This window comes from Gastrolobium bilobum, unplaced genomic scaffold (assembly GCF_033153095.1).
Source record: "Gastrolobium bilobum isolate Gb01-03AN ecotype WA unplaced genomic scaffold, APGP_CSIRO_Gbil_v1 utg54600, whole genome shotgun sequence".
Classification (NCBI taxonomy): domain Eukaryota; kingdom Viridiplantae; phylum Streptophyta; class Magnoliopsida; order Fabales; family Fabaceae; genus Gastrolobium; species Gastrolobium bilobum.
Window position 1 is genome coordinate 77,976 of NW_026895311.1, and position 71,678 is coordinate 149,653.

General features: G+C 32.5%; 3 protein-coding genes and 1 non-coding gene across 4 annotated transcripts; 1 reads left to right on the forward strand and 3 right to left on the reverse strand.

Annotated features, from left to right (window-relative positions):
• Positions 1-6,706: 6,706 nt before the first annotated feature.
• Positions 6,707-16,762, reverse strand: LOC133305139 (serine/threonine-protein kinase STY46-like). Its single transcript, XM_061505275.1, has 15 exons — positions 16,575-16,762; positions 16,034-16,154; positions 15,081-15,188; positions 14,374-14,481; positions 11,134-11,244; positions 10,786-10,836; positions 9,962-10,137; positions 9,777-9,884; positions 9,352-9,425; positions 9,104-9,279; positions 8,674-8,769; positions 8,241-8,321; positions 7,610-7,663; positions 7,140-7,274; positions 6,707-7,029 (listed from the first exon to the last, which is right to left on the reverse strand). Exons 1-15 carry the CDS (start codon positions 16,760-16,762, stop codon positions 6,991-6,993), a joined length of 1,626 nt encoding a protein of 541 aa, XP_061361259.1. The 3' UTR covers positions 6,707-6,990.
• An 11,412-nt stretch (positions 16,763-28,174) lies between these two features.
• On the reverse strand, positions 28,175-31,140 carry LOC133305173 (high mobility group B protein 9). Its single transcript, XM_061505310.1, has 6 exons — positions 30,541-31,140; positions 30,229-30,307; positions 29,760-29,922; positions 29,533-29,625; positions 28,645-29,015; positions 28,175-28,507 (listed from the first exon to the last, which is right to left on the reverse strand). The coding sequence occupies exons 1-6, from the start codon at positions 30,690-30,692 to the stop codon at positions 28,415-28,417; spliced, it is 951 nt and encodes a 316-aa protein (XP_061361294.1). The 5' UTR covers positions 30,693-31,140; the 3' UTR covers positions 28,175-28,414.
• A 2,852-nt stretch (positions 31,141-33,992) lies between these two features.
• TRNAP-UGG (transfer RNA proline (anticodon UGG)) lies at positions 33,993-34,064 on the forward strand. Its single transcript has one exon. It is a non-coding gene; the product is annotated as a tRNA-Pro (tRNA).
• Positions 34,065-34,436: 372 nt separating this feature from the next.
• LOC133305182 (F-box protein SKIP23-like) lies at positions 34,437-35,964 on the reverse strand. The gene has a single exon (XM_061505319.1). It carries the CDS (start codon positions 35,888-35,890, stop codon positions 34,718-34,720), a length of 1,173 nt encoding a protein of 390 aa, XP_061361303.1. The 5' UTR covers positions 35,891-35,964; the 3' UTR covers positions 34,437-34,717.
• Between the last annotated feature and the right edge of the window lie 35,714 nt (positions 35,965-71,678).

Sequence of the window (71,678 nt, forward strand, 5' to 3'; positions counted from 1 at the left end):
ATCATACTACAAGGATTATTGAATCTGGAAATGGAAGGTTCATTGAGAATGGTGAAGTTAGTGGGAGTGAAACACCACGTAAAGTGGATATTCATGAAGTGAGAGTACAAGTTCCATTACCTTGTAGCTCTAGTAAAGTTATTATTCCTTATGCTATTGAACCAATCAATAATAATGAAGGACAAGTTAATGATCCCACTACTCATGAAGAGATTATTGTTGATGAACCGAATGAACCCATAGTAGAAGAACCACAACAAATAGCATTAAGAAGATCTCAAAGAGAAAGGAGACCTGCTATTTCTAATGATTATGTGGTATATCTACAAGAGTCTGAATTTGACATGGGTATTCAGGATGATCCAGTAACGTTTTCACAAGCCATGAATGGAGAAAATGGTTAGATGCTATGAAAGATGAGTTGAAATCTATGGAACAGAATAAGGTCTGGGATCTTGTTGAGTTACCAGAAGGGTGCAAGAGAGTTGGTTGTAAATGGGTCTTTAAGACCAAACGTGACTCTCATGGTAACTTGGAACGTCACAAGGCCAGACTAGTTGCAAAAGGATTCACTCAGAAAGATGACATTGACTATAAAGAAACTTTTTCACCAATTTCAAAGAAGGATTCTTTAAGAATTATTATGGCATTGGTGGCTCATTATGATCTAGAGTTACACCAAATGGATGTGAAAACCGTCTTTCTAAATGGAAATTTAGATGAAGATGTGTACATGGACCAACCAATGGGGTTCATAGAAAAGGGTAAAGAGCACATGGTGTGCAAACTTAAGAAGTCAATATACGGACTTAAACAAGCTTCACGGCAATGGTATCTTAAATTTAATGATACTGTTGTTTCCTTTGGATTTAAAGAAAAACATTGTTGATCGATGTATATATCTGAAGATCAGTGGGAGCAAGTTTATCTTATTGATTCTGTATGTTGATGATATTTTGCTGGCAACTAACGATCTTGGCCTTTTAAATAAGACTAAGAAGTTTCTCTCTAGTAACTTTGAAATGAAAGATATGAGTGAGGCAGCTTATGTGATAGGAATAGAAATATTCCGTGATAGATCACAAGGACTGTTAGGTTTGTCTCAGAAAGCATATATTAATAAAGTTCTAGAGATATTCAGAATGGAAAACTGCTCATCGTCTCCAGTTCCAATTCAGAAAGGAGATAAGTTTAGTCTCATACAATGTCCTAAAAGTGAATTGGAACGAAAAGAAATGGAAGCAATTCCGTATGCATCATTAGTTGGGAGTCTAATGTATGCTCAGACTTGTACGAGACCAGATATTAGCTTTGCAGTTGGGATGTTAGGTAGATACCAAAGTAATCCCGGTATGGATCATTGGAAAGCTGCAAAGAAAGTTCTGAGATATTTGCAAGGAACTAAAGGTCACATGCTTACTTATAGAAGGTCTAACAACCTTGAAGTGATTGGATACACAGATTCAGATTTTGCAGGATGCGTAGACACAAGAAAGTCTACATATGGTTACCTGTATCTTTTAGCTGAAGGAGCTATATCATGGAAAAGTGCGAAGCAGACTGTAATAGCTGCGTCCATTATGGAAGCTGAATTTGTGGCATGCTTTGAAGCCACGATTCAGGCTAAATGGCTACGAAACTTTATTTCAGGGCTTGGATTGGTCGACAATATTGAAAAGCCGCTGAAAATTTATTGTGATAATTCCGCAGCAGTCTTCTTTTCTAAAAACCACAAATATTCCAAAGGTGCTAAACATATGGAATTAAAGTATTTTGCCGTTAAAGAAGAGGTTCAGAAACTTAGAGTGTCTATAGAGCATATTAACACCGATCTTATGATAGCTGATCCCTTGACGAAGGGACTACCGCCCAAGACATTTACTGGTCATGTATGTAGAATGAGCATTATGTCAGCTAATGAATGATAAAAATCATAGTTATGTATTAAGTGTTGACACTATGAGCTCATTGCTGAATATATGTTTCTGTTATTGTCTTATTTTCAATTTATATATGCATGCAAGTATATGTGATGATATTGAAAATAATTATGGTCCGTTAATGAAGACATTATTGTTGGACATAATGTGTACTTCCTATTAAAGTATCATGTTAGGAAGAAGAGTCAATATAGTGGTACATGGAAGGGACTATGCCGACTTGATAGCATACAACCGCCATGACTCATGTTGATTTTATTTCTAATAATGAATTATGATAAGGTCAATGTATAGAACCTTTAGCCTAGTAAATGCGCATTATAATGAATGTTAATTAAATCATGAAGGGACACCTTATGACATGAACCAAGTGGGAGAATGTAAAACTATTTGTGTCTCATGTGTGTCAATTGGTTTAATTAATAATAAAAGAGGCTTTATGGTAATTGACGTTTCGCATTAATGATAATTGGCGTTTTAACGTTTTGCATTATGGTAACGTTTTGCATTAACGGTAATTGACGTTTTAACGTTTTGCATTATGGTAACGTTTCGCATTAATGGTAATTGACATTTTAACGTTTCGCATTAAGGGAAGTTAATTAGAAATAACTGTGATAGGCCAGTTATATAATAGTTTATATGGTCAGTTTTCATATAAGGGTATCTGATCGAAAACAAACGTCCTTCTGAGTCTGCCTAGAAAAGTTGTATCCTATCTCTATCAAAGAAGATACAAGAACGGTGAAAGGGTCAAGGCTTAGAGAAAGCATTCTACTATTAAAGATCTTCCGCGATTATGGAAAAATGTATGTTTATGTGAAACTCATGAATTCTAAAGATCCTATGTCATGTTCTTGATTGATTACTGTTGAACATGAATCATGAATTACTGATTTACTGATTAAATTGCTAACAGATCTAGCTTGTGGTGGTGTTGTTAGAGATGATGCTGGGGTTTGGTTGCAGGGTTTTACCAGGAGACTTAACCATGGAACGACTTTAATGGCTGAATTATGGGGATTCTTTATTGGGTTGGAATGGATATGGCATAACAATGTTCATAATGCTATTCTGGAAGGAGATTCGCTGGTTGCTATTCATTTGATTAAGGAAGGGTGTGTGAGATCTCATCCTTGTTTTTTCCTTGTTGATAGAATTAATACACTGATGGATACTTACTGGCATGTGAATATCATACATACTTATAGAGAAGGTAATCAAATTGCTGATTGGATGGCGAAGCTCAGAATTGATGATTGTTGGGGAACTCATTGGTTCAATGCTCCTCCGATTGGATGTAGGGAACTTGTGTTAGAGGATTGTAAGGGCCTTGATTTGGCCTCTTTAAACTCTTTGTAGTTCTGTTTTTGCTTTCCTTTGTATTCCAAAATAAAAATAAAAATTTAGGATCCAATTCTAATTTACATTGAATTCGGATAAATCATGCAATGTGAAACCCATAAACCGATTTGAAACCGGGTTCAATCAGGCACTTTTTTTTTTTTTATTAAACTGATTCGATTTAATTTTGTGTAAAATGCTTAAAAAGTATTACCGAGGGGTCTTAGGCCAAATATAAGGGATGTAGCTAATAACACTTACCACTAAAACTTTACTTGTTGGATATGATGCTTATAATTTTATATTTTTTATATATTGCAAATATTTAATTTAAGCAATTAAATTAATAAATAGCTGGTTGAACCGGTAACCTAAATTATGACCCAGTGGACGACCGATCTTAGTTTAATAATGCTTGATAATTCTTAGAAGATTATTTTTTCAAAAAAACATAAGTTATTTTGTGTTTATATATAATATTTTAAAAATAAAAGGTCACTCACAAATTTTCTCCATGTTTTGATAGCACCTCACATATGTTGTATATATAGGGTTATTCTATCTTATTCAACACAAACTATCTTCCTCGAGACAAGATCTCAAAAGTCACCTCAATTGCAGTTGGCCTCGTCTTCATCTTAAAAATAAGATTGAGAGTATAACTTAATTAGGGAAAAGCCATGTGATGTGTTTAATTTGTTAAAGTCATCTACATTGTTGGAGCCAGATGCCAGTGTTCATTTTTCCTAGAAGTGACAAAGTGGGTATTTATGCTGGTTGAAAAATCAAATTTCCTTTAAAATTAGTAGAGCAATCGAGAAAATCAACACGCCCCACCCCATTCTCACTAGTCTACGAAGGAGTAAATGGCTAAGGTAAAGGGATTAGGTGGAAATGAAGACATGGATGAGAAAAATAAATAGGTGGAGGCAGTGGCAGAGCCACTTGAAAGGTAGGTCTAATTTTTTTAAAAAGTATAGATTTTCTTAAAAAAGATTTGGTACAGCCTTTATATTAGTTGGATGTTTAAAAACAATATAACTTTGGCACCATCTAATTCTACTGGCTGAATCTTTTGGCACTATCTAGCTTTTTTCTCTGGCTCCGCCACTGGATGGAGGAGTCACTAATGGTGAGAATTGAAAGCTGAAAGAGAAGGAAATACACATGGTTTTGATATATGTTAGGACCCCGTTGTAAGGTATGAGATTTAGAATCACATATAAAAAACATAAGGTTATGGTATGGTACGAGATTTATATAAATTTTGGATTATCTTATCTACGGGTGGACATACGTTTGTGCAAATGTGTGGGCAAAAAAATTAATATTACTATTTTAATAAATAATTACGAATACATAGCTGTTTCGAAACTATCTACAGATTTATTACACTTATTCACGCCCAAATTAGGCGTGACTATTCATGCCCAAATTAGGCGTGACACCCAAGGCATTCACGCCTAATTATGTGGAATCAAAAAAAGAATTACCTTATTCGGATACCCGAGTCAAAAGTTATTGTCTTATAAAGTTTTACGATTAAACTATTAATTTTTTGTGCCACGTGTCAAAACCAGACGAGTCACGCCTAATTTAGGCACGCTTAACTTAGGCGTGAATAGTCACGCCTAATTTGGGCGTGAATGAGTACAATAGATTCATATATAGGTTCGAAACAACAACTTATTCGTAATTATTTATTAAAATAGTAATATTTTAATTTTTTTTTCCAAATGTGTGTAAATGCAGATATAATTTTTTTTTGGAAAAAAAGAGAGTAAAGTATCTTTTGGGTCCTCAACAAAAATTATGGGACTCAATTTAATCCCTTAAAAAATTGACTCATGGTCCCTCTGAGATTCAAAGAAGACTTACATTAGTGCCTCAAAAGGACTAATGTGGGTATATTTTGGAATTCACAAGGACCACAAGTCGACTTTTTTTTTCTAAGAATTGAATTGGGCCCTGTGATTTTTATTGAAGACCCAAAAGATACTTTACTGTGCAATTATTTGTAAGTGCAGACAAAATTTTTGAAAAAAGAAAAAGTAAAGTACCTTTTGGGTACTCAATAAAAATTTCAGGGCCCAATTTAATACCTTAGAAAAAAAGTCGACTTGTGGCCCCTCTGAATCCCAAAACAGTTATTAAAATCGGCTCAATTATTGATCTGGCCGACGTACTGAGTCATTGGTTCAACCGCATGACCTGGTAATTATATGCAATTCTATAATTCATATTAAAAATTATAAACATACTCAAATATTTAAAAAAAATGATAAAAATTTCAAATATTTTAATATAAAAAATAATAAATCACATATTATTATCCAATAAAGGATCAAACAAAAATATAATGATCGTGATATAAGGCTTCAGGTTCAGTAAACGGCATATCTAATTATAAATCAAATCCAAATTTTCTGCATAGTGCATAATTGAGATAATATTAGTATTGTAGGTACATAACTTAAGTAAGTCAATAAGAAAAAAATATTTAAATATGTCCATTATGATCTTTTTTTGAAAAAAAAAACTGGCATTTTTTTTTTGGGACTGGGCAGGGTCATCAGTTAACCGATCGGGTCACCGATTTTCATGAAAATTGACTTGGTCGTCCCGGGTCGCACCAGTTCTGACTTCTGATGCATGGCTAGTCCGTTGCTTCAATCGGACCAATTATATGACCGGTTTCCCTGTCGACCCAGCCGGGTCGGTCCGATTTTATTAACATTGTTACAAAATAAACACAGTTAGTTGAAATCGTCGTCCCTCTAAAATTCAAAGAAGACTCAAATTAATCGTTCAAAAGGACTAATATGAGTTTATTTTGAAATTCAGAGGGATCACAAGTCGATTTTTTTTCTTTAAAAGAATTAAATTGGGCCCCATAATTTTTATTCAGACCCAAAATGTACTTTACTCAATTTTTGTTGTTGAAGTTTTCTTTTCTTTTCTTGTTTATATTCTTTGGTTTTTTAATACATTTAAAACTTTCATTGAAAAAATTGGTGTTAACTTTTTTGCATATAAAAAAGATGAAGTGACTAAGGAGAGAAAAAAAAATCTTTCATATTATAATTATGAGAAAAGTATTTCTTCAGTTACTGGAGATAAAATTATCTCCAGTCAGCTCAAAATGACGTTATTTTGAATTATAAGATTGAAAAATTATAATGATAAAGATTAATATAACCCTGCAATATTTTAGAATTACAAAAACACTTTGATCTTAGTCCCAAAACGACGTCATTTTGGGCTCATCGAAGATAATTTATATCCATTGACGACAGAAATTTTAAAAGGAGAAACTTATTTCCAATATATTATTTATTTGTCTCTTACCTAAATCTTGGTCTTCCATCAAGCATAAATGTTGAAAGTCATTTGGAGTCATGATTCTTTTACACTTTGTCACATATTTTTTCCTCTTTTATTCACTTGATAACAACTACAACTGAACTACACTTATTTTTTCGTAATAGCTCACGATTGTCTTCCCATCATTCATCACTCTACTAGTTCTAGTGCATAATTGCTGCACATCCAAGTTTATATACATCTTGCCAATGGGATGATATCAACTTCATACTCATAGGTTACAGGTCAAAGGTTCCATTAACGAACCTTTAATTTAATTTGAGAAGTCTCACATTTACATGTGCTCTCTGCCTCTCACCACGTCAACGGCTACTTCGAGTAGTTAACATTCATTCCCTTCGTCTTCACATTCCCCATTAACCTGTTTAGAGATCTTTTAAGTATAGGGGAAGAAAAAATAGCATTGTAGAAGCTTCGTTTTTTTTTTTTTTATAAATGTAACGCGAAATTAGTCAAGACACGTGGACATACCGTTTTGGTCACGTGCAGCAGAAATTCCAGAATTTCTGAGAAATTGGGTCTGAAAGATGGATCTTGGTGCCAGCACCTGTGAAGCAATTCTACTAACTTTGGATGAGTATGCTTTGGAATCTTTGGCCTTAAACCCTGCAATTCATATCCCCAAATCTTATTCAATTTCACAATATTTTTTGTGGCTCGGTAGCTTAGTTATTATAGAGCTTTCAAGTTAGTAATATTTCTTATCTTGCAAATCTTCTTCCAATGAATTCTCTTTAATGATAACCAACATACTTCATTCAAAACAATAGCTTCATTCCACTGACACTGGCAATTTTGTAGCGACAGACAATTACTAATAATAAACGATAATGTCTTATTTCTACTCAAGGCATGCAACGCAAGTTTACATGTTTAACTCCACAAATCCACGCACACGAAGAAGTGAAAAGTGCATATGTAATTTTCTAGTGAAGGAATACCTTCTGAACCACTCCAACAGCTGCTTGCAATGGGGACAAACGCTCATAAGGAAGCTGGCATTCAGTCATAAAACAGAGATGAAAGGTGTGAATTCTGTTCAACCATAATAATAGTAAACGAATGAAAACAGCCCAAAAAACAAGTCTCTAAAATATACCTACTTCCTCTTTTTTATTGTCCATTTCTTTTAAATACTTTGTTACTCACTTTTAAACCACTGAATCTATCATTCTTACTTTCCCCTTTGCCAAAGTTTGTAATTTACCCATTAAACCTATCCGACTTAATGTAGTCAAAATGGCTAGAAGCTTCTGCTTAATACTTGCTTCAGTTTCAGGAAATAGTCCAGCTAGTAGCATTAAACCTATATATTTGTGTTAGTCTCCGCATTAAAAGACATAAAAGTCGTGCATGTCAATTACTAAGCTCTATTAGTTCAATTCGAATTGAAAATAATATAGCGCATCCGATACAAAAATATAATAAAATTAAAACGTTAATACAATTTACAAAGTAGAGAGAGTAAATCAGTTTTCAATTGGACTTGAGAAGGGGAGGGTTATACTCTGGGCTCTTTGGATGTCAAGCAAGAGAAAGACAAATAGGCCAAAAAAATGCAGGAAGCATTACCTTTCCCGTAAGCAGCTCCCAAAGAACAATGGCAAAGCTAAAGACATCGGCTTTGTAATCATATGGTTTATGTTCAATAACCTTCAAGGGAATCAGAGGTTAATTATGATCAATACAGTGAATGGTAGAAGTGAAAGCAAGAGATATCAAGTATTTTAGGTGTCTTAAGTAACCTAGTAAAGCGCCCATAGGTAAAAAACCAGAGTTAGTTTTGGACTTGGCCAACAGAAGATTATTCAAGTTCCAGCTATTTACTGTTTACACAAAAGAATCTGTCATTCTCATTCCAACTTGTCTAGGTTCGTCTTTCAACATCACAAACTGCTGCCTATTGTATCCTTAAACTACCGTATCCATGCCTGTAAGTTGTGCAATTCATAAATTTAAAGAGAAGTAATTAACCCTATGACAATACTTATGAATATACACAGACCTCAGGAGCCATCCACCGATAAGTTCCAGTTTCTGCAGTCATGATACCAGACTGATCGTGCACTCTCGACACACCAAAATCGGCAATCTTAACTACCTGTTGGAAAAGTTTTTTAAAATACAGGCACAATGACATAAGTTCACACAAGCCATAAAATCAAGTTCACCTAAGCTAATTTGTGAAGCAATATTAAGTAAAACACAAATATATATTCTGTTTCCTTCTCCTGCCAAGGTTGATTCAATTAAATTTTTCTAGACTTCTAATTGGAATCATCAATCAACTTTAGTTTCCATCTGCGAAGACATGCATTTATTTAACCAACCAGAAATTGCAGAGCGGTTGACAATGTTGTAGTATATAGGCTGTTAGCATTAACAAAAAAGCTATAGCCAGTAAAATCAAAACTAAATATGCAATGTAAACTTACCCCATTCTCATCTATCAAAAGATTAGCAGCTTTGAGGTCTCGATGTATGATATCATTCTCATGCAAATATTTCATTCCTTCGGAAACATCAATGGCTATATTGAGCAAAGATGGAAGAGCAAGGACGGTCTTCTGCATACGCAGAAAGTGGTACATACTTCCACCAGACAAATATTCTGAGAAGAAACGAATTATGCATTGACCTTGCAATTAATAAGCAAAATGTCACTAGAGAGGATAAATTCTACCTGTGACAAGGTAAAAGTTTGGGGGATTCGTACAAGCGCCAACAAATTTGACAACATTCTTGTGCTGAATTTTACTGCAAGACTTAAATTTAAAAAAAAAAGCCATGAATGGGATACAGATAAGAAATTTTATTTCAATTGAAAGGCTAGCCCAAGGAGATCGTGACCTATATTACATATTGAGAAAAAGATTCTTATCCCACCCTCTAGAGCTTTAGCCAGGAAGCATTTAAATAATCGATTTGATATGGACCATAAACATTTGAACGTACAATTTAGGATAAGAACCTGTACGATCTTTCATTTTTTTTTTTATTTAATCTGATTTGAATGATTGGACAAGTTTTCATGCCCTGATGACAATTATCTTTACTGAAATTCAAAGAAAAGGCCCGGTGGGGAATGGAGGTTGTGATAGAACAAACCTTAGGATATAGACTTCCTGAGCAAACTCCTTCTGTATATTTTCATTCAAATTCTCACCCTTAAGGACTTTGATAGCTACATCTTGATTACAAAACGTACCTTTATACCTGTGTCAACTAATCATTAACTCAACATTTACTGATCCACAAACATATCAAGGAGATAGACTGATGATAATACTCACAAATCACTGAAAGATCCAGATGCAATTTTCTTTTCATATCTCAAACACCTTGCATCAATTTTCCAGACATCATTTCCACAAGTGGGCAAATTTACATGTCCAGATATGAAGTTCATCATGGTTTGCTCTTGCTCTGCAGTAGGGAGACTGCCATTTTCTTTCAACTGAGGCTGATTCTGGATTTCCACCCAAAATATAAGTAAAGTGGGAGATGTGAGATGCAAGAAACACTTTAATTTGCTGACTTCCAATTATAACAGAAAGCTAATGTTAATCTAGACCATTTAAAACTTTTAGTTCCGGTTTATGTATAGCTCTCCACCAGTTAACTTTCATTCAAACTAAAGTGAGAACTGTTGAACTTTTAATAAGCGAACATGTTAAAGATGATCAACTTCTAACTAGGGCAATTGAACTATTACCATAAAAATGGGCCAAAAATATATATATATACTGCCATAATATTTTTATGATAAATATAAGAATCATGTTGTTACATAACGTCCTTACAACAAAAAAATAACTATGTATTACGAGTAATATATTGTTATAACGGATATGAATTTCTTTTTAATATTATAACTATGTATTATTCGTAATATAATTCTTTCTTTTTTCAGAAAATTATGCGACAGGACATCCGAAGGATTCTATTTTTATGTCATTTTTACGTTTTTTAATTAAAAAATAAAATTAAAAAATGCATTAAAGTATTATTTTAATTTTATAATATAAATGACGTGCAAATTTTATTTAGAGGTAAAACTAGATCTTAAAACATACCCGGTAAACTAAACGAGTAACTCGTCAAGTAAAGGTCCTACCTCGAGTTTCTGAATTTTCTTTGCCAGTACATATTTTAACTTCTCTGTCTCCTATGAATTTCAAACATGGACATTTGTCAAGTAAACTTGTTACGAAGAGATGACAGACAAAAATAAAGTTGAGTAGTACATTCTCCTTTCTTTTGTTAAAAAAAAAAAAAAAAAAAGTGCAATAGTATATCCTATTGAAGTCTGAGAGAGAGTAAATTGTCAAATTTAAAAAGGATTATATATGCAATTTGGGTCGAAACTTTTTTTTTCTTTAGTTCCATGAGAAAAGCTAATTTCCTTCCCCATCAGTCTCAATTAACTACTGTATTGCAATTAAGAAAAAAAGGGGAAAAATACCTCAACTGCCCAACCACCAACAACAAAGACATCCAATGAATAGCCATCCATTGTCGAAAAAGCATGTGCTTCCTGAATGTCCAGCCCAGTCTCAGACAGTAAGGAAGTCAACTGCAGTTGCAACACAAAAAGCTTAAACTATAAAAGAGCGTTTGGTTGAAAGAGAAATTTTTTGAATACTAAAAAAATATAATTGATAGAGAAATAATTGGAAAGTGAGATAAGTAGGAAAATGTAAAAAAAAGTTGTTTGGTGGAGAGAAACTTTACTAGGGAAATTATGTAACTTTTATGAAATCTATGTTTGGTTTGAGGTAAAATATAGATGAAAAAACAAATTGGTATTACGAAAATAACCCTGATTTGAAAAATTAATTTGACGCTGGCATGCTACAAACAGGCTGACAACAATGAACTTGGTGTGAATGGTGTCTGTTGCAGGTTCGACATCTTGACACATTTGACAACAGTGAACTTCACAAGTTACAACTGCTGATATATAAACAAGGTCTGGGCATTTTTTTTGCTCAAAAGCTAGTTGGATTTAGAAACTATTGCGCTAAAAGAGAGGGCATCAAGGTCTTTTGCTTAAAAGCCGATGTCAGGAGATTGGTTGATTTTCAACAATACCACATCATGGAAGGAAAGTATATCGATGAAAAAGGATAGACAAGTTGGTTTGGTAGGATACTTATGTAGGAAAGTATGGAAGTCAATATAACCAAACATGGTATATGGAGATTTCAATTACTAACTTACCCATCTATCCCAAGATTTCCCCCCAACCAAACACTCCCTAAAAACCTTGATTTCTACACTAATTTAATAAAGAAAAAGAAATTCATGCATTTTTTGGAGAGCATTTTTTTGCTCGGGAACCACTATTAATTGGGTGGTCGTATGTGAAAATGGGAAGGGTAAAAAGGAAAAGAGGAAAAATAGCATAGACAAAAAGAGGAAGAAAAATTGATCTTGTGAGAAGGAATACAGAGTTTTGGGTGCTCTCTTAAAAAATATTTTCCATTTTCTGAATGGCTGAAAACTAAGGCTACATATTTTTTACTCCCTTGTTTGTAAAAATAAAATAAAATACAATAAGTACAATATGTGCACCGTAATATTTATTGTTGAAATTGCTTTAGTAGCCTCAAGTCAGAAACTTCTAATACTAGCATCTAATGATACATAAAGACGACCGGAAATCCAGAAGTCAGCCCTCACCAGTTATTCAACAATATCACTAGTTGTATAAAAGTCTATGATCAATGAAATCAAAAGAGATTCTGGGAGCAGTAAGCCAGTAATTGTTAAGGCTAAGAGAGCTACCAACTAACAATAGCATATCAGATAATTATTTTAAGCATTATGCATTGAGATACAAATATATAGTAAAGGTTTAATCTTTGTTTGCATTTTACTAAATATATTCTATATAAGTCCCAACTAATTTGAGATAAAAGTGTTGTTGATGTTGATTTTATAAGTGTAATTAGGTTTTAACTTGTAACAAGCCTCCAAGGCCTCGTGACTGTTAGGATTGTTAATGCGAAAAATATAATATATAAGAAATACAGTACAAAAATTTCTAAAACATCAGAAAAACAGAAAGCAGGGCAAAAAAAATTAAAATATTAGTGTTTTAATAAATAATTATCGGAATTATTTACGAATCTATTGCACTTATTCACACTCAAATTAGGCGTGACCATTCACGCCTAAGTTAGGCGTGACTCCCAAGGCATTCACGCCTAATTTAGACGTGACTCGTCTGATGTTGACACGTGGCACAAAAAATTCAACTTACGAATCGTAAAATTTTGGAGAGCTATAACTTTTGACTTGGGTATCCGAATCAGTTAATTTTTTTTTATTCCACATAACTTTTCGAGATCTACGCAATGACATCTCATTTGATATATTTTATCTCTCACAAACACAATTCAAATTTACAATAATGGCATTATAAGAACGTTTAAACCCAGATGCCTCAGAGTTCTGAGTTTGTGATTTAATATAAAATAATAAATAAAGATTTGATCTGTGATTTAAATTAAAAAATAAAATTTTTAATTTTAATATAAAAAATAAATAAAGATTTGTTTTGTGATTCAAATTAAAAAAAATTTAAAAAATTATTATTAACAAGAAAAACAAAATAAAGATTTGATTTGTGATTTAAACTCAAAAATCAATTTGAAAAATCTGTATTAATAAAGAAAATAATTAAATAAATATTTAAATATCTAAAAAAGAAGGATTTTATTTTTAAAAACCATTCATAGGCTATAAGCTTCCAACGAATCCAGCCATAAAAACTCAGTAATTATTTTATGTTAGAGAAGTTTCCAAACTTTAGAGTTCAGGATTCGATTTCAGGTTTAGTTTTCTTTTCTTATATCCATTAGTCCCTTTTTAATTTTTCTTTTAAATGTATTTTTATTTTTCTTTTAAATGTGTTTTTATTTTTCTTTCTCTTAGGCATACATAATTTAAATAGCTTTAAAGAAAAAGTCATAAAACAAAAGAATGTAACTTACGATACAGTTCGATAAGAGTCATAAAAAGTTATATATTTTTAAATTATTTTTTATTATATTTTTGCATCTTACGATTCGATATGATTCACTATATGAAAAATTGGTCAAATGATACACGATACGTATTGCGATTCAATAACTTCGTACACTATTTTTGTTCAAACACTTGGTATAAGTATATATTTAATATGACATTAAATATCCTTATTTATAAATAAGCTAATCCACTTTGGTGTCATCTTTATAGTATCATTATTTCAAATTTGAACAGTGTTTGTGAGAAATAAAATATATTATGTACCAAAAATATATATATATATATATCAAATGAGATGTCATTGCGTAGATCTTGACAAATTATATGGAATCAAAAAAAGAATTACCTGATTCGGATACACAAGTCAAAAGTTATAGCTTTATGAAGTTTTACGATTAAACTGTTAACTTTTTATGCTATGTATCAACACCATACGAGTCACGCCTAATTTAGGTGTCAATGCCTTGGGAGTCACGCCTAATTTAGACGTGAATGGTCACGCTCAATTTGGACGTGAATAAGTGTAATATATTCATAAATAAATTCAAAACAATAACTTATTCGTAATTATTTATTAAAAAAATAATATTTTTTTTTTTTTAAAAAGCGGGCACAGGTTTTCCACATTAGCTATAAATATTTGCACCACAACAATAAAATCAGCTACCTGACTCAGAAGTTTTGGCTTGTCATTTGTTGAAATTGTGATTTCATGCATTGGCCTGCCGTAAGTCGTAGGATGAAATGTGATAAACAGAAACAAAAGTTTCAAGCACTAAAAAAATGCCTTCTTGAGGCAAGAAGAAATAGAGATATATAAAAAAAAACAAATATCACTATGCTTATTGACATAATGAGAAAATGCGCAAAAGGGTGAAAATATTATAAATAAGGGGAAGAATTCGTTTATAAATTTTTACAAATTAGACTATGTACTTCGGGAGTATATAGTTTTCGAGAATACTTAGTGTAATTTGTAAATAAAAAATTTGTAAATATTATCCTCTCTGTAAATAATGGAAAAGTCCAAATACTAAAAAAAAGAAGGTAAATTTAAACAAATGAATAGTAGATTAAGAGCAAAATGCAGTAAGGTAAGATAAAAGATTATAAGTTTTACCGGGCATAATGTGCATAAAAATTCAAATAGTTATTCCTATCTTGAAATTTTAACTGGCTCCCACCAAAAGCAAGTTCAACGTTAGCTGAAGAACCGAAGGCCGGCGGTGGATGGAAGCTGAGAAAGCATGAAAGAGAAAAAGCAACTGTTGGAAAAGTTTAATAAACATATCTACAAGACATAAAGATAGTTGATAAGTATAAAGAATGATAATAGTGTATGAAGGAGAAAGACAAGTGCAAGTGAATATTCACATAATCATGCCTCATGTTGTCTGGAATATCAGAATCTTGAGGACTGACTTTACTTTGCGAGTTTGAATGAAGGGATTTACTGCAACGCGCACCAGAAGCAGAACAAACCTGCATAAAAGATATATTGCCAAGATCTAGTAAATCAATTGGCTAATGGAGGTACTAGCAAAGTTTCCATAGCCTGATAAAGAGGAAATTATTTTTCTAGTTACTAATGAAATTAGAACATAAAAATATCCTCAAATTGGAGAATGAAACGTCTAATTAACAATAAACATAATGAGCCATACACCCATCAAGCTGTCTGGTTCTCCCTCTCTCTCTTTTTTTTTTGGCCTCTTTTATCTCCCCTAGTTTATAGCAATAAAAACTTCCTTCATCCTTTGTTTGGATGCGAAGAAAGAAAATAAGAAAGGAGAGAAGATTGTAAATTAAATCAAGGAGAAATTTTAAAGAGGAGAAACAACCTTTTGTTTCTAGAGTTTTCTTTTTTGTCTACTTTTTCTTTTATCCAAGTATGAGAAAAAATAAATAAATAAATAAATAAAAATTTTCTTTCCTCCTTATTTTTTTATTCTGGCGCTCCAAACACAGTGTTAATATCATCAGGGTTTTATAACGAGTGTTATAGGAAAATCAATTATGTAAAGTTATAGAGATTCGTTTTGCGTGTCCGTAATTTTTTATTTTTTTTTTTTTTCAAAAAATGTGGACCCCACAAAATGTTATGTGTGTAAAAAATTTGTTATGTCATGTTAAATAAAAAATGCAAATCCAGTATTATTATTAGGCAGTTTAAGTTCAGAGTATCTTCGCCAACCAAGTTGCCAATAGACATCATCTAGTTTCTGGCCCAATAAAGTGCATAGTGGAAAATTGAATGGGGAAGGAGAAAGGAAAGCATATTAGAGTTCGAAAGTTTATCTGCTATTGATTATCTTATTATGCACCACCTGCACAAGACGGACTTCAACTGCAGGTCCGGTTCCAGTTGCAGTGGCTCGTGCTATGTGCAGTAGCCTTTTATGCACAAGAACATCTTGGGCCCTCTCTACATTCATATCCAACGCATACCTAACGTATACATATACAACTTGGTGAAAAATAAGGTACAACAATGAACAGTAAAAAATAAAAAGGAGTAAATATCCTTGTATGATTGAATTTCGGAAACAGAGGCAGGCTAAAGCCAAAAAACAAATATATTTTAGGCATTTAACTTGTGTCCATTTCCATCTGCCCAAGCAAAACAAAAGGGCATGAAAAGCATAATTAAAAGGAAAGTTCATATAACAGTTCGAAAATAATCAAACAGCAAAAATAAAAAAATTTGAGTTTGTGGCAGAGTGGTTTAACTAAAAAGTAAAAACTAGAAACAACACCACCCCAACAAGAAGCAACCAACTCTTTCTTCTTCTTTATTTCTGTTTTCTTGAGACAAAAAGATACTGCAAGATTGAAAAGTAAAAAAAAAAACTTCAGGATTCAGTGTACCTAGTGGGAAGGCGATAGAAGTGCGCCCAAAGCTCATCCTCAAAACCAGGAATCACTGCCTCTGGGACATTCAATTCCCTAAGTCGACAAAGAACCTGGTTGTAAATTTCAACCTTCTGCATCTGCTTTCTATTTTGATTCCAACCAGAATCGAAAACTCTACTACTGCAACTCTCTGTGTCTCCCATGTATGTATTTATATATAGATTTCGAGTCACCAACCCCAAACGAAAATCCAATAGCAGTTATTCAAAATTCGAAAATAAGAAACGAACGGGTCCCCAACACAGGCATAGCTCAGGTTCGAGTTCAATACAAATAGTCACATGATATGAACGACCAATCTGTGAAGAACATCAAAAGCTCTCTGCATGAAATAAAAATGGCATTCTACTACACCCCACCCAGTCTCTCTGTCCTTCTTCCGACAACACAGTCATGATTCATGTCGCGAAATGGGGAGTGAGTTTAAAATGACGTTGAGAAATAATAGGGAAATAAAAAAAAATAATGTCGCAGGAATGACATTGTTGATTCCTGCAACAAGGATCCGCTTCCGTATCTTAAGGATACGACATTGTATCTTGATTTAATTTGACTCTTTATTTTAAGTGTGGGACCCACACTTGATTTGTGTGAGCAGAAAAATACTCAAATCATGTCACATGACAAAAAAGAATCCTAAATAATAAGGGAGGGAGCGCAATGCGCACCCCTAACTAACCCATATCGGCGTGGATTGTAAACAATACAAGGAGACTTAGCTTTGCTTGCATCACCGCTTCTTATCCAAGAATCAAACTAATTGAGTTTTAACGATAAACACGAGAAATCTTAATCCTTTTTATTATATAATCCTTTGATAGCATCACCCACCCACGGGCCACAAAGGCCAAAGCACTAGCATCCCTTGTTTCTCTCGCTTCCCCACATAACATCACAGTCAGATACAACTAAATAACTTTATTTTACTGTTATTTAAAATTTGGTGCAGCAATCATTCCTCGCTGGTTATTGAGGTGTCAGACGATAACTTATGGTCCTGAATTAATATATCCACTAACTTTTGAATATGAAAATTCGGATGCACTATTGGTTAACATAATTGCAGATTGATTCGTATTGGGTCAAATATAAGTTATTAGTTTCATTAAGTCGCACACGGGTCATGAAATATTGAAATAGCTATAGGTTCATTAAACTATATATTCTTTTATTTACTATATAACTAAAGTTTAAAAATATTAATTTTATTAGTTTATTTCATAAGGTGATATTAAGAATTAAAGTCAATTAACATTAAAAAAATTGTTTTGAGAAGTACAAATCCTAGTTAGTACGTTAAGATTTTAGACACAGGTTGAAATCTATAAAAAAAATTGTAAAATCATTGGAAAAAATATTAAAAAATAAAAATTTAAGCAAAGTCTTGAGTTCAAGTATTTGTAAATATAAAAATTTCACTTTGGAAGAGCTAGCCCCATCATAACGTAAATATTTTTGACTTGAACATGATTTTCTTTTGTGGAGAATATATGTGATATATCCAAAAAAGTAAAAATAAAAACTTAACTATTACAGTGACTAATTCCAATATTTTTTTTATCAAAAAAAAAAATCCAATGTTTTACCCTTGCAAGTTAATCTAGTTTATTATGAGGCAGCGCACATTGGACTTGACCAAATTAGTTGAGTTAATTAGGGTAATTTATTTTAACTTCAATTTTATTAATTTAACATTTTGTTAGAGTTTTTTTTTATTAAATGAAAGTTTATATTAGAGGAGGCATGTCCATGTAATATTGGAAAAGACCATTAACTCCACAAAGTAAGATTACATATTACATTATTGGAAAAGTTATATTTATAAAAAAAAATTATAAATTCATACAAATTACATTATATATTAAAGGTTGTACATTTCAGTACACAGTGTATTATCCCTAGTACATAATATAATTTAAAAAAAAAATTTGTTAATATAACCCTCCCTTATATTATTACGTACAAAATAAAATAAAATTGAGAATTCAACCAAACGACGGACTACGGTTAACAAGGGTGGAAGATTCCATCAATTATACCAACCCTAATTGACATTGAGTTGTTGAAGTTAACTCAGTGTATTCTAATACGTTTTAGATTAACCATGAAGTTTCGTTATTTTTTTTCTTGTTTACTTTATGGTAATTCTCTTTTTTTTTTTCACTTTGCCTCACCTATCCTCGATGGTTGCCGTCGCATTAGTTCATTTGACGATATGTTTTGAGATAATTAGTAAAAATGAGTTGTATTTAAGTACTGAAAAAATATATAAAGATTCAAAAAAATAAAAAAAAAAAAAAAGAATCCAACTATAAAGTATAAGTGACCGTCATATTTTAAATTTTAAAGTATCCTTGCATCATATATAGGAGTGCAATGATTTATAATTAAAAAACCTTATGCTATACGTGACGCTGCTGTACTTGCACATAGATAAATGATACTCCCATGACTATTTTAGTATTTTGCCACCAATCAATCGAGTCATTGATTTGATGAGGGCTCACCTATTTAACATTTTTCTTAGTGCATTCCACCTAAGTCAAATATAATAGGACACATCATTACAGTTTAACTAAATATAAATTATGAATTTCGAGGAATCTTAATTTAAGTGGCATTAGTTTTATTTAAGACTTTTTTTTTTTCTTCGCACTCTAATTTAGCATTCTCTAGCTTCTTACATCATGTCTTATAACTCCTTTATAAAAAAAAATAAAAAAAAAATAAAAAATATTATATAACCTGTGTTGAGGAAGGTCTATATTTATAGATATAATTTCCTTCTACATCATGAATCATATTAATTCCTAACAATATTTTCTTAAAATACAAAATATTAATCATATTTACTTTATTGTCACACTCAAAGTGAAAAGTGACTCTCTTTTTTCTTCCTTTTTTTAATTTTATAAAAGAAGCCGATGGATCTTACATTACAGGAAGGTCGTTGGTATAGGATATGAAGATTCGCATGGATAGCGGTCCTGATAAGTAATGTAGAACTCTGCACAAGAGGGTAATAGTGGCGTGGCGAGTGCAGGTTAATCTCATTGTGTGTATTTTGAGCTGGTAAATTTGTTGTTTTGTGTGGTCGGTGATTATGAGATTATGAGCTTGATTTTTATTGTACTACTTTTTATACAATATTATTGCTTCAAGTCTAACAAGTTCTTACATAATGAGGTATATTAAAAAGTAATATAAAAATCATTGATAAATCTTCACATCTCAACTTAAATTTTTGAGTTGAATTAATTTCGATAGACTGCTCTTTAAACATAAATTGCAGGTAATACAGTTCAAGATCTAATGACATGCATTCATTATACTATATAATTTAAAGGAAAAAGTATGTGTCATTTTAAATGATGTAAAGTTGTGTCATTTTAAATGATGTAAAGTTGTATCATTTTAAGTGAAAGAAATAGATAAATCTTAGGAAAGAGAATCGACCAAAAAAAAAGATGTGGGTCTCACCACTTTGTGAGACTAGTGAAATGACACAAGTTATGTCATTTAAAAAGACAAATATTTTTTCCAATTTTAAAATATTTTATGCACCAAAAATAATTTTAAATAGGGAGATTCTTTGAGTATTTGAGTTTTTTTTTTAAAAGAACTCAATTATACGGGATTATTGTCCCTGTGCATACAACAACAACACAGTATATGCACCACTAATTTACATATAAAATTAATCGAGGTTTTTCTAACAGGGGTTGAACATAGACAAGACACATTATATTTCGAATCCAAGTATATGCCTTCAGCCATGATCGTCACAAATAAGGGTGGATATGGCTCGATCCGAATTACTTTTTTCCCGAACTGAACCGAGTAAATTTAAATGAATTCAGTTTCGAATCGAATCATTTTTATTTTTTCCAATTCGATTTGGAATCAGTTCAAAACCGAGTCGAAATTGGTTCGGAATGAGTTCGTAATCGATTTGTGTATGTAAACTCATTCTAAATGGGCTTCGAACCGGTTCTAAATAGTTTTCTAAATCAATTCTTTTGATTCTTTTTAATTTTTAGACTGGTCTATAAAATCAATTCGGTTCTCAAAATCGATTCAAAATAATATTGTTTGATTCAGTTACTTTGCACAATCTTAGTCACAAACCAAATGTAAAGAGACAATGCAAATTCATGCATATATGTAAAATAAAGTTTTACTTCGTTTACAATATAGGAAAAAAAAAATAGGAGAGGATTTTGTAAGGTAATTAATTTGATACAATGTACAAAAAATGGGGGAAAAATAACTTAAAAAAATGAAAAAACATGATAATTGAAATATGATAAAAAAATATATTAAAGCTTAAAAAAAAATATGATATAAGATAATTAAAATTGCTGAACATAAACTTATATAAAAAAAGGTTTCTACTTTTTTTGAACAAATTTGAACCCTTTAATATTTTTTGTTTTGTTTTTTTTGATAAATAAAAAAAGATAATCCATGAACAGACTCGTTTAACCCGCGAGTTGACTTGATTTTTTTCAAGCTGGTTTGAATTGTCAACTTATTTTTTACAATCCAACCCGACTTAGTTTTTGCGAGTTACAAGGTTTTGCCATCCCTAGAGTCAGGTTAGAGTTAGTAAAGCAAGTTGAACTCAACAAATCAACCTATCAATCTGCGATCGCGTTGGGTTGTTTATTTTAGGAAAATAATGATCACATGTTGCATTAGATAATTATTTCATGAACAGAGACAAAGTAGTATGATCCATTATTTTTTGTATTTTTATTTTATTTTTTAAATAGTGGATCCCACTGTATTATCTTTGTTGTATGATATAATTATCTCATACAACATGAAATAAATAGATCCCTTTATTTTAACCTATCAACCTAATATACGGCCACTTCATATATATACGCGGATTAAAGTGAATTAGGGATGTTGAGGGTCAACCAATTTGTCATTTTCATATATATCTTACGGTTTCTTCACAACATATTCATGACTTTAGTGCGATATATATTATATATGACATATTTGACTTATATTTGAATATGCTATAGCTTTGTTGCAAAATTACAACATTTATGACCGTCTCCAATGATCAGTTCACTTCCATTATTGTTGAAGATCGAACTAAACAAAACAAAAAGTTGACATTTTCATACAAAACTATTAATAAAGCAATTTTTCAATAATAACATTTAAATAAATTTGCACAATGACAAACACTTATCACTTAATCCTACAAGTCATCAGATAATATGGTAATCTTAATATAACTTCATTAGAAAAACACAATATTCTTATTTTATTTTTTTTAGACTAATTGATCTACCATTCCAACTTGAAATTAAGGGGTCAACCTGTTCAGTCCCGTTTTGGATGGATTTGAAATTTGCCAAGTCCCGTTTTGGATGGATTTGAAATTTGCCAACTCTATGTGCTGTACACAATAAAATTTCACTTATAAAAACATTTTGGCCCTTTTAATAAAAGTATTTGTTCGTTATTTTCTTTTTCTTTTTTTTAAAAAAAATTACTTTTACAATTAGAATTTTAATCCATACCAAACCGACTTCTCAATATCTCCTTTTAAAGATTGACAGAAACTGATTATTTAATGTCAAAAGTTAAAAAAGTTTAAATATAATAAAGAAAGATAAGTATTTTAAAAAAACTAAAAAAAAAACTAATACTTTTGTAAACAAGCCCATATATTTGTGAGTTCCCACAAGTCACAGCCAACATTAAAAAAAAAAAAAGTTAACATATAACTTGTTTTGTGACCGACATTATTAATTTTGTTGGTCGATGGTTTAGGAACAGTAACCATACAATTCCCACACAAATATACTAAAATGTCACGTGCGTGAACTAATTTCCCAAACTGCCATGCAGCAAGGTCGCTTGGAGCAGTAGCGAACTATGCATGATGAGGTGTCAGCAAACTGGTGGTGTCATAGTTCACTTCTGACACAAACGACATCTGTTACAATTAATGTCTCACCTGCCATGACACGTGACTTGCATGCAATAAAGGTCGCCCCCACCTGGGCGACCTGTGTGCAACGTGTCTGACATGCACCAAGATCGCTCCCCACCTAGACGAACTTGATGCAACGATTACTTTTCCCACCCCTATATAACCCCCCCTCCCCCATCATCCCCAGCGCCCCCTCCCCCTCTTTTTTTTCTCTCTCTCTCCTTTATTTTTCTTCTTTCATTCTCTTCCTCTTTTAATTTTCTTTCTCTCTCATTTACCTTCTTTGTCTTCATTTGAGGTTAGTGATGTATAATATTGTTAATTTTTATTTATATTTTTGTTGTTATTTAGTTGTTGTTATATATATTATATGTAACATAAAACATTAGGTTAGATGACATATTAATTGTTTTATTATTTTAATTAGTTTAATATTAGTAGTTATAATAACATATAGTTTAATGTTAGTAGTTAAATAACATATAGTTAAATTAATGTATGTAATAAATTGTTTTATATGCATTATTTATTCATAGGATTTAGGGTAAGATAATTTTTAGGATTAATGTTATGACACATTAGATTAGATGACATATTATTTATTTTATTAGTTGAATTAGTCTAATATTAATAGTTTAGTAATTGTATGCTAATGTTAGTAGTTAAATATTTTATATTTTAATTAATGTATTTAATAAATTGTTTTATATGCATTATTTATTAATAGGATTTAGGTTAGATTTTTATATTTTAATGTTGTTAAATTATGTATTTAATAACATAATTGTTAAATATGCAATAAATAATAGTATTGAATTAAATAAAATCACTTATTTGTTGGATTGAAAAATATGTTAGAAAATTTTGAACATTGACTTATATAATATGTATGTTAATGTTATTAGGTGTAGTACTTTTTATTAATGTATTATTTAATAATATTAATTGTTTGATATTATTTATAGGCTTGGAATCTAGGTTAGAAAAAAATTATTTTAATTTTGTTAAATTTTGTATTTAATAAAATTTTGATTATGCAATAAGTAAAATATTTGAATTAAAAAATAATGATTTAGTTATAGGATTGACAAATAAATGTGACAAAGTTCTTTTACCACACAATGTTTGTAGTTATCTATTTATTTATTTATTAGTAATTAGTATTTATTTTTAGCATTTATATAATTTTTGTATAATATAATATATATCCTTGTATGCAATTATTTAATTTTTAGATGTAATATAATTTATATGTAATATATTATATTACATATAAATTATATTATTCAATTGTTGTATACTTTAATGTGTCTAATTATGTATTTTATAATTCAATTGTTGTATTTTTATTAGTCAATTGTTTGTGATCTAATAATGAATTAACATTGATATTCAAAAAAATAAAATAATGAATTAACATTATTTTGTTATTTTCTAGTATGTAATATTTACTTGATTTTGGAGTATAAAATAATTAATTAAACTTGAAAATTTATTTATTTCTTAATAATTTTTGTATTTATTATTTTTAAATAGATTCATGGAGCAACAAGACCCGCACCAGACCTTCATTGACCCTGGTCCAAAGGTGCTCTCTCTCCTGACGTTGCAGGACAAACACATTTCGACGCATGTATGGAACACATCTGCTAACGTAAATTCAGATGATCGTGTCCTCAACGTCAGACAAGCTGGTACATGGGATAATTTCAATATACCCGATGATATCCGTCCTTACTTGCAGCAGGTTGGGTTTTATCACATTGTGCGTATGCGCAACCACGAGGTTAGTGATACGTAGAGTATATAAAAAATAATAATTACATGTTGAATTATTAATAAATTGTGATAATATGTAATATAACTCGATGTATGAGGACTCTCCATGCTGTCGAAATGCATCAACTACTAGTGACACATCTTCATCCTCAACCACCTCCACAACAACCCATTGCACGGGGTTACCAGAAGAAGCACATCTAGCAATCAGTCGAGACAAGGATTGACCTCGTTGTAATCTCAACTTCTTGTATATTATTTTCTTGAGCTCAGTATATTTGCAACGCGGACTCATGCGGAAGATCTTCGTATCTCCTTCAAACACTTGACCGTTCGGTCCAAAATATCTCCTCCCATTGTAATATAAAAGGCATATTACATCGTTGTTATTCTCACTCATTATGTACTTAAATAGACAAAGCAAAACAAACAGAAATGGAAATTTTCTTCTAAGAAAACGGACGAGACTGATTTTGGGAGAAGAGGATGAGGGGTGTTTATATAACACTGAGTTCGCTGCCTGGGCCACCTGTAACTGTCGGTATGTAGTTCGCTTACCTAGGCAGCAAACTTTTGGGGAACTGCCACGTGTCACCAAGTTCGCTTCCCTGTCAAGCGAACTAGTGCAGTGGCTGCCACTTGTCACCTAGTTCGCCTGGGACCCCAGCGACGTAGGTAGGGGTCTAACACGTGGCAAATTAAGTTCGCCTGGCACTTCAGTGAACTCATCATACGTGTCAGCATTTATTGCAGACAAGTTCGCTTGTGTCAGAAGCGAACTCTGACACCACCAGCTTGCTGACACCTCATCATGCGTAGTTCGCTACTGCTCCAAGCGACCTTGCATGTGTGGCAGTTTGGGTAATTGGTTCACGCGCGTGCTATTTTGATATATTTGTGTGGGAACAGTGGCACAATATTGGTCACTGTTCCGATGATTCATTGGTTCAGGTGATAAGATATTTATTTTTCTTAATCAGAAGTCTCAAAAAATGGAGAAAACAGTATAAGGAGAGCCGCTCCCATAATGACTAGTTGCATCATCGATGATTAGATAATATATATATATTTTTTAAAAAAGTGCAGAGTGTGCAAAGTGATTTAATAATTTGCATTTAATCTATTTGTTCGACCCCGACAAATTGGTATAAAGAACCTTGATTTGTAACTTTCGTGTTTGTGCTGTATATTGAAATCGAAGGTAACTTGAGCATCATGCTTAAATTTAATGGATCAAATTCATTGATTTGGAAGCCTATATGGAGAATTATTTATTATGCTAAGACTTTATGAATATTTTTAGGGTTATTTTAAGTGACCACTAGAGATGTCAGAAGCAGAATAAAATAAATTGAATAGAAAAGTAATTTGCTTAACTAAGCTGAGACTGGATACTATTATTTTCCACATGTTATAAATGAGACATCGGGTAAAAAAACTTTGAAAAAATTAGCAAATATGTGCCTGAGAAAAACATTCAACAACAACATATTCCTAATGAGATAGTTTATAAACTTCAACTTGTACACATTTTTAAGGAGCTGTGTATCTAACAGTTCCAATTGGAAAGAAAAAAATATTTAAATAACAAAATTTTGAAAATATATCTTTCCCCTCTTTCCAATAAATTATATGAATTTGTTTGTTTAAATTGAGTTTGCCTATAAATTATATATAAGATTGTATTTGTTCTTACAATTTATTAAAGTGTATTATTTTAATTTATCAAAATTCTAATGTAAATACATTTTACTTGTGTGCTTTATTAATAAGCTCACTTTGAAAGTTTTTTTTGTTTAAAAAATTTATGATAACAAATTGGTGTGACTCAAGCACCCATAATTTTATCTTTTCAAGCCTTCTATTTTAAGAATAAAAATAGTATAATTAAATAAAAATATTTGACGGGAAAATACTGAAGTGCGTGCTTTACGGTAACTTTTTTTTACCTGAGTTGTTTTAAATATTATATTTGAAGATTGTGGCTGTTATTTTGATGTGTAACTTGAATAAGATGTTTTGATAAGTAAATATTTAAAATTTACATAAAAATATTTTAACTGTAAACATTTGAATATTTCAATATTATGAAATTACGTAAAAATTATTTTAACGATGTTAAATTGAAATGACAGGATGAGCTAAAATCTTGAAGATTTATTCTTTAAGGAGCTAAATAATTAAAATTACTTTTTAATAGACTAAATTGATATTAAGTCTATCTTTTACGGTATAGTATTAGGATTTTCTTAAGATTTTGACGAGAACACTACCGTGAATAGTATGTTAATCTGCTTATTAGCCTGTATAACTTCACTTGTTTTGAGCTAACAATCCAATTCCTATAACTTTTAACATAAATTTCTTAACTTTTATTGATGGGTATGAAACTTTCTATTCCTTATTATTTTCGGTCAATCCTTTTTCTCTTTCTACGGCATCCCTTCAATCCAAAATGTGTAACTTTCGTTACATATAGAATAATAGAAAGTTAAATGTTAAAGAGTTACATATTCAAAAAGAAAAATTGGAAATTATAAAAAATGCAAAAGTTGTATAAAAGATTACGAAATTGTTATAAAAATTAGTATTATATTATACTTTTTTCAAAGTGCACGAAGCTAACCGTTAACCCATTCTTAGATAAAAGATGTTACATTTTTAATATATGAAATTATTATTTATATTTAAAATTAATTTTATTTTCTATACACATAAAAATATACAAAATTTATATTTATATATATATATATGACCTTACATAAAATTTATGCACTTATATATATATATATATATATATATATATATATAGAATAATAATTATTTTTTATAACATAAAATCATTAATCCTCTGACATATATATCAATAAACAATTCGGCGAAGGTCAATGTTGAAAACCCGATACGTAAGCAATGATACTGGTGCATACAGTGAGAGAATTTATTGACCTCCTTAATGTAAATGGAAGAGCAAAATTGAAAAAAAAAAAAATTAACAAAAGAAAAAGAAAAAAAAATTAGTGTTGTGAGAAGAAGCACCAAATCATTAGATGATCCTGGAACATATTAAATATTTCTCGCATACAGTAACCGGCGAGGGCGAGAGCGAGAGCATCAATCAATCAATAGTCAAATAATATCACATGAGGTATTTGGTAAAGGATTATTTTTAAATGTTCGAAAGTAATCATGAATTTCTTAAAATTTCATGTTTTATTCTGTACAATTACATACGATAAAAAAATATAGATTAATTTTTCAGCCAAAAATAACTAAATATAATATCAAAAAAATTAATTTAATATTTAAAAAAATATTTTGACCTATCAAATAAAAAATTTTATAATATTTTCACAAAATTCACTCCCTCTATCATATTTTCAAAAATTATAATTTTTTGATAATTGTTTTTTTCTCTCTACTAAATAGCCCCTAACAGAATTTTCACAAATACCTTTTTTTTTTCTTTGTCTTTATTCCGAGTATCACACAAATATTATTAAAAAATTTCTCCTCAACGCATCTATATCCCCTTTCAGGTGCATCTAACCACCTAAGGCCTGTTTGCTTTAACGAACATTTGATAGAAGATAAAACCCTTTTTCTGCTGAACTTACCTCGTAATACATGAGTTCATCGTTGCTGTGAAAAAACCATAAAACTATTTAGAAATTTTTGCAGATAAATAAGAATTCGCCATATCTGAAATCTCTTTTTTTTTTTTTAAAAATAAAATAAAATCATAAGCATGTGAGCCCCGCTATATTCTCTCCCTCTCCATTGCCATCCGTATCGACTAAATCAAAGATAGGTGATTTGATTGGCCAAAGAGTACGACAATAGACAGTAGGTTTTTTTTTCATAAAAATAAAAATAAAAATAAAAAACAACAGTCCTGTAGAGACCTCTGTCGAGTGGACTTGACCATAATCCACAAGCATATGCATGTAACAGTCAACAGATTGAAATGAAAAGTCAGCATTGGAACCAAAATAGATTTCTAAGCAATTCTTTCGCTGCCATAAAATGCTACCAGTGAGATTTATAGACCAGCCAACTATGCGGTATACCCAGGCTTCATTTTCTCTTTGTACTCCGTTAATTCTCTCTTGTACCTTTCTTTGTCTATTAAGCCAATGTTCTGGTAAACCTGCATCATTCACCAATCATCCATAATTTATTACTCTAATTAAAAAACTATTAACTAACTTTGACAACCAGAAACAACCATGTAAATAATAATACAAAAGACTCATTAAGAAAAAAGAAAATGACCATATTTATTACCATTCTTTCCTCAGGACTCAGACTATTCCATGACTGGCCAATCATTTTGGTAAACTCCCTTTCTCTGTTTGGGTAGAGGGATTTGAGCTTGTAATGCTTTTCAGCAAAGAAAAAATTATAACCACTCCTATTTGGTTTTGGGTAGTTGGGGTCCCACTTTCTTTTGTTTCTCCTCCTCCTACCAAATCGACCGGGTTTGCCATTGAATGGTACAATGGCATTGTCATATTGCAGAACCGATGGAAGAGGAGCAGATTGCTCTGGATGGTAAAGCACTCCTTTAAGAACCTCAGAACCCAGTTTCACAGACACCAAGTAACCACAATCAAATTTTCCTTCTATCGTTCCATCTCCCAAAAGACATGAAGTATCTATGCGCACAACAGAGAGTAAAATTCAGCATTGAAAAGCATAGAGGAACTTAAATAAATAAGCAAATCATTGTTCCTAGCTTAAAAAAGGAGGGGCTGCTTCTGTCACAAAACCTTTGGCATCATTAACTATAAACTTAAATCCGAATTAATCTCATTGCCAATTTAAGACAAGCATGTACGACAATATTCTGGTCACATCATTATTCATTTCAAATTACAATTACATAACATTAACCAGATATTTCCCATGTTGAAGCCATCCTTAACAGCATTACAACAAACATATCTCTAAGAAGAAAAATGCAACGAATAGTCAAAACTCTACTTCCACGAGAAATCGAATTTCGTTAGTTAGCCACCAGATATCAATTTATCAAAGCACAGCAGGGACACCCGCAATCAAAATCATTTCTCAAAGATAGTACTTCCAAAATATACTTAAAAGTAACCCCAAAAGAAGAAAAATAAAATAAAATTATTGGTTTCTTTTCAGACATGAGAATTACTTAATTACCTTCAGCATGGGATTCAATGTTTATCCCCTTAGGTGAATATGCCACCATAGCTAATTCAGGTCTCCACGACTGGCTGTTGCCAGAAAATGCATCTGCATGACAATAAAATTGGTTCGTATATATGAATTTCGTTTGCCAAAGCATAAAACCAAAAGAAAAATTAAACCAGCCTTTGTCTTTATGAGAAAAATGAAAAACACAAAGCATATACATGAGAGTAGAGTACCTGAAGGAGTGTACAAAGGACCCCGAACTCTAAAGAAGTGGACTTGTTCGAAATGGTAAAGAAGACTGAAGTAGTGTTTCCTCAGTACAAAAGAAGCACTTGTGGTTGTTGGGGAGAACTTGAATACACTACCTACTTCCCTCCATTTCTTCTCTGCAACCACCTGCACTTTAAAAAACTTCTTGGAGTTACCAAAAAAATGTCCCAAAAATTAATTTACTAATAACTGATTTGGAGTGAGTTACACAGGTTATACGGACGGTAAGAACCCAAGTCAATATGATACGGCCTCATCTTGTTTTTGCGCCAAAGATCTTACTATTTCGATTACTTCCATTTTTCCATTTCAATTCAATAGTTCTTATGTGTTTTCACATACAAGATTGTCACGATAAAAAGTATAATGGTAACCCCACATTAAACTACTTCAATTTAATAGTAATAAAAATATAAATACAACGGAGCCCACCTTCTCATAGCCACTTCTCCTCGTAACCTCCACGTAAAGAACGTGCAAATCCAGCTCCTTCCCTCCAATCACAGGAATCCTTAAGCAGATGATGTGGGCAAAAAGGTCAAAGATTTAATATCACAAAATACCCATATCAAAAAGCTTGAGTTAAATAAATAAATAAAAAGCTTAGCCCCGTAAAATTAAAATCACATTTCCAGTACATTAGTATAGTCTAGTGATGTTATACTAAAAACCCCATTACTTCTTCTTTTTTTTATTATTCAGGAAAAATTATGAGAATAAATAAATGAAGAAATAGAATCTTACATAAATTTGGTACCCATAACAGTGTGAAAACGCCTGAGTGTGTCCCAGAAGACAGAAGGATGGTTAACCACGTCCTCATGAGAGGCAAATGGTGGAGGGTAGTGCTTGCCCTCTTCAATAGTGCAGCCCTTGCTTCTCGCCTCCGATGACATTCCGAGCACAGCGACGGTGAACCCTTCCCGCTGCAAATCTAAAAGAACAGAGGTTGAGTGGCGAAGGAAAGTTCAAGAAAGGTTTTTTTTTTGGTTGTGTTTTGAAAAAGCACATAAATGGCAGATAGATAGATATGATGTGACGAGAGTAAATAGGTAAGAAAGAAAAAAAATAAAGGAATGAAAATTCCAAGATGAGAAAATGAGAATGGCAATTAAGGAAAGACAAGTCTGACCAAAGCTGAGAATTAAAAGAAGGATGGTTTTGCCGCGTGGGGGGGAACGGTTACGCAGCAGGGTTGGCTTTTTCTGATATTGTGGATGGTTTTTTAAGTACGGTGCAAAGTCCTAAGGCTCTTATATTTAATTTTATCTCAGAATATGTTCATGATTACACGCTTTTCCTCTTTCTTTCTTTTTTTCTCCCTCTTCTCGTGTTATTCGTAGCCTGACATTTCTCTGCTGCACCACCTTGTTTGTGTTCAGCTTCCAAGCGTTGACATGCACTTGTGCTTCTGACTGCTGTGCTCTTCAATGCCTGAAACGTATCTTCCTCTACACCAAAGAATCATTTCATGATACATATATTTACTCTTAACATTTTGTATGATGCTTTAAAGTTTACTTTGGATTTTTTTTTTATTAGAGTTTAGTTGTACTTGAAAGTAGTTTTTATTTTTATTTTTATAAATAACGCTTTCGATAAAATTGAAACGCACCTTAATGTTAATAATGCTAAGCTACTTGTGACTTCGTTTGAAAGGAAAAAGCAATAATTAAGGACCATATTCAAACCGTTTTACTAAACGAACATAAAAATAAGATATTGACTGGTACTTTGATGATAAGAAGGTATTTAATTTTGAATTATAAATCATGTTTTGTGTAGAGAAATTAATATTTATTTATGAATTTATAAAATATTGTATTAATTTTTTGATATAGACCTTTGTATAATTTTATATATTTTAAAAATAACTTTTTAACACTCTTTAATTGTGGTTCGTATTAATCATCTGATTACGGAAAATATTAAATACTCAGGAATTTTATTAAAATGAGTCAACATCACCATTAACTTTTGAATAATTAAGTGAATCTCATCACTTTGATTTATCAAATTATGCAACAACCGCTATTAAAAATTATGATTAATTGTAGCTAAATTGTCTTAATTGATTAGTTTGTTGAAATTTGGAATTTTGGGTCTCATTTTTTAAATTTTCATTTAATAAAATATATTTAATGAAAAAATTCCTACTAATTAGGTAAATAAGAGCTGTGATTATTATTTAAAAATATTTTATTTGAGAGAATATGATTAAACACAGACAGAGAGAACAGAAAATTTCAGTCCTTTCATGCTATGTACCCCAAAAAAATATATGGGTTACTCCAAAAATATCATACCCAAATACAGGGATTTAAATTTTGTTGCTGATAATACTCTTGGAATATCCAATTCATGTGTTTGCTGATCATCTTATCCATTTTAAAAATGTTTCGGCCGTCCGTCTATAACCTGGACTGAGTGGTCTATCATTGCTGACCTGGCAAATACAAGACCGATCTTTCATTTTTACAAACTAATTAATTAATAAACAGAAATAAAACCCGCAGCTCGAGACTCGAGAGTATGACACTTATTTTATTTTATTTTATGGGAAAATGTTTGCAGTAGGCTTTCATTTGAGATTTGTGAAGAGAAGTTTTCAGTTCAAATATTTAAAAAGGTCTTAGTTGGTTAGGTAATTTAGTAAATATTTATATTTAAATGAACTGTGTGTACGAACTTTACCCTAAAAAGAAAAAAACTACATACACCAAAAGGTACTAACGTAGTACTTTTCAAATTCTTTAAAAACTTAAATGTGTGATATAAAATTCGATTATATTTATTGTTCGTGTTCCTAATATAAATTGTAATCATTAAATATTTAAGTACCATACAAAACAAAAGGAAAAAAAATTAATTTACCGCTTAATTGTAACTTAAAGTCCTGCACTTGAATCCTCAACTCATAATTAGGCAATCTATTTTTAAAACTTTTCAAAGTATGTATTTTAATATTTTTATCTATTTTTTCATCAAATATTAATAGAAAGTATCTTGTTCAAATCACATTATTATTTTCATGCCAATTTTTTTTACGAGATAATTTAAAATATGCCCTTTAACTTTTATTTAAGTGTACTTTATTGTTAAACTTTTTAAAAAGTGACAATTTCTAATCACATTTGAAGAAATTTTTGTTGGGAATCCACAAACACAAATTGAACACAATGATTTATCTTGGCTCACTCAATGTAAGTTACGTCAAACTTGTCTGTATTATATTCATCTCGCTGACACTTATTACAAGTCACTCAGTTTACAAAAGAAATATAAATAAAATTTTGAAATCCTAACAACAACTATTCGTGAACTTAATAAATTGACTTTCTGCTCGTTACGCCAACAAAAGTCGTGATCTATATATCTGAAGTATGAACTATACCAACACTCAAACATACACTTTAAGGTTTTCATAAATTACGTTGCAGTTGCACATTTTTTAAGTTTAAAATCCAAAATATAGAGTTTTAACTTTTAAGTCTGTGAAGGTAATTCAGACTGTTTTCCTTAAAAATAAAAAAATAATTACCCCGCTTTTAAAAATATTTACATATATATATATATTTGAGATATTCTAATCGATTCATCACTTTGTGACTAGTCATATTTGGGACTGATCATGAGATTAAGACTTTAAATCCCTCCCGAAAACGGTATTAAGGAGTGGAGAGGATCAAACATATGCTCTCCTCCCCACCTACTTAATTCTTTGATCCTAACTGAACTATCATCACTTGCTAAAAATATTTTTATACACGCCAGGATCACACGCCAGGATCACACGCCAATTTTGAGCGGTATGTACACCACTACAGCTATTGGTCGTTTTGTATTAGATTAGACTAATTAGTTATTTTTTAAATAAATTGTTTAGATGTGTAAATATAATAAAAAATAAGTAATCACTTTTAGTAATTACTTAGTATAAATTAAATAACCACTGTGAACAAAAATTTCAGTATAATTGATATATTTAATAGTTTTATCCATGCAAGTGTTCCAATTTTACTGACTCGTTTAAAAGTGCTAATGAATAATACAAGTTTGCTTAGCCTTTTTATACATAGGCCAGAAAGCAAAGCCCAAACCAAATGCAACTGTCAATGGCTGATAGTCTAGGTCGACTACTCAACAGAAGTTCTAAATCTGAATGATTAGTATCACCAACGTGTCAATATGCAACTGGGCATTTGGTCTAGTGGTATGATTCTCGCTTTGGGTGCGAGAGGTCCCGAGTTCGATTCTCGGAATGCCCCATCTTTTTTGTTCCTGCGCTTTCAAGGAAAATTCCTCTTCCCTGTTAAAAGAGAAACAGGATACTGAAAGTTTCGTTTCAAGGAGTTAAAAAACAAAGTATGTATACTGTTCATCACTTCATTGTTAAACATTACTAAATTTGCTGCATCAACAAAACCATAGTTATGCATATATTCAGTACGCACGATGAGGCACGGTGCCCCATTCTAATAAAGTTAAACCGAGAAGTTTGAAATCTAAAACACAATATATGTTCAATAACTCAAAACATCGTGTTAATGGTTGATTGGTTGGTAATTATCTTCTTCACATCAGAATTCCTTCTTCATCAAGCATAAAACAATCTCTCTTTCAATCTAATCCAAACCAAATTCACCAACTATTTAAATAGTCATACATTACAAATTTACAATAAAACAGGTTACCATATGTATCACAAAGGCCACCTGAAAATAACTTTACTCGTTTACAGTTCCATGTTTCCATAGTACAATGTACATGAATATATACCATCCAATAAGGCAAGCTGCTATCCATGATCATAAGGCATTTATTTATTTGGCTTAAATATAAAAGAGTAATTTCCCCCCCTTGAAGGAACCCAGATACATACAAACACAAACAACTAAACTTACACATTGAGATTCCCAAATTAGCATGGATTTGGCGAAACCCAAATTGGGAGAGGCCAACCTAACCGAGAATATGAATTCCGAGGATAACAGGGCAACGGCTCAATACTCTGATCCCATAATCTGAAGATGCCTAAATCATGTTTCCCATAGGCATCATCGTGATTAGACTCCGAATAATCATCAGTGTAATAGATGCAATCTGCAAAACATCCCACAAAATCAGAAGCAGAAAAAGAAAGCGAAGAATTTCCCCCAATAAACAACATGCGGTCGCCCAAAGTTTCAATTTTTTGCCACTTCAGCAAACTCCAATTCATCTTAAAAATCTCGAACCCCACCGTCCTATACACCAAATTCGATTCATCTCCTTCATCAGAAAAATCATGTTCTAGAATCCGAGTGACCAATAACATGTCCTCCCCAGAAAACACTATATAATGGATATCACCAGAGAATTGCATCGGAGCTGTTGTCTGAATAATCGATACATGAGGTGGGAAAGAACCATCAACATCACACACTGCAATTATTCCTCCCTTGCTCACCGCAAAAAACAACCCATTATGATGAACAGCATCTTCCCAAGAATATAGTTCTTCAATTACGAAAACCCAAGAATCATAACCCTTTCTGCAGAAGGCCAAATTATTATGACCAGCAATGGCAAATGCAGTGAAATCATCATCGCTTTGCGATGGGCTCGATGACAGTACAACCTTTCTGAGGAAAGAATTACACATCTGCCTCAAATTGAAAGCATCGACGCCACCATAAGGGTTTCTAATTAAGTATTCTCGGCCGATATTAGAATAATTGAAACTCGTAACGTTTGGGAAAGTGTAAAGTGGAGGAAGAGCAATTGTGGCACGTGTTATGGGGTTTAAAAGACGAACCTCGGGGGTTTCGTCGAGAATAACAAGCCAGCCATGAGAGGAACCGCAGATTCGGGTGCGATGAGAAGATAAGGGAAGATTGAGGAGATGGGTTTTGTTGTTAGAAAGGTCGAAGAAAGCTCGGGAAGAAAGCATGAGCCAGGGGAGTTGGGGTGGGAGATGGAGAGGGGTTTTGGGGAGGGAGGATCGCCAGCTGTGACACACGCATCGGAATCGAAGGTAATCGGCATAAATGGTTAAGCTTTTCGAGATTAATTCCACAATTTCTGGCTGTAGTTCAGCCCATTCTACTCCCATTCCTCTAATCCTCTTGTCTTTCCAGGTTTCAGGTCTCTGCGTTTTGTTTCCGTGGCGGGGAATGGCCTGTTAAAATCTCCATTCATGGGATAAAGATCTTTTTTTAATCTTTACCTTAATCATTTATTTCTAACACATATATAAATAATATTCACCATTTTCTCTCTTTTTCTTATCCAATAGTGTCGAGAATGAATAAATAAAATAGACATGAAAAAAAAGATAAACACAATAGTTTATCTCTATATTTAATTTCTACAAGAAAAGATTTATTAGTAAGATACACATAAATTAATTTAATAAAAAATAGAGATAAGTTATTATGCGTACTCTTATTTTGACTACTGTAACAGCCCGTATATATCCGGTAATGTTATCATACTATCGTATTAAGCAGCGCTTAATTAAAAATGTGGAATATCTTTTTATTTTCAATTATGATATCATTATCATTACCAACTTACTTATTAATCAATTAATAAAACAACGTCTGTATGTAATTGCAATAGAACAGCTATCTGAAAATACCTCATAACATAAATAATAAAAGTGTGGCTCTAGTCACGGAACTACAACAACGTAGACCGGACCATCTAACAGTTTATACAACTCCAATCTAAAATACTAACATAAAGTGTCATGGACAATCCCCATGCTCACTCAAATAAGGCAACACGCCCAACATCAGTCTCAACAACAACGTAAACATAAATAACGGAAAACATAAACAACATCCATAACCAGTCATGGCAGCAAACAGCATAATATCATCAACTAAGCTCTAGCCTCCTGCCCCCAGAGGCATCAGTCACCAAACTACCGGAACCTGAAATAAGCATTCCCCAAACGTGGGGTGAGATCTCTAAACAAGAAATCTCAGTAAGACAAGGGGTCCTCAAGGATCTTCCACCTCAAGCTCACTTACATGTGCAATATAAGTTTAAAAGCAGATATCATCACAAGTTCTAAAATAGTGCAATGCAGCATATAATCATGTCATGTGTGTCAATTCTATTCTACTGGCTAAAGAAATGCAGGATTTACATACGCAAATACCCACACTAGTGCAATACGCTACTTGCATTCACCCCGGATCACCATATCGTATGACGCTACATACACAGGCTTACCGTTAAGATGAAACAACACATGCATATTAAAAGCCATTACACATAAAGCTCATCAGCATTTCAAATATTCAAAGCATGTAACACAGCATGCATACAACCACACCCCCATGGGACATGGTGGAACCACAACATGGCTAAACCGAGGACACGAAAGCTTACCTTGCAAGCTAACACCCAAGGCCAAGAGTCCACAGCTCAAAGTCCAAACACAACAGATTCACAATCTGTTATGGACCAATTCTATATCAATAATAATGCGACACAAGCATATAAATTAAAGACAATGCCTTTCCTTATGTTTTACGTCTTAAGGCTCCATGCCAAGCAATAAGTCCTTAATCACAACGATTCTGAGTTAGTTCATTAATTATAGAAGTTCCACTTCATCAATCTAGGGTCCACAAACCCCCAATAGCCTACTGTACACACAGCACAGCCACTGTTCTTCGAAATCCCAAAATATCCGGATATTCCTCGGGACCATATCCGGATATCACATATCCGGATATCACATATCCGGATATCTCACTGGAAATATCTGGATATTACATATCCGGATATCCAGAATCCCATATCCGGATATTGGATATCCGGATACCCAAATCCCATATCCGGATATCACATATCCGGATATTCATCGGGCAGATATCCGGATATTTCACGACAGAATGCAGAAACTGCATTTCGTGAAGATATCCATCAAGGCTGGGTTTTTACTGATTTTAAGCACCTAAACATGCATTTCTAGGTGTGTTCAACATTACCCAACAACAAGTTATCATCTTTCAGCCTTTAGATGCATCAAGCTTTCATTTTTAAAGCATGGAACTCAAGTTCAAAGGTTGGTACACATACCCCAGCTCAAAACAGAAGAAGAGGTTGCTCATTGGAGCTCACAATCAGCCCCTCAAGACTGACTCAACAAGGTACACGAAAATGGATCAACAAGCTTGGACCTTTCAACACAAAGGAAGCTTCTTGGACCTCTCAGTGTCAAAACAAAGGCTCCCACAAACAAACAACTCAAGTCAGCCTCAAAACCTCACACACAGCAGCTCTCTCAACTCAGAAAAGACCAGCAATAGAGTCCCAAAGCTAGCTCTCACCCTCACCAAGTGTTTCCCAAGTGAAAGTGTGAAGAAAATCAAGAAAGAAAGTTTCTTGGACCCAAAATGGAGAAGAAACCCCAAGGAGCAGCCAAGCTGGTCAGCCACCCTCACACACTCACGTTCAAATCTGTTTTCTAGGGCATTGTGCCCTTAGAAATGAGTATTTATAGTCACTTACCCAATTAACACACAGTATTAACTTTAATTGCTACGCTTAGCATTTTAATCCCAAACTTTGGAATCTGAAACTAAACATTTTTCCAAGAATTATCATATTTTTCTTATAATTTTCTGAGCATTTTTCTGGTACGCGCTTTTCCAAGCCAGTACCGGTTTCTAGCACCAGTTCTCATTATTTGGACTTGAAACTCATTTTACATGTCCTACATATTATTCTAGTAATTATCATGTACTCATTATAATTTTCTGAGATACTTTTTCGATACTCATTTATACCGACTAGCAGAACCGGTATCTGCATTTTTCTTCCGAAAAGCGACTTTCAGCATTATTACTCACTTACTATAATTATGAAAGCCTCAAAATAATTATTAGGGTTAATTATGGAATCATTTCCTATTTTCTCATAATTTATTAATTAAATTCCTTAATTAACAGTGCAGATTCTTACAACTACCTTACAATGGAAATTTGCAAAATAAAATAAATATTTTCCCCCTTTTTTCTCGTGTCTCCCACACTCTTTCTCTCACCTCCCCTCTCTCTATCAATTTGCATAATTTATAGTCTGAATATAAATACCTATTATTTTATCTGTCTACTACTCTCGGATACCGTTATATCAGAATCTAAAGAGGAGAGAGAAAGATAAATTTTAATCAAGATTATGATCTAATGATCTTTTAGAATGATAAGCAAACATAGACAGAAAAAAAAAAAATAAGTAAAATAATCTATTCCATTATTATGTAACCAAAGACATGTCAAACAAAGTATATATTTTTAAATTTGATATCCATAAGAAGGTAATGTCCACAATTAATTATTTAGGGTTCGATGAGTAATAAATATCGTTTACTCATTCAGTTGAATCAATTTAAAAAGTTTAAGCAGCCAGAAATTGATTAAATACATGAAATAGTAAATAAAGGCTGGAATTAGGAGTGCAAATACATGTTTCAGAATATGGTGAAATTATTTAAAGAGTTCTGATTAAAATAAAAATGAAAATCATACGATTATACCGTTTAACTTATTTAAAGAGTCTGAACTTATTGTACTTGAAGTTATTGATATTGATTAAGACAATTATTAATCTGTACGAATATATGATTTTTTTATTTTTTTTAAATATTTCAATCGATTCATTATTTTGCGACTAATCTGATTCGGGGCACGTATTGGAATTAAAATTTTAAATCCCTTCTAAAGACGGTACTAAAGATAATCAAATACATACTCTCACCATCACCAACTCAGTTCTTTGTTCTCTGATGTCAACTACACTATCATTATTTAAGTGAATATATGAATGTTAATATTAATAATAGCTGCACCCTATACGAAAATGTTAAATTAACTATCACCATTTATCGGTTTTGTATATAAACTATTTTTTTTTTGGATACTGTATATAAACTACTTTATACACTGTATCAATGTAAAGTTGGATTCCTAGCATCTAACATTTAAGAATCTTATTTTTAAATATGCTTTAACTGAAGCTTTTAAATGAATTATAAATCCCACATTTTTACTCTCTTTATAAAAAAAAAGATCAATAAAATTTTAAGTTAGGTTCTGATTAAAAAATTCATACGATTATATCTTTTCGGATATCACATTTTAATAATTATTTGAGACATATAATCATCATAATAAAAAAAATCGAGTGTCAAGTAATTATTTAATTGTTTATTTAAATTGCAAATCCAAATAATGTATCTTGGTGATCTTACTAGAAATTAATCATTGAGGTTATTTTTATGAGTTAAAACTCCCTAACATGGAAAAGGTGTTACTCTTTTTACTCCTAAACAAAAAGCCCTTAATTATTATGGGGTTGAAAACCGTAGCCCAAAAAAGGCATAGGGACACCTAGGGGTGTAAATAGGCTGGGCTTTGGCCATCCTGGCCCAAGCCTACGTAAAAAAAAATTCAGTCTATCTGGCCTATTAAAAGCTTTATTTGTAGGCCAAACCCGACCCATTTTCAAAAATAAGAAAGCCTAACATGCCCTACAGGCCTTGTAGGCCTCCCACTATATATACTAAGCAAAAAAAATAATTGTATAGAGCAAAGAAAGTTCCATTCATGCATGCACTAGTACTTCTCATAAGAAAAAAATGACAAACAAGAAAGAGTCAACATAATACCTCAGCTCTAGAATGTATATCATAGAGGAATAGAGTCAAAGAAATGGAAAAAATAAGAAAAATATAATTACTGTATGCTGAAATAAAGTCTACAAGAGAATGTCATTCATCTAAAAATCTTTAAACCACCATCAAGACAAGGGAAAGAAGATTATTATTGAAAGATCTTCATCAATAACATCATAATCCAGCAAGGTACCCATTGCTCCATGGTATTAAGCTGCAACAACATGTAAAATTTGGAAACATTAGACAAGTTTTCCTTTCATAAAATAAAATAGCACAAAAAATAAGAGATATTGGTATTTGGTACTTCGTGTCTTTGCCACATAAAATAAATATTATTTTATTATTTTATTTTAATAAATTAAATAGGCCAGCCTACAAGGCTGTAGGCCGGATTTGACAAAATTGGCCTATAACCTATTTATTAAAAAAAGCTTTTTTATAAGTCTAAACCTACTCTACTTTCCTAAAAGGCCGGATCTGGATTGGACTCAATGTAGGCCGAGCCATAGGCTGGCCTACGTCTTGGCCAGCCTGGCCCATTTACAGGGACACTATTGAGGTTACTGTCAATTTTCACTTTTATAACCGTCCTCGAAGCTGTGTGCGAGACTGATTAATGAAATGGCGTGGACACTTTTTTTCTTTTTTTTGGTAAATATGGCGTGGACACTTTTATTATAAGAGTGAAGAGTAGGAAGTTCGACTAGAAACCGCCATCGCGATATTCCCTGATCTCTCCTTTTTTCTGCCATCAATTGTGTGAGGGCAGTGCAGATTTTACTGCTCTTATCAAGATTTGGAAACCGATAATAATCCTAACTGAGAATTTCAATGGTTAATCTGCCTGCTTAATGTGTGAGTGACTCCTAAAATGGACTTTAAAAGTAAGTTTAGTCGCAATCATGACGTCAATTTAGAACTCTGTTATTCTGATCAGGGGAGTTGTTTTCTTCAGGGATTATGCTTTAGATTTAATTTTGATTCGTCGCACATTCATTAAAAGAGTTTGAATAAGGTAACTATTTGTGATTTCAAATTCTTTGTTGTGGTAATATTCGATAAAATGATGTTGCAAAAAGTTTTATATTGACAGTATTCGAGATAGTTGCTCTGTGAATTATATTTCTTATTGTTGTATTCGAGAATCGATATATTATTTTAAGTATTCAATTTGATGTTTTAAAACTTCCTTGACACACGTGACCAGGTGTTTGGATTCTTGCAACAACCAGGGTTGTGTATTGGACTATAGCCAAAGTACAGTACTTAAATGTATATTTTCATTCATCAAGTGTATTAAATTAGTAATACATAGTAAGATGCTGAGTATTCTGAAAACTGAATTATATTGCTCACATGGATCTTTGACTTTTGCGACCCTTTAGAATAAGTTGAAAGTTTCATTTTTTATCTTTTGGTTATCTTGATAATCAGAGAGAAAATGGAAAATCTCATATTGAATAGAATGAACTGTTTGTTGAATTATGAATAATTCTGTTACATGAATACATATATATCAGATAAAGAAAAGAGAAGAAAAGCTAACAAACGTGTAACTGAATAACAGCCTCCTCTAAGTAATCACATGCTGATCTGTCATGGTTTGTTGGATATCTGTCAACTAAACAAGCAGAACACTTATCAGTATTTCTATGGACTGTTTCTTTGTTATTATGTTGCCTTGTATTGTTGGGCTTTGCATTGTCAACAGTGGGCTGTATTAGGTTAGAGTGAAAAATTGTTCAGCATTTAGACTGAATGAGGATCTTTAAACTGAAATACAATTTTCTGCTATAGCTAGGAATTCAAGGCATTACTAACTATTAGTATTAACTATGAGATTTCATCCTCCCATGTAGAAAAGCATATTTGGTTTGAAAGTTTTAGTTTGGTGTTTATTTATTCAAAAATAAAATAAAATATTTGTTTGGTTACCAATGATGTCCAAACACCTGGTGTGGGGGAGGGTGATAGACCTGGACCAGAAACTAGGGAATAACAGAAAGAAAGTTGGGGAATTTTATTGAGTTTCCTCCTCCAAATCTGGATCAATGGGTATCCAAAGATCAAAAGAAAACAAAATGGTGTACAAAAGAAAATTTTCCCTGGAATTAGGGAGCATTGTCTTGTAACTAATTGAATTCACTTACATTCTCTTCCTCTATTTATATCCTACCTCTCTACTACTGCAGTTAGAGGGTTAAGTATCTCTAACAACTTTAACTAAAGAGGCCTAAATAACTGAGGCTGGCCTACTCGGCTCTTTGGGCCCATCCTTATTTCTTTTCACATACTTTCCCTAGTTTTCCTTATTTCTACATATACTTTTCTAATTGGGGCCTGTTGTTGCTAATAATACCCTCCCTGAAGTTTCATCTTGTCCTCAAGATCAAAACCCAGGACATGTTGTGGACAGTAAAATAACTCCCACTAGGATCCCATTGCTTGAAACTCAATGATATAGTTCCCATTTCACTAAAAAGTCAGTTAGCGCAGAATTGATCATTGCGGCAGTACAAATCTCTAAATTCCCTCTAGACAACCAGTAATCTGTAAATTCTTTTTCAAGAGTTTTAATCTATAAACAAGCATATTGTTAGGAAGTAAAGATCCTTTGCCCCTGGTACTGGTGTGATAAATTCTTTCACAATTTCCTGATTATTCTGATATTCGACTTCTGAGACTGAAAATACACAACACGTATGTCTGCAACATAAGTCTACAATATAAATCTTCAGTTTCCGGTAAGTATACAAAATCTACACGATGATGGTACTCAATTTCTGAAGAATGGGTGTTTAACATAAACATGGTTGGATTATATCTGTCTTTGATCTAAGCAACATCCGAATTGATTCAAAGTACACTATTAGCTTCTGGGAATTTATGTGGAATTGTTATCCTTATTTCGTCCTTTATGAAATCTGATAGGCATTTTGGAGTAGCAGAAATATATGTAATGTCTGCTTTTGAAAATAAGTTGTACATTGTAAATTCAAATATCAGACAGTTGAAGAGAGCCTAAAGTTTAATGATTTATAAGTAAAAATCTTTCAAAAATTGTAGGTAATTAAGAATGGTGTTTATAAACCGAATTTTATTGCCTTTAAGAATTTTGGCACCACAATATTAGAGAATAATATAAACCATTAAAAAAATTCTTATCCAACAATTGAAATATTTTACGTTGAATTGGTTATTTACACACAATATTTCTTTGAAGTCATATTGCTTTTGATTACTAAATCTAGAGAGCAAGGTGTTTTTTTTTTTTTTTTTTAATTTCACTCTTTGCGGGCACATTGTGTTGAGATATATAGTCCCACATTGATTGGATGCGCAACTAATAGGCCTTTATAAGGCCTTGGACACTCCCACCTCTTGAGCTTGCTTTTGGGGTGGTGTATCCAAAGGTTCTTTACATGGTATCAGAGTCTCACCGTCCCCCGCTTTAAAAAGTGGAATTAAAATAAAAATAAAAACACAAAAAGGTAAACCAAAAATAGGCCTGTGTAATTTCCACACTTCTAGTCTAAAGGGCTCTTGTGTGAGGGGGCGTGTTGAGATATATAGTCCCACATTGATTGGATGAGCAACTAATATGGCCTTTATAAGGCCTTGGGCACTTCCACCCCTTGAGCTAACTTTTGGGGTGGTGTATCTAAAGGTTCTTTACACGTTGTCCCTTCTCCTTCAAAACGTGTCATGGAGGTACTTTTTTGTTGGGCGTTAGCATTAGTTAATACTTTGAATGCTGCTTTCAACTTCAGAGGGTATCTTCCATTTGTTACCTCTGCTACCATGTTCATAATTTTTTAGGAACGCCCAAGGTATAATATTAAACTTGATAATCTTACCATACTACATGTAATATTCTTCACTATGCATGTGAAGCATACAGGCCTTATTAAATTTTTTATTTATTTCTGTGTTTTCTTTCTTTACCTGTTTTTTATCCACCATATTTTTCATTTTGTTTCCCCCCTCTTTAATCCATTTTTCATTTAAATTCATCCTTCATCCCTTTTTTATTTCCCGATTCTGATCTAAGGTTTATATATCAGCCCGCTTCCAAACCATAATTCTATTGCCTTAAGAAACCTATCGGTACTTTAAGCTTGACAAATTTCTTCTTGCTTAAGTGTTCACTAATTTGAACCGGACAGCTATAATTGATTACACTAATAGTTTAATACCTTTTGCTAGAAGAGTTCATTTATAAGCTACTAGGTTTCGTCTAGTGGTGAGAGACTCAAATAATTTATATTAAGTTATACATTCAATTTTCACTTATAAAAAAAAGAGTTCGTTTATTATCTGAAAATTTTAGAGATCAATATCAGTAATAAACAAGATAGTTTGAAGTAGGAATTAACTATTCTCAAACGTGTCATTTGTAGGAAAACTTTGAATAGTGGTGGAAACTTCTCTCTCTATCTCTCTTTCTAGTAGAAACCTCTGGAAATATCTAAGTGAAAATAGTGATGAATTTTCATATCAATTAGAAATATATCAAACGAGGATTATATAAGTGCAGAAAATTCTATAAATTTATTGGTTTAAAATTTTGGATTGAGATATAATGTTAGTCTATTTATTATAATTTATCATTTGATCTGTTAATAAAAGAATTTTTTGTAAAGAATTTTGTGCTTTTACCATTGCCAACAGAAACTTAAATTGCAATGATTAGTGGATTTTGTTTATGGGGGTAAAGTATTGGAAGTATAGTTGGTAATAATGAGTATCACTTGGATGTCACATATGCATAGAGGTTTTGATCTGTTTCTTTTTTAAAATCTGGCTACTGAGATTTGCAGTGCTCCCGCAAATAGGTTATGAATAAAATTTTGGTGTTACTGTTTCACCCAGATTCAGTGCATCCTACCAATAAGAGCATTACACATTATAGGAGAGAAAAAAATTTGGCAGAAAAAAAAAAATTAATTGACATGTAATATTTCTATTGGTGAGATATACTGAATCTTTGGTGTAACAGTAGCATCAAAGATCAATTCACCAAATAGAGAGAGACAGATAAAAAGATAGTCACGTGGCGTGGGAGCTGGAAAGAGGCTCACCCACATCAACATCAAATACATCGTCATAGACCTCATCATTTAGTTTTTGAAACCCAGGTCTTCAAAGTTCAAAGCCAGCTCAGACTCAGATATCTTCCTAGCTCCATCGATACCCCTAGCCTTCATCAAAGATCCAAACACGTACGGTTCGGTCAACTTCTGTGCCAAAAATCTTGTCCTGTTAGCTCAGAGAGTCACATGAGACACAGAATGTCGAAATCAAATTATCAATCGTATTCATATGGTTAAAAAATTTTGTGCTGTAAGAAAAAAAAAAGTTTACACCAAGTTAACATAAAAGTAAATGAATTTTATTATAAATAAAAAAATAAAAAAATTAGCATCCAAACTCATTTATTTTTATGAGTATAGCAAAAATATTTTTTCTGCAACAAGAGCATAAACATTAAACCCTATTTATTGAGGTCCGATCTTTCTTTTTCCAGGCCACTGAATCCTTATTCTATTTCCACTTCATGATATCATGACCACTTTTGATATTTTGAAGAATTCCACCACACATCTTACAAATTTTACTATTCCTGATGAGGTTGATGATTATAAAATTCAAGGTGGCACGTTTAATTATACGGTGATTTAAAAACTACACATTTTTTTATCTTAAAATCGTTTGTGGATAGGATAATGTGAACCTGATAATTTTATGGCATCTATTATTGTCTATGCTATGTTTTTAATATCCATTTTTTATATACGGAAATCCTCGGTTTAAATCGTTTCCAATCTCCATGGTCACTACCCAACACAATCAATGAGAACTTATTAAAATCAAATGGTTTTTCAATGCAAAACTCTGGTAACCTGACCGTTTAAATTCAATCACTAATCTCTTTGGGCTTATTTGGAGCACCTGATAAAGAAGATAGGATAGGATAACTTATCATATCCTACTTTTATCTCTTGTTTGGTAGGTCAATAAGATATGATTAGCTTATCTTATTGTCTCATTTTATCCTATCCAATACATGATTTCTTATCCTATGGGGGGAGCTTGGTTAGGATTCAACATGATAGGATAATAATATTGAATACCCAATATATTCTCACGCTATCCAATATATCTCCACGCTACCCAATATATTTGTATTTATTACATTATATTTTGTTTTTTCTTTCTCCTTTCTCCTTCTACACAATCTTATCAGATTGCTAATCAAGTGTTCATCAAACACAGGACATAATATAGGCTTATCAGCCTCATATCATATCATACTCTTATCAACCCCATATCATATCATACCTTTATCTTATCTCGTCCACCAAACGAGCCCTTTATTTATTTATTTATTTGTTAGTACAGAATTCGAATCATTTATTGTATACAAGTTATACGTATGCTGTACTCATTAAAGTAACAAACTCCAATTACAATACAATCGGCGTGCATGGGATGTGAGTTCGCATGCATTTGAAATAAGGCTGCTTGAGATCTGACGACAGTAAATCTAGTAGCTCTGGATGCAAGGAGACGAAAAAGATAAGAATCTTTTTACACATGAAAGCGTACTCTCTATATTCTCATTCTTTTCGCATCCTTTCTACTTCCCCACGACCACCCACGTAATTTTTAAAAAAAAAAAAAAATTATTTGTGTGTCTTATTACTTCATATCCCCTGCTTAAATTTTAATTCATCTTTCGTTCACTTTTTTTTTTTTTTACCTTTTTTCTCAACTTTTGTTCTGATTCCATGATAGGAGGTTTATACGAGCCAATTTCCAAACTATAAATCTTTAGTCTTAAGAAAGCTTGCCACGTTCTTAGTATGAGTTCAGCAAGTTTCTCCTTGACTGCGTGTTCCCTGATTTCACACGGACTGCTGAATTTGGTTACACTTGCTCATACCTTATGAACGAAGAGTCGGTTCCCTCTATTTGTTCCCAAACTTGCCCTTAATTAATTTACCAGGATCTAAGGTTGCTTATCTCCAGTAATAGAAATCAAATCCTTTGTCCCATTTGTATGCTTTTAATAATTAAGGGGAATATGACTTTTGTTGCTACTCACGACAAGTGCACCGATCGTACAAGTAATATAATGTGTTAAGTAAGAGATCGTTCTCACGAGGATTATGGTTCAAGCACCAATTCACTATCGCAACTTAAGTTGGACAATCAAATTGTATTTGGAAACAAGATTTGAATTGCAAAATTAAAATATTAAATATTAAAGCTAATTACTCGCAAGAATTAAAGACAAGAAATTAAAGATTTGAATAAGTTGATAAAATAAAAACGTAGCTAGGGGTTCGATTTCCTTTAATCTCTTTATTATGTTTGAATTCCTTCTAAATGTTAATCGTCCTTAGTATCAATCTAATCATTTCTTTCGCATGTGATTATGGCTCAATCCCTTGTTACCCTAAACCTTCACGATCTTGGAAGAACCCTAGTTCCCCGGTTATTCCCCAAGAACATAAGCATTAAGTTCAAGAATCTTAAAGATTACGCAAATCCTATGTCTATCCCTGGAATCATAACGTTTACGACGAAGTTATCAGATATGGATCACACACCAACATCCCTATTGTCATGCATTTACCGATGATCATTATATAAGATTCAAGCCTATATAAAGCATTAAAAACAGATAACTTCATTCATGACATAAAGGAAAATTAACAGACGAATTGTTCAAAGCATAATAAATCGACTAAAATCCATCTAACCCTAACTACTTAAAAGATTTAGCCTGACATAGCAAAATCAAGAACAAAAGAAAATAGAAAAGCTCCCTCAAACTCCATAGGTGATTGGTGAATCTTCAATATCTCCAGTGAAAACTTGATGATGATCCGTCTCCGCCGCTCACGAACATGAATCTGATATTTCTCCGCGTTCCTTCAGCCTCCAAGCACCCAAGAGTTGTTTTGCAATGTGAAAGTTATGTATTTCTGGTCCCCAATGGTCCTTTTATTGGCCAAGAGTTTGTATCCCAATAAAACACATTGAATGGGCCTAAGTTGGATTTGACTGGGCGCTTAAGCTTTCTGTAGCGCGCTTAAGCGCCCTAGGACGGTGATTTTAGATTCGCGTTGAGCGCTTAAGCGCTATGGAGGAAGCTTAAGCGCGCTCCTCGCGACAAAACTTTCTTCTTGTGTCGCGTTTAAGCCCTGAGTTGGGGGCTTAAGGGCCCAGAGGCAGTAGCTATTTGCGTTTTTAGGGAGCTTAAGCTTCTAAATGGGGGCTTAAGCTCACTCTTCTAACAACTTGGGAATCTTGATAAGATCTTCAAATCTTTTTGTTTTGCTTTCCATCTATCCATATCTTTTCTGATTTGATCTCCCTTTATTCAAATCTTCATATTTGAATCCATTTGTTATCAAATCCCTTCAAAAATAGCAAATATATTATTTAGTTCCAACAATTAGATAATGTTCATGATTATCATTTTAAAACCCTAATTTTTGACTTGTTCAACTAGATAATTCATATTATTTTAGTCCATAAAACAAGATAAACTAAAGGTTTATCAACTTTTATGTTGCGTTAAATAAAATTATCTTGTACAATACTTAAAAAAATGGGTAGGATCCATTAAGAATACGAGAGAAAAAAAAAAAATCTCATCCATTTTTTATATGTACTCGAAACAATTTTGTTTTATGCAATATAAAAGAAATATTTTCCTTTAATTAATACTGACAACTTAGTTAAAAAAGAAAACTAATAAGATAACAGGAAAAAAAAAAGTTATTTTAACTAGAGAGATTGATATAATTTTATTCAGTAGTCAATTTTTTATTTAAGTGATTGAGATGATCGCTAGGATGCTTCATCAAGAGGATTTAAATCTTTTTCCATGAAAATATTTCTAATTACTTAATATAGAAAATATTAAATAAATAACTTCAATTTAATATATTAAATTTTAAAAAATATTCCATATGTTCTCATTTAAGTAAGATGATTGTGTATAAAAAAAAATGAACGAGAAAAATTTAAACTCTCATGATAAGGGTCCGTTGGATGGACTTATAATAAAAGTGACATTTTATGCCTTGCTTATTTTTATAAAAGTTAAAGTTATTTAAATTTTTTAAAAAAAAAAATTTGAAAAAAAATATTTGATTTTTGCTTTTTTTAGAAACTAAAATTTTTAGATAAAAAACAAATAGATTTTTATCTTTTTTTTGTGACTTCTGTTTTTTTAAAAGCAGACATCTAAATAAATTTTATAGTAAAAATATTTATTTTTTTCTTTTTGAAAAAAAAAATAGCTTTTGGCTATAAAAAAAACCTATCCAAACAAACCCTACATCTCATGATTAGCTATGGAAAATTGATTTGATAAATCCGTAAATTACTCACTTATGCCACTTAAGAATACATATTAGAATAGAGAAAATAGAATTAATACTTTGAGTAAATACCATTTTCGGTTCTCAGCAAATTTCACGATGTCCGCTTTAGTCCCTAGCAAATAAAAAAGCTATTTGTATTCTTGGTTTCTATGAAATTCAAAATGGATCCATTTTAGTCCTTTTGAGGGACTAATGTTGGTCTTTTTTTAATTTGTGAGGTACTACGATTTCAACTAATTGTATCTATTTTGAATTTTTTATGGACCATGAATAGTCTTTTTATTTGCTAGGGACTAAAGTGAGCATCGTAAAATTTGATGAGAAACAAAAAAAAATATTTACTCTAATAGTTTCTTAAATTTCTAATGGGAAAAATATTTGTCATTTTAAATGACACAAAGTTATGTCATTTTTAATGAAACTACATCGTTTTGGTGTGTTCTAACATTCTCTCTCCTCTATTTTCTTTTTATTTCTAATTTTATAAATTAGAAAAATGACAAAATATACCAAAACGACATATTTTTATCATGTAATATATATCGTTAGACTGATAGACTTAGACACTACGTCGTTTTGGTGTGTTTAGTCGTTTTTTCTAATTTATAAAATTAGAAATAAAAAGAAAATGAAGGAGAAAGAATGTAAAATCTTATTAAAACGACGTAATTTCATTAAAAATGACATAACTTTGTGTCATTTAAAATGACAAACATTTTTTCCTGGAGGGCGCGAAGTTAAAAGGATGAATCATTACCATAAGATTTTTTAAGTAGAAAATAACGAAAACGATGGTGCAGTACATGAGAGCCGCTCCACTTGAACGCCAATGGCTCATAATCATGAAGAATGGTGGATTCCCTCTGCATCGAGTTCTGCAAATTAGGTGAAGTCTCGCAAGTCCCTATTTCCAACGGTGGGTAATATCACTCTTCTTAGGTTGGCCTCTTAAATTGCTTTAATATCCAATCACTAGACTAGTCAATTGAATCTGCATATTTAAATGGCCTAATGAGTACTTTAGACCAATTTCCATTATTGATCTTCCCGTGTTATTAAAAGTAAAACCCTGCTGCAGCAAGAGAAAACGATAAAAGGTAAGCATCCTTTTTACTCATTTTCGTTTGTGTCCTCCAAACATTTATACCTTGGACATCCCCACTATATTAGTTGGCGAAATAGAAATCTAGTCCCCACCGTTGCACCACACCTTAATATACTTTTCAATAAAGGAAATATAAAAGAAGAATAAAAGTTGACGCTTGCGCTGCATAGAGTGCAGGGTGCAAAGCGCATTTACCTTTTTGAAAGGTTAAACTGAAAGTGGACGCGAAAGTTGTTTCTTCTGTATCTCCTCCAGTCTATTTTTCGAAATATCAAACAACTTTTCTGTCCACTTTTCTTTCTTCTTCTTAATAAAATATTTACTTTGATAAGTCATTCTAATTACCAACGAAAGAAGAAAACTTCAATTGGAAATTTATACTTCATAAAATTTTACGCATCCTAATCATAATGAGAGTACATCATTAATTTATACTAAAATAAACTAAATAATTACTCCAATTAATAATATTACATTCATTATAATTGTACATTTGAAATGAGTTTAAGAAAAAAGAAGAAGAATCTAAACTTGGAAACGAAGAATCGGTTGATTATCTATACTCACCTCGAGAGACTAGTAGCTGCTAGCTAGCTACCCTTCTACTCTTTACTTTTCAATTTTTTTTTGGGTAGATAAAAAAAAAAAATTAATAGTGAAAATATTTTTTTTTCCATTTATCATTGCTGCAATGCCTCTTAGTTCTGTTTGATACGAAGACACTAAGTTGGTTGAATGATAATATTATTTTTAATTTATTACAGTAAAAGTACGAAAGGACTTTATGCTCTGTTTTTCACCTTATTCAGCTTTTGCACACTTTCACTCTTCGTTGGACGATGAATATTGTATTAGGCTCATAGCGAGTGACTCGAAAATGAGCGTGTTTGATTATGTTTTGATTTTTTTTCATAAAGTTGTTTTATAAAATAATTAATAAAATATGTATTTATTTTTTATATTAAAAGTTAAAATATAAAATAAAAATATTTGATTCTAAAATCTAAAAAAAAGTTATAATTTTTAGAATTATTTTTGCAAAACAGACTTTATTAAGTAAATTTAAAAAAAAAAATTAAAAAATTGTTTTTGAAAACATAAATCAAACTGGCCCAAATTCCTTTAGGAAGCGTTTGGTTCGGAAAATATTTTTGGAATAGTAGAGAAATGAGATAGATAGAGAAATGATTGGAAAGATAGATAAGATGAGATAGGTAGAAAAATATAAAAAAAGTTGTTTAGTGGGAAAAAACTTTACTGGGAAAATTAGGTAACTTTATGAAATCAACAGTGCATTAAAAGTCAGATAACCGGTTCAAATTAAGTTTCTAAACAGTGCGGATATCTATCTTTCTCATAGATCCAGACAAATTGGATAGATGGGTTTTTGGTGAAAAACGTTGAAATAAACATGGTATTTTTAAAAGCCATACTTGAGAAACATAAATATCCTCTGAAAAACTCCTGACCAAACACCACCTTATAGTTTGTCGTCCTAATTCCTATCTATGAATTAAATTGCAAGTTGAACACAGAGAATTATCGTAATAGAAAGTGGTAAATATATTTCCATTGTTCCAATGATTTAATCATAGCTCTGACAAAGCCATCTGGTATGTACCACAAAGACTAACAAAACGGAGAAGAGACACCTCAGACCAAGAAAAAGTCATGTTCATGGGATCAACGGAACCTGCTTTCTTCTGTCTGTGTTGTTTGAACTTCGAAAACGTGAAAGAAAAATTAAATTGGGTGGAGACAATAGTTAGATGGTTAGATTTGAAGCAATAAATAAGGCAAGTAAAATGGGTTGGTCTCATAAATGCACGTATAGAAAAAAGACATGGTAATTATTTGTGTGGGAGTTTGTTCTTGTGAATATATTGGAGCTGGTGAGTTTTTCTAAGGGGCGTGGGTTTGTGCTTGTGGGCGTGATGAGTGCGACGTATCAGATGACAAAAGGGAAGATTAAATCATATCTCTTTCGTTGTGTCACTCAGAATTTATTCAATGGAAAAAGGAACCTCTGAAGAGAAAAGTGTCTACTTAATGTAATTATTGAAGAGATTGACCATTTTCTTTTACATTTTTTATGACAAAACAAATAGGATACTTGCTATGTGTCTAAAGTCTAATCTTATAGGTCAAAAGCATTTTCTTTTACTGGATATTTTTTTTTAAGTTCTTCGGTTGAACAGAGGATACCTTGGATTCTTAACTAGTGGGAGGTTGGTCCCATCAATGAAATGAAAAGGCGGGCTTCGGAGCCTCCATGTTCCATAACGCTCCTCTATCTCTATCTCATATAAAAGTTACGGAATTTATTTTTTTAAAGAACTACGAAATGATAATTATGTAGAATTATAATGTCAAATATACATTTGTTTAACAATTTTAACAAAAGTATATTATGAAAAATAAACTCTTGTAAGATAACAAAAGCAGGAAACTTTTCCTCGCCAACTTGTAATTCAAAGATAAATTAACATGGATCTATTTGCATGAATAAATTTTATGTACAAATTAAGTAGTTTAAAAACCAGCTCCTGGGGAATTGCATTTTCTATGTAAATGATCTTATCAAAAGCTTGTACTCTATCATAGTAGAGTGCAATTTCTAAACAATATTATATAATTATAAGAAAAAAAACAATTGAGAATGAATCCTTTCATATAACTGATAACACCATATCATATGAGATGATGTCAATCAATAAATTACGAATTAAGGTAAATTTTTCATCCTTATTTTGATATATTTTTCCATCACTCTTTATTTATATTTCAATGGATTGTAATCTCTCATATAACCTCATTTCATATGAAATGATTCACTAAATTTACATGTATATACATAATATCATATTTATACAATTTTTGATATTTAATTATAATTAATTTTATTTTTATAATTTATACCCTCAAAGTGTTTTTATAGTATATCATAAACTATCAATCGATATATTAGATGAAAGAGTTGATAGCTAGCTTATTAAGTAAATAATAGACGCTGCGAGTTTAGAATTTATGTCATTAACCAGTGCAAAATGAGTATAAAAATTTGAATGTCCAAAAACCATTTTTCTTTACATGGTTAATTAAAATAAATATTTAAAAAATACATTAAATATCTCATAAAATACTTTAAAATTTATTTGGGTCTTTGTCAAAATTTTCCGTCAGAATGATAAAAATAAATAAATAAACAAACTAGTATGCTTCCCATACTAATCCAACCCAGCACAGCAAGCAGAGAAAGACAAGTGCGTTTTGTGGGCAGCAGAATCGAGGGCGTCGAAGGGAAGGTGAAAAAAAAGGAAAGATTGATGGAAAGAAGAATGGGTTTCATCAAGAACGAGGAGGGAAGGGGGAAGAACAACTATGATGATCCTTTGATCTTTCTAAATATGCCTTCTCAGGAATGAACCATCCAATCTCATTGCTTATCAATCTTTTTGAGTCTGAAACAACATTTCCTCTCTCTCTCTCTCTCTATTAATAATAATAATAATAATAATAAATCAAACAATATTAATCACACCCACCTCTTCTCCCTTCTCTCTCTTATTTATTCTGAAGCCCCTTCACATCTTAAATACAGCAGCATATGTTTAACCCTAGTTGCCAAATTCCCAATCTCAGCTTTGCTTACCCTTCTTCTGTCTCTTATATGTTGCGTTGTGGCTGTGGCTAGTGGTGTGGGTGAGAGTCTCTGAAGTTTCAACGAAGGCTTTTGTTGTGTTCACGTGGGTTTAACAAAGGGTTGCTTACAGAGTTTCTTGGCATTCTGTCCACCTCCTTTCTCCTTTTAATGGATCTCTCTTTGGCAGCGGAGGTGGGCATACTGCCAACAGAGCTGTGTTAGCTTCTCTTTGTAAAACCTTCGTGATTTTCTTATATCTCTCAATTTTGCAATCATCACCCTTTTCTCCTATTTTCTGATGGCTATATATAAGGTAAAATAGTTTGTTACTTCATTCTTTCCTTTTTCTTCCCCCGTATTTGACTTTGTTTGTGTATATGCTATTCCCACTAACTCTAATACGGTAAAATTGCTTGCAAGTTGCAGCTTCGTTTCTTCCATCGATTTATTATTATTTTCTCCGTAAAGTATTATTAGCACGACACTATGTTGTTTCCCCCCACTCATATTTTTGTTTCTGCAGGATCCTGCTCTTTGCTTTCAACAATTTACTATATACGGGATCAAACATCAAGAGTAGTGCGCCTTGAGTCACTTGCTGGCTTCCGCTGGTGTTGGAAACCCTATAATCTATTTTTTCTCTCTCTTCCATGGAAACCATATGTTTCTCTTTTCCTTTGGTGGTTTTTTTCTCCTTTTTTTTGTGTTACCGTGTTTCTTTATTTTTTTAGTGTAAAAGTTGGTGGATGTTTCTATTTTTTTCCTCTTGACGTTGTGTATGCTTGTGGTTCTAAGATGTGTGGGGTCTAGGGTTTCAAGAGGGTGGTCTAGTTTACATTGATTTAGAGGGAGATGATAACTGAATAATTTTCTATTATTTTTTTTAAAAAACCAAAGCTTCATGGTTAGGATCTGCAGTGTTGGTAGAGATGAATAACTTTTTCTAGCAGATAAGTGCAGAAAAGAAAATTTCTCTTGTTTTACCAATTTCAAGTGTTATTATTATGCCATTGCTATTTTTATCTCAATCATCTGGCCATGGGGATGACTTTTACTAACTTTTTTCATAGGGTTGGTATTAAACCCACGCGCCAAGAAAGAGTGTGTTTAATTGTGTTTGTATTGAGTAAGAGGTTAATGTCAGTCTTCAATCATGAGCCTACTCTTACGTGTTCAGAGAGAGCTCGTGTAGCGTCGTAGAAACGTATTTGGCAATAGGGAAGAGTCAGTCATCAATTAATGCCATGTACAATCTATTCTCTGTAGTCTGTGCTGCCTGCTAAAATATGCAAATTATGTTATCAAAAAAAAAAAAAATATGCAAATTAAAATTACTAATATCAAAAGTAACCATTTTTTCAATTTCAAATTGTCAGTGAGAAGGCATAGACGGTGACGGTCATGCATGAAGCTATAGACTGTGAAATCTCCTACCTTTGCTTGCATGGCATAAAATGGTAAACTTTTTCAAAGATTATTAACTTTTTTTTTTCCAACAGAGGGGTCCGCGGGTGAAATGCCTAGAAACTCTGTAAGCAACCCTTTGTTCAAATCAAACCCACGTGAAGACAAAGTCGTACCACCCAGCTTTCTTTCAAACCTCAAAGACTCACCCACCTGCCAGACACAACCCAACGTAAGACAAAGTGTAAGCAAAGCTGAGATTTGGGAATTTGGCAACTAGGGTTAACCCACATGCATGCTATTTTAGTTGTGAAGGACCTTGAGAGAGTAAATAAGAGAGAGAATGGAGAGGAGGTGGGTGTGATTATTTGTTTCATTAATTATTATTTACTAGAGATATGTAGAGGCCGAGGAAATGTTGTTGCAGAAGCTAAAAGATTGATAAGTAATCATATTTGATGCTTCGTTACTGAGAAGGCATATCTATTTAGATTCTATTAGAAAATGAAAAGATCAAATGATCATTGCAGTTGAAATGTGTACTGTGGATGATAATTAATGCACATGTCCTGGACTGTAAGCACTCTTTTTTAAAAGTCTAACTTGTGCGTGTATTATTACAATTTGCCACGCGATTAGTAGAAAATTAGTGAACTGAAATCTGTTGCCACTTCTTGACATATATAAACCAACTAAGGAATTCAACTGTACTATTAAAGGGATTTTACCTTCTCCCGAATCTTTAAAAAAAAAAAAAAAAAACTTCTTACAAGTTTTTTGTGCACACATCCAATGAGTATTATTGCGATTTTGACAAGTATATTGATTTGTTTCAAGTAATAAAATAGTGAGAAAGATTATTGTCCAACAAGCATTGAAGCATCAAGGATTATTTGCACTAGTCACTTTAATTTGGACAATTTGATTTGGTTATTGATGATAATTGTTGAATTAAAATAAATTAAAAAGTAATTGTAGAGAAAAATAATCAAAAACATGTAAAAACGATTAAAGAATGATTTGGGAATTATAATAAAGAACTGTATTCATTCATCTTTGATCTTTCCTTTGTTAATCTGAATTAGTTCTTATACTCAATCATTTCAATGGTTTAGATAATTCATCTTATTTAAATTAATTTGTTAAATTTAATGTCTTAGTGTATTTAACTTTTTAACTCAATTAAAATCCTAATGTCTTAGTAATTTTTTTTGAATTAAGCATTAAAATATGAATATTTCTTAATTCATATAAGTCTATGTTTAGATCATACACATTTTTATTTTATCGCAGTCAGAATTAAAATAAACCTCAATATGTCTATTGTGAGCTCTAACCTTCAAAATCCTATAAAATTGATTGATCAGGTCCAATAAGGATATAGAATTTTGGCTAAAATATAAGTTATTTTCTTGAACTTTGATCATATTTCAAATTACCCCCTTTTACTTTTAATTGTTTCAATTATTCCCTGTACTTTATAATTGTTTCAAATCAACAATTCAATTTTGTTTTAAAAAATTTACAAACGTTGTTAAATCTCCTCATATGTCTAAAGCTCCAAATCTCAAAAAATAAATAAAAATTATCTCTTTTCTTTTATGTTATTCCATCTCTTATTACAATTTTCTTTGGATTTTTCTTAGTAGTTTGGGATGATTTTGATTTAGATGTAAGTTTGATTACCCATGGCTTTTGTTGTTGTGGATGTAAGTTTGATTACCCATGGCTTCCTAAAATATGAGGGTTTAGCTCTTGGTTATTTATTTATTTGGTTTGTGGTAAAAAAAATAATAGTAACAAGAATAAGCAGAATGCTTGTTGTCATGGTAGAACGTAGAGACCATGGGGGAATGTAGAATAAAAGAGACACATTAATCTTCTCTGATCCAAATCGAAATCATCCCAACTACTGAGAAAAGATCCAAAGAAAATTGTAATAAGAGATGGGAGAACGTAAAAGAAAAGAGAGAATTTTTTTTTTGAGATTTGGGGCTTAGGGCATGCGAGGAGGTTTAACAGTGTTTGTAAAAATTTTAACAGAATTGTTGATTTAAAACAATTATAAAGTACAGGGGGTTAATTGAAAAAAATCAAAAGTACAAGGAGGTAATTTATATTTTAGCCTAGAAATTCTATTCAAGGTAAAATAAAACTGATTGAATTAAAAGAACTATAAAAATAATTCAAATACCAAAAGGGTTCACATCAAATCTGTGACTCCAATTACAAAAGAAAACTAGTCAGACATGAATATGTCTGACTCAAAATAAAATAAAGAAATAGAAAAATATCAAGAAGATGAGGAAAAAGAAGAAGAATCAACGGTTGATCAATTTCTTCACGCTTCCTTCTCTCTGATTCATCCGCCTCAGCAAGAACTTCTAGAACTCTCAATTGTTGTTCTTCAATTCTCTCTATTCTCCTCTCTGTCAAAAAGATCCTCAAATAGGGTTTCTTTTCCCCTATTTATAGGGTGCAACAAATCTTCACCAAATATCTCGAGGAATCCTCTGTGGTTAGCGCTAATACCATGCTAATAGCGCGAATAAACAGTGAGTTGGGTAATCTTCACTTCTTCTTGGCGCGGATCGCGCCATTACCACACCAATCGCGCGGGGAGACAATTTTCCAAACTTCCTTCTGTGAATTAATCTTCTTTCTTGAACTTTTCTTCTACAAAACACAAAAATTCAGTGAAAATATACCTGAGCATGAATTATCAATATTTCTAACATATATTAATATTTATTGCCCAATTATTATCAAATTCTTGCTCTTTTTAGTCTAAAAAACTATATATGCGGGAGGCACATCAGGTATAAATTAATTGAAAATTTTACTTTTTTTTATTACTTCAAACAAATATTTCAAACATGCTTATGAACTTCTATGTTAAAGATACAAAGTTTGACATACTCATGAACTTCTAGCTCCTGGAGATATAAACTTTTACAGCAAAATGAAATTCATTCGACATTAATTTACTTGTTTAGGACTAATTTGATCCATATAAAGTATAAACCTCTTAATTACATGTCATGTTTTTTTTTTGTTACTAAAATTGTTTTTAGTAATTTGTATATTTTGCACATAATCCGAGTTTTACACAAGACTTGAGGTTTTAAGCTTTTTTTTAAAGGTAATGTCATCTATGTGGATGTATACATAAAATAATCTTATACATTAAAAAATAGATAAAAGAAATATGTACAAAAGTTTCTTATGTATAATATATCTTACAAGGATTATTGTTTCTTATATTATTACGTGTAGAAGAATATGTTGAAAAGGCAACGTGCTATTTTATAACTGTATTAGAAAATATATATACATGACAGTCATAGCTACTAAAAGTAAAAAGGTGATTAACAAAACTATAAGTTGCATCTCGACAAAATTAGTTAAAGGTTAACTAACTAGCTCAGACTAAATATCATAAAACTTCTCCTCAAGATGGAGAGTGAATACTTTTCACTCCCATCTTGGAGAGAAGAGGAAAAAGTGAGGAAGAAGGCAGTCTTGGTGAACAAATCAACTAACTGATGTTGAGATCGAATGGGCATCAAGTGAATGTGTCCTACAAAAACATGGTATCCTACAAAATGACAATAAATCTCAATCTGTTTTGTACGCTAACGAAAAGTAGGATTAAATGCTATTTGGATGGCAGTTTGGTTATCATGAAATAAAATAGCAAAAGATGGATGAGAAAAACCAAGGTCCCTTAGCAATTGGGTGAGCCAAACGATTTCAATAGTGACGGAAGCCATGGCACTGCATTCAACTTCAGCGGAAGAACGAGATATGGTTGTTTACTTCTTGGACTTCGAAGATACAAGAGCGTCTTCTAAATATAAACAGAAACTTGTGTAGAACATGGGCAAGCACCCCAATTTGCATATGTGAAGGCCTTAACTTGCTTGGAAGAAGAAGAAGGAAAGAAAATTCCTTGTCCATTACTGCCTTTCAAGTAATGTAATAAATGATCACTACAAAAAAATGAGTAATTAGTGGAGGTTATTTAGTGTAGGTCAAAAAAACCTCCACTAAATAATGTAATTTTTGACAGATTCTAGACCTCCACGATTTATTATTGTTTTTCTACTTAATATTACTTTATCTCGTTTAATGAATATTAATGACGTGTGAAAAAAATTTAAAATAATAAATTTTACTATGTAATAAAAAACGAGTAGCATCGCGCCAAACGCCACAATGCCTTTTCTCTCGCTATTTCCTCTATCCAGACTCCAATTCTCAGTCTCGTCACTATATTCATAGCACACACTAGCCTTTTTTAACTCTAATATCTTCATCTCTTTTTTCATTTCTCTTTTCCTTTACTAGGGTTTGGATCTGTGTTTTGTTTGCCAAAATGGTGACCATGCCTCATCTTCTCTCTTTCTTTCTCTTCTTTTCCCTGCCATTTGTAGTTTTTTACCAATCGTAAGTAAGTTTGGGCTTTCAAACTCTTTAATTGTTTGATTTAGATTTCGTTTTCAATTCCGATTAGGGAATTCATTTCCCGTTCCGCATGAATTTCGCATTCAGTTAAGGGCACCGCCATGGACGGAGCCGTGACGGCGTAGAGGGCGGCGGTGCTATCGTCGACGAGCTCGAGGTCAGTGCAGACGATAAATGGATTGCACAAGTTCTACCGATATAGGTATTATTTTCTTTATCTTATGCAAACACTTGAAAAATATTTTTTATATTTTTTTTTATATGGTACTTCTTTGGTGGCAGGGAGAAGAAGCTTTCTTGGCGCCAATGATCTGCGTTTTAAGGACATTCTTCTTTTTGCTTTTTGATTAGTGATAGAAGAGTAAATTTCTGTACTCCAATCATGAGCTTGGTTATCAAAATCGTTGACATGCAGTAGGTTTAACAAGTGTAGCTGGATTTTATTGCTTTTTAAATGTATCTATTCTTCAGGATATGGAGGTTTTGGGAGGCATAGAATGGGAAGCAATCATTGGGTTCTTCTTTTCCGAGGCCAACTAAAGGTATGTTTCTGATTAATACCGGTGTATAGATTCATTATTGTAAGTCGTTGAAAAGTATTTCTATTTAAGGATTATATCTCTTATTTAGGGATTGTATATTCTGTAATTGATTCAAATTTGATTTGTATTATTTTCCTTGATTACCTAGTTTCTTAATTTTCTTATTTTCTTAGTTTCTCAATAATAGATATTGTAAATTCCTAATTTCCTATTAGAGATGGTTTTTTGGTGGCTCCCTTTTTCTGTCTCCTCTTTTTCCATTTCTGAGGTTCTCTTGCTATAAAGGAAACTCCCTTTGTTGGACAAAATGGATAGAAGACATCTTTATGTATTGCTAGTATTGCTATTTTTGCTGATATATTTTGCTGGCCACAGTTATGGTTCTAGACACACTCAAATTTTCAAAATGCAACCAAAGGCTCAGGCTTTGGCTCCAAACTTCTCTGGCTTCTTGCCAAAAGCAATGTCAATCCCACCTTCAGGGCCTTCTAGGAAGTACAACAGCATTGGATTACAAAGCTCACTGGGGAAACCATGGAGGGATATCTTGTTCCTTCTTTATCCTGGCCTCTAGTCTCTTATAGAAAATTTAAGGGTAACTTAAATGGTGCCTTAATTGTATTTTGTCGTTACTTTTTTGTTTTTTTTTATTTCCCCTCCTTTCTGGTTATTTTTAAGATCATTTTCAAGGAACAAACAGTTTCAGAATGAGCTATTAAATGGTGTATGAAGACTTGTATGCGCTCTATTGTAGCCTATGAGTTCAAAGCGTGTGCATAAGAGCACGTGAAGAGCATAAGAGCATCTTCCTTCTATTAGGGGCTTATTTGGTTTCTTCTTTATAAGGTTCTAATTCCTTCTCCCTTCCCTGATTAATTTTTTTTAAGATTCAAATCTTAAATTAATAATATTGTCAATATTCATCAATAGTTATAATCATTAGTTTCCCATTATTTTGGTTTCTTTGTTGCAGATGGACCCCTGTATGACTCCAGTGACAACACTGAGGTAATTAAAATAATTGTATTTCAACATTGAACTGGGATTAACATTCTCTATTTGATGTGGCATACAACTCGGAATTCGTTTCTGAATTATAAAAAATGTTAATTAGTTATATATGGGAGTATCCTTCGCTGATTTATATAGGCTAGCATATTACCTTTACACAAGAGAATGACTTCCATGTTTTTCACAAGAGAATGCCACCTGAAGGAGTGGATCTTGGGTCTATGCTGTTTTAGAATTCCCCAAATCTACGTTGCACCGCTGTAAGTTAATTTGCTTTAGAATTAAAAATATTGGTGGCTGCGCTTCGACCATCCTCACTGCAATTCCTAACTCCCCCAAGGTACCATTTTAAACCCTGGTTTTGTAATTTGGGGTTAGTTATTTCCTTTCCTTTGAAATAGTTATTTTCTTTTTTTGTCATAGAACTTTTATTTACATATACGTTTATTTTTTTTTTTATTTTTTTTGTAAATATATGTTTATTTTTAGACCTCAAGAGTCAAGAGCATTAAGTGGTTTGATTAATGAATTTTGACTGATTATCTGACTATGTTTCATTTCTTAAACCCCTTAAGTAATAAGAAACTAGTTATTATTTTGCATCACCAAATTTTTGGCTAATGAATTGTGAATTTCAATTTGAATTCCTGTTGATATCTTTCTGACTTGGTAAAAGACCATACAAGTCTCGTTATTCCAAGGTTCAGTTTGGTGTCCTTTTTTTAAAATGGGGCTAAAAAATTCAGGATGTGCTTTGTATAAAAAAGTTCTTGACGAACCCATCCTTGAGTTTTTAGCTACAAGTTTAAAGGGATATCAAACTGACTAGGATAAATCCCTTGCTATAAATTCAATCACACTACACTTCTATTTGCATGAACACACTCACCCAATGCACTCATCCAATGAGTCAATGGTTGGTAAATTGGTAATTAATGATGTAGCTGGAGCTTGAATAGATAGGATAATTTACACAATTAATCAAAGACATAGAATAATTCTAGGGTTCTCTTGGAGACAACTCAATCACTCACAAGTCTAGAGCCATAGGAAATCAGTATTTTTTATTTTTTATAATTCCCCTGAGGAGGCAACAACTAGATATTCTCTCAAGGATAAGAAGAGCACTAAGCCGACTAGTGGAGAAAGAGGTTATTTTTTATGATGAAGTTCTACATATTGGTTCTGCTTTACGAGCATCTGGTGTTGAACCCATATGTGCTTACAAAAGGGGTTCCCTCATCATTTGTACATACAGGAGATTAGTAGTCTTCAAAGGAAATCAATCTTCTTTTAATGTTTATTGTGGTCATCTTATCACAGGGCTCTCAAATTGGAGTTTATGGAGCTAATTGCCCTTAATGGATTGTGGCAATGGTGGTTTGGCACTTCTGTGTTCTCAAAGTTTTCTCTATTATTCCTTCTATTATGATTATCATAATTCGTAGTCATGTTCATATTGGTGTAGGCTTGTTCCGCCTACAGCTTTGTCTGTGTCCCTCTCTATGACACCCTTGGTAAGTTTTTTTCTGCAATGAACATTCACTTCTTTCTTTATCTGTAATTTGGAGTTATGCCCAAAAATTGATCAATGGTCAAAGCTAATATTCGAACCTCCTTCATTTTTACATCTCTTAGTAAACAGCTGATGCTTAGTAAACTTTGCATTTGTGGTCAAAGCTAATTTACTTAACTAGTTCTGTTCTTATTTTTCTCTCTATGCTGGTTGGAAATCTTATTTTGTATACTCCTGTACCTACAGGAAAACACTAATAAAGGGCATGCTGAGAAAAAATCCTGACCATCGACCAACCGTAAGCCTCTCTTGAGAACAAATTTATTTCCAATGTGACAAATGACAATGGTTTACCATCATTAGTTTTCCTAAACAACGTCACTTTATATTTTTCACAGGCATCTGAGGTGTTAAAGCACCCTTATTTGCAACCTTATGTTGATAATATCGTCCGTCTTTCAGTCCTCCAATTTCTGCTGTCAACTATCCTCGGAAAAGTATGGCTGAAAGTGAAAACAGTTGTAGTTCAAGTAGTGACAGAGATAGTTTAATGTCAAATGAGAGAAACATTGCACAACATTGAATTAACTTTATATCTTTTATGAATGTGTACAATTATAGTGAGACATATTCTACTATGAATGTTGTTAGGCTCTTCATTAGATAAGAGAATATTATGTGAGTTTTTGTTTTGCTAGACATTAATTCAACTTCATATTATAGTATACGGGTGTTAGAGTATATTTATACTTTTATTTATTTAAAAAAGTATTAACCAAGTGCAAGCATAAATATAAACTATGATTGGTGTGCTATAGTGTTGCTTTTGGATAACTAGTATTTAACAAGTGTTTTCAAGGAAATATTAAGAGATCAAACAAATAAATAATAAATTGGCTAACAAATCAAGTGATGGGCCCAATTCCAAAATTATGATATACACACTGTTCAAATTTGGATAACGAGTATTTAGTGGAGGTTTAAATCTGTCAAAATAATAAATAAATTGTAGCAGTCTATGTCCTCTAGAAAATGATGAATTTTGTGGAGGTTACTAAATCCCCATAAATAATACAATATTTGTGGGGGTCTTAAACCTCTAGAAAGTGCAATATTTGTGGGGGTCTCAAACCCCCAGAAAATACTTCAACAAATTGTGGCACTACAAATTGTGGCACTGCACAAAAAACCTCCACAAACTATTTTGTGGCGAAGGCAGAACTGGGGGTTTGAGTGAATGCCACAAATGTATTTTGTGGGGGTCAAAAATCTCCACAATATGAAAATATGACCTCCACAAAATGCCTGAATTTTTGTAGTGGATGTGCTGCTTGAAGATCAGGAGTACGAGGCTTGGAAACATATTGACTTAGTTTATGATCAACAAAAAAAATATCTGGCCTACAAGCTAGCACCAAAAATTCAGTACTTTAAAAAACAAAGTTTCAATGATCTATTGATAAAAATAAAATAAAATTTGGGGCTTTTGAAAATTTATGACAATTGGGTATTCCAAGAAAACTTGTCATTTTTTAAAGTACCTTAACTTGTTTTGGGGCTTTTGAGAAAAAAAATTTAGTGATCTATTGATAAAAAAATTGTTTGAAATCATTTCTAATAGCGAAGGAATTTCATTTATGAATGTATTGTTATAAAACATAGTGTTCAAATTATGAAAGTTTTAATCTTTCTTTAAATCGATTTTGTTTTGTTATTGAAAAATTGGTTCTGGGGTTTTGTTCCCCTATTGTTTTTCCACTGTTTTATATTGTTTTTAATACAAAAATCACATATTTTTATGCCAAGAAAAATCGCGACGAACAGTTTGAAAATTTGTTTTTTAAACTTCTAAAATTTCTCAAAAATTGCTCAAAAATTTGTTTTTTTGAGATGGATTAAATTAAAATCTTGTTGGGTTGTTTTGCGAAAATCGCTCAAAAACCTACTGTTTTTGAGTTTTAACGAAGCTCCCATGGCGAAAGGTATGATTTTTGTATTAAAAATAACATAAAACCCTCAAATCAATTTTCGTTTATGGGTCAGTATTTAAACCAGTTCAAAAAATATAGGTATTTATGGGTCAGGTCAAGATCGGGTCAAGGGCAGGACAAGTGAACCAATTTTTTTGCACACCACTGCATACTACCACGATGATGCACTCATCCTAATCCCACTACAGTCCATAAGCTACAAGGACGGTTCCCTTGGGAAGAGGAACTGACCAAGTATGGTTGGTCATAGCATTTAGCTTATCTTGCATGGCAGCACGCCATTCTGGATGAGGAACATGCTGGTGATAAAGTTGAGGCTCATAGTAATTTGATACACTGAGCACAAACTAGCGGTTCCTAGGGGAAAGCTTAGCATAAGAAATAAGAGAGGAAAAAGGGTGAGATAATTGCTTTAGAGGCTTTGAATTAGCAGAACTTAGTGCCAACATATTGTAATGATAATCATGCAAGTAAGAAGGAGGTTTTGAGACCCTATTAGACTTGCGTAGAGGCTGAGCAGGAATTTATGGGTAGGGGTATTCATCAACCGATCCAAATTGATTCAAACCGCGATGACCGAACCGAAAAATCAATAACCGAATAAATCGAAAATCGAAAAATCGAAAACCGAATAAAAACTGCAAATTTTAATTGGATTGGATCGATTTTCGGATTGGTAGATGAAAATCGATCCAATCCAAACGATCCAATATATTAATTTTTCTCTACCTACTTGGGTCTTTCTTCAATCATAGTCCAAAATATTTTAAACCCAAAACCTATTAACTCATCAACTAAACCCAAGAAAAAACCTAGTCACATCTCATCAACAAAATTTTATCTATGTAAAGCTTCATATCTCATTGTCCAAAAAAAAACTATATTACCTTATGCTTTTGTATTTCAAAAAAAAATCACAAGCTTTGGCACGTGGATGAAATTTGGTTCTATTGGCTGAAAGTGAGGATGCAAATGCTAAACAACCAAAGACCTGAGAAAGGAGTAATCAACATCTTTCTGAAAGAAAGCTTCATATGGAGAACGATTAGCAAGCAAAGAAGTTGATGTCCTATTCATAACAAACACAACAGTAAGCCCACAATTAGAGCATATTACGGGTAGAAGAATATGATGGAAAGGTAAAGTGCTATTTCATTACTGTATCATACACTATATATACAAGACAATCATAGCTACTAAAACTAAAAATGTGACTAACAGAACAGAACTATAAGTTATATCTCAACAAAATTAGTTAAAGACCAACTAACTAGCTTAGACTAAGTATCATAAAATATGTTGTAGGAGATAATTTTATCTCCCCAACACACATAAAAGTGTGTAGGATCCATGTTTCTTTTTTCTCTATCTTCTCTTAATATGGCCCTACATGGATCCCACTCATTTTTATGTGTATAAAAAATAAATTTATGTGCTACAACATGAGAAATATGAATTCCTATCCTATATTAGTAACCGTGAACTTAAACGTATTGAATCTCTCGACAATATTCTTGAAGCAGAGCTTGTTCGTTATTTAAGGGTTGAATCGAACCTAGCTATATGATGTTTCGCCATTTTTTAAAAGATTCACGTTACTTGTGTTTGCATGGACATGATAGTTACTCATTAGATAAAGATGCATATGAAAATGGGGACTCATCTAAAGGCTATTGAGCTACAATAAGATGTTGCAAGAAGTTTCACAAAATAATTTAGTGAGTGGTACTTTGTAAAACTAATGCTTCCAATCTTTATTTTTTCCCTAGTTAAAATAACCTCTCATATGTTGTGTGTGTGCATTGGTGTGTGTTCTTGCAACCTGGATCATGTGAGTAAGTTATTTACTAGTTCAAATTTAAAGAATTTCTCAGATCAACTAGGTAAAAGCAAAGAAGAAAAAACTTTTTTTGTTGTTGCCAAAAACGTATTTATAATCTCCTTTTGTAATTTGTAAAACAAATAGTAAGGGTTGTAGGAAAAAAAGGAAAATGTTTCAGATATAGTTTTTGAATATCTAGCAAATCCCAACCCGTGCACTATGTCCAAATAGTCAGAGAATCAATTTTCTGAAGTTGCCTTTACGCTTAAAGTTGTCTAAGTAATTAATTTGTATGCAACATATACTTCAAGTTGCCCTCTTTTTTTTTTTTTTTGATGACACAAGTTGCCCTCTTTATATTTTACAAAATTGTTTGTCTTTAAGATAGTATTTGGTTCAAGTTTTTTGTTGAGATCCCAATGCATTTGAGTTTGGCAATCGATGACATCTTTGTTTGGTAGAGGAGATATAAAAATCTACCCACCAAAATCATTTGTCCAGCAATTCAGAATCAAATGCAAAAATAGAAGAAACACATTGTTTAAGTTATCCAATCTCAATGTGGTATTTGTATATAACCAGGCAAGTAAGAAAAAGTTGACAAAGATTCACAAAATTTAACTCAAATTTTTCTGGTAAAATTTTCACCAATCAAACAATTTTTTTTTAACTTTCCTACTAAACTCATTTTCCTAGGAAAAAATTCCGTACTAGTGTTAATTTGCAAAAGTATCTCCACGCTGAAACACATCTGTAAAGAATGACGAGAGTAGAGCAGTCAAACACGTAGGTTTGACTGACGTGACCAGTCCCGCCACATACAACGACGTGATCAGGAGCCACATAGGATGTCTGCATCTATCCCGCCATTTGGTCTGACTCATTTGAGTCCCTCCATATGAATTGGCGAGACACACTGTCATCCGCCACGTGCCTTGACGTCTCTCACTCATTTGCACCTTATCCCTGCGCACCCCTTCAAACCGTCTTCTTCTCTCCTCTCTTACCCGGTTCCTCCATTTTCGTAACACGGTTGTGGAGCAATTGTGGGAAACAAATTTTCGTTGGCCAAATTTTCTTCTCCAGTCCGTTGGCACCTCAGCTGGAGCAAAGTGTGCACGTTCTCATTTTTTCCCATTTCCCGTTTAGTACTCTCTGGACCACAGGTAGAGTGTTGCTTATATTATCTTGATTTTTTTATATCTGTGTAGTATTATTTTTTAGGGGTTATGGTGTTGTGTATCTGCATTATTTATAGGTGGATCTAGTTTGCTTTTTTTTAAGGGACCACAGGTTTGGTGGTTTTTTTTGTTCGGGGACCACCGTTTGGTGTTGCATGTGGTATTTTCTTTGCATGTGTTTTTTAATTAATGAATGTTGCATGTGGTGTATTCATTTGGAGAGATATATGTGTTCTGAAATTGTTTTGATAATTAAGACAAAAATAAGGTGGCATGAAAGGAAACTGATGTAGCCCCAACATTATATCCATAAAATAAAATGAAATGGTTGTTTTAGTAATTAGTAAATTTGTTTTAATTAGTAAAAAGTGGCTCATTTATTTTGCCTAATTAATAAATTAATTACTAATATTAAGCAAGTTATGTAATTAGTAGTATTGTTGTAATGTTATTAATTTCCCTTTTCAAATATTTTGCATTAATGAGGAAAAATATTTTTGGAAACCTTAGGCATCAAAAAATTATTCCTAACATAATTAGTAATCAATGTAATTTGGCTTTTGGAAAACAATAATTAATGTAATAATTATGTAGTAATTTTAATTAATGTTTTAATTAATAGTAATCATATTTAAATTTACAATGCTTTATAATCCATGTTAGGAAACTAAGTTTTTAACATTGAAAATTATAAACATCAATCTGAAATAGTAATTTTGATTTAATATATTTATAATTATTACAATTTTTATTTATGGGAATCGTAATAATTGTTTGAATAAATATATAATTGCAGTTTACATGTTAATGAATAAAACCTTAAAAGAAAACATATTAGCTCAAATTAGTAACAACTAAAAAAGTAATTAAATAGTCATTACAATTTATTGAATTAGTTAAATACATGCAATTAAATCTTTTATACAAAATTATTTATTAACATTACAATGTTCCAGTCATTTAATTACTGTATATTTGCCAAAATTAATAACTTCGACAATATACTGTAGTAAATACATTGTAATTATTTCCGATATGTTGTTGTAATTATATTTGCAGTCATATTTTATTAAATAGTAATTGTAATAGTAGCTTAATTATGTAGTCCCTATATTTATTGATAAATTTTGCAAATTGTTGTTAGTTAAATGGCTTGTCATCAACCTCGCATTGACCCCGGTCCGAAAGAGTGGGGTGTACTGGATGAAGATGTGCAGCAATGTCACAGATCGCAGGTGGTGTGGAATGAGGGACATTTAAAGTCTCTGAGAGTTAGACGAGCCTCAGAGGGTAGGGGAATTAGGGATGTGCATAACCCATATGACATCCCCCAAGACCTGCAGCAGCATTTGATGCGTGCAGGTTTCTGGCATGCGGCTCGCATGAGAAGATTACCGATATGTTTCAGTTATGAATTTTATTTTGTTTATTACAAGTTACCAATAATAACAACCTTTATATTTTTTTACTTAAATGATTGTTGGCAGATTGACCATAGGCTGATTACTGCACTGGTTGAGAGGTGGCGGCCAGAGACTCACACATTTCACATGCCTGTTGGAGAGATGACTGTCACTTTACAGGATGTTGAGGCCATTTTAGGTTTACGCACTGAGGGTCGGGTGGTTTCTGGCTACACCCATGGGAACTGGGCGGACGTAATCACGCAGTACATGGGAATATCTCCACTTGCAGCTGATTTACAACACGGGAACCTTAAGATGGGTTGGTTGACTCAACATTGGGGTCAATGGGCTGCGCATTTAGCTACACACGAGGGACAAATTAGGTACACTCGTGCCTATCTTATGCGTCTCTTCGGAGGTTTTTTGCTGTGTGACAAGTCAAGTTCAGTAGTCGCTTGTCGGTACATTCAATTATTAGATGGGGACTTTGAGGATACCAGTATGTATAGTTGGGGATCTGCGGTACTCACTGTACTTTTTCGTGAACTATGTCAGGCAACATCTTCAGGGGCCAGTGATATTGGGGGATGTACGTTGTTGTTGCAGATATGGGCGTGGAGCAGATTTCCTACCATAGCACCGCCTATTCCCCTACCAAGTGACCCAGCCGATCACTATGGACAACGGTACACTATAACATTTGTTTTCACCATCATTTTAATTTTTTTTGTATCATTTGTCTATCATTCATTTGTGTGGTTTGTTGTATTATGTTTTATAGGTTTAAAAATTTCGTATCGCGGCGACACCAATTTCACCTGAAGGATTATCGGATTGAGCTTGATCAAATGGGACGAAACACGATACGAATGATTAATTTTGTTGGTTTTTATTTCCATCCTATTATATCGTGTTATGTGGCTTACAAATATTTGCTTCTTATAGGTTGTCTGGGAGCCATATAAGGAGGTTGGCTATGAGTTTCTCGGGGCAAATCCTCACATGCAGAACTTGTGGAGGGCTGTTACACCTGTACTCGCCTTCCACATTGTCGAGATGCACCAGCCTGACCGTTGCATGCGCAATTTGGCATGCATCAACACATCCCTAGACCTGCTGGTCGGTTGAGAGGTGCACATGATCTTACGTTACGTGGTAAGATCACTGAAAATTGGGAAGCGAAGATGGCCCCCCACATACATTTGTGGAACACTAGACATGAGCGTATTGAGACAGGCGAAGCCTGGGAGGGTATCATGTCCCCAAACTCTGAGTACATGACCTGGTACTTCAGTCACACTCGACGGTTCATGACGAGGCAGGTCGCAAAATTAGGCCATGTTGTACGTATATGTGCTTGTTCTTGCAATCGTAGTTTTGTAATTTTGATTAATGGTATTGTGTAGTCATGTTAAATTTAATAAATCACTATGTTTCGTGACACAGGTTGATGGAGTAGAGTGGATATGGTGGATGCAAACTCCCCAGATGAGTGCTCAGCGCGATGAACGTCAGGTGCAAGAGGTGTGTGAGCAGTTACTGCGTGCAGAGGGAGAATTCGGCCGTGTTGCAGAGCCTGGCCCAATTGCACCATCCGGGCTATTAGCTGAGGTACCTGATCCAGAGATAAATGTACCACCTCATGCGAAGGAGGGTAGGGGCATTTTTCGTCGACGACCACGCATTGAGCACCAGTCATATGACATCCCAGC

Excerpts from the sequence above, each read along its gene's own strand:
- LOC133305139 (XM_061505275.1), bottom strand. The coding sequence starts at position 16,762 with ATGGGAGACACAGAGAGTTGCAGTAGTAGAGTTTTCGATTCTGGTTGG. Across the intron at positions 16,155-16,574 it reads TTCTATCGCCTTCCCACTAG|GTATGCGTTGGATATGAATG; the intron begins GTACACTGAATC and ends TGTATACGTTAG. Across the intron at positions 7,664-8,240 it reads GGGAGCTGCTTACGGGAAAG|CTTCCTTATGAGCGTTTGTC; the intron begins GTAATGCTTCCT and ends ACTGAATGCCAG.
- LOC133305173 (XM_061505310.1), bottom strand. The coding sequence starts at position 30,692 with ATGTCATCGGAGGCGAGAAGCAAGGGCTGCACTATTGAAGAGGGCAAG. Across the intron at positions 29,923-30,228 it reads GGAGAAGTGGCTATGAGAAG|GTGGTTGCAGAGAAGAAATG; the intron begins GTGGGCTCCGTT and ends TTTAAAGTGCAG. Across the intron at positions 29,016-29,532 it reads CATTGAATCCCATGCTGAAG|ATACTTCATGTCTTTTGGGA; the intron begins GTAATTAAGTAA and ends TTGTGCGCATAG.
- LOC133305182 (XM_061505319.1), bottom strand. The coding sequence starts at position 35,890 with ATGGGAGTAGAATGGGCTGAACTACAGCCAGAAATTGTGGAATTAATC.